Source organism: Protopterus annectens, chromosome 8.part0 (genome assembly GCF_019279795.1).
Source record: "Protopterus annectens isolate FY-2018-M chromosome 8.part0, PAN1.0, whole genome shotgun sequence".
Taxonomy (NCBI): Eukaryota; Metazoa; Chordata; order Ceratodontiformes; family Protopteridae; genus Protopterus; species Protopterus annectens.
The window spans coordinates 364715892-364787980 of record NC_056741.1 but is presented as its reverse complement, the minus strand read 5'-3'; positions in this window follow the sequence as shown (position 1 = coordinate 364787980).

Sequence of the window (72089 nt, the reverse complement as noted above, 5' to 3'; positions counted from 1 at the left end):
TATCCTTGCTGACTATTATAACAAATTTCAATTGAATTTCCTTTTTTTGGCTAGGGTTGCCACCTTTTAACAAGGCCAAAGTGGGGCATGGGGGTGTGGCCAATATGACCCTGGCCACACCCCCACCACACCATCATCAGAGGTGTTAAAGGAACTGGCTTAAAAAGCATTGGCACTTGAAAGAATCGGCACTTGAAAGAACTGGCTTGAAAAACATTGGCATGAGAAAGAACTGGCTTGAAAAACATTGGCATGTGAAAGAACTGGCTTGAAAAACATTGGCATGTGAAAAAAATGGCTTGAAAAACAGTGGCACTTGAAAAAACTGGCTTGAAAAGCATTGGCATGCGAAAGAACCGAGGAATGGAGCAGAAAAGAGTTATTACAAACAGTTTGAAAAAGGTCAAATAGTAAATGATGTAATGTTTTTATTTTATTTATTTATTTAACATTTGTTGACCGGGAAAGTCCGACTAGGTTCCACAGATCCTGTTTTCAGCGGAGGCCCGGGGAGAAATGCTCCAGAAGCAATGTAGGGGGCATTTTGGCCATTGAAACATTAACACAGCTTGCAGAAAATGAAATGCATTATTTTTAGCACCGAACATGCCCACCTCATCCCACCCCTCAAGAAAAAAGTTAACCACATTCACTGAACCAAAAAAAACACTAAAATGAATGACAATGCCCAGTGGATGCCATACACCTGATTTAACTTTTGACCACAGCAGTTAAAAGAAATGTATGGCACTAATTTACACAGCACAATGATCTATTAATGAACATGCCCAACAGCAGCACTGGTCGTAATTGGATTATAATGAAAACAGTACATTGTAAGTTTATTGAAGACATCACTAAAACACAAAATACAAACTTTGCTACTTATAAAAGCAAACTACCCTGTAACAATGACCTGGTTTAGCACAATCTCAAATACACTGCATTAACATCTGAGCATGCATCCACAAAAAAAAAAAATAAACAGGAAAAAAGTCCGTAAACATTTTAACTTTTAAAAATACTTCTTGCAAAAGAAGTAAAATAAACTACAATGTACAGCAGACTTCATGGGCTCCTTTTACCTCAAAACATAGCAATTAAGAGTAATTTACCCAGCACAGCGATGCAATAAACAGGCCCAAGTAAAAGCAGCACACCCATATTCACATTCCAAGAAAAGCAGGACATTTTAACTTTATTAAAAATGCATAAAAAATTAAATGCACACATTTACAAGTATAAATGAAAACAATCTTGAAACAGCTTCGGCAAGTTGGCAACATGTACCTACTAGAATAATAAATGCACTGCATTAACTGTTAACATTCCCCCTCAAAAGGTAGACTTGTACCACATATACATTGGCTTGCAAGAACTAACAGGAAAAATTACCCAAACAGTATATCCTAACTTCCTGAAAACAGCATTAAATTGCACACATTTCCACACAAAAAAGTACAAACTATGCTCGAACATTATCTATCTGAAACAGAAAATACCCAGAAAAAGCTACGACAATAGAAATACATCACATTAAATTTATATTTCACTGCCCCCCACTAGAAATAAACAACTTCTATACACACAGTTCAGCCTTTTAAAAGTAATGCTTCCAAATCATACCCCCAAGAACAATAACAATTACATATACATACAGGTTTTACACCTTTAAAAACTACTACTCAAAAATCTCAAAATAACCACTGCACAGATTTAAATACTGCGTACTGCACCCCCATCTACCTCTAAACATTAAAAAATTAAACCACAATATATTTCTATTTTAAACTTTGTTTGTTTGTGTCTTTCGGCTTTTTCCCGGTTAGGGGTCGACACAGCGGAACTCCGGTCCGCTATTGATTGGCAGTTGATTTTTACATACCGGCTTGCCAGGCCTGATGCACAACCTTCAACGAAGGTACGCCCATTCATGCATGTCTCCACGCAAAAAACACTCTACCTGAGAATCGAACTGGACAGCGTCTTACTGTGAGGCGATAACGCTACCACAGCACCACCACCGCATAATCTCAAAAATCTCAAAATAACCACTGCACAGATTTAAATAATGCATACTACATCCCCATCTACCTCTAAACATTAATAGCTTAAATAAAACACAATATTCCCATTTTAAATAACTAAAGCCACAAAATACTATGCTATGTACTTACCACTATCACAGTTTTTGCTGGGCTAGCTTGCTTCCTTCCTGCTGGAATGGCTAGTTGGGTGACTGGCTCTGTCTGCTCAAGTGGCTGGGCTGGCTGGCAGGCTCCCTTGCTGGCTAGCAGGCTCCCTTGCAGACCGGCTTCTTTGCTGGCTGGCTGGCTTCTTTACCAGCTGGTGTCTTTGCTGGCTGGCTGACTGGCTTTTTTGCTGGCTGGCTGGCTTCTTTGCTGGCTGGCTGGCTTCTTTGCTGGCTGGCTGGCTGGCTTCTTTGCTGGCTGGATAGCTGGCTTCTTTGCTGGCTGGCTGGCTTCTTTGCTGGCTGGCTGACTTCAGAAATTTCAGTTCTTTTTTCCTTCGCAGCTGTAGAGCACTAAAACAAAACTGCTCTACAGCTGCGTCCTTTATTGGGCTCTTCTAGGTAAATCCCCACCCCCTCCAATCCCTGCATCCAATTACTGTTTGAAATACACCACCCGGACCTAGCAGGGAATCCCTCTAACTGCAGGTCCGGGTTGGTGACATAGCCGCATTGTCATGGAAAAAATGGAAGTATTTTTGGCTTTTCCATGGCAACGGCAATTCGCGAGCGTGAAAAGGGGGAAACGGGACTTTTAAAGTCCCACTGTTGGTGAATGCGGGAAGCGGGATGAGAGGGCTCAACTCGTGAGTGTCCCGCTAACAACGGGATGGGTGGCAACCATATTTTTGACTCTCTGCAGGCAAATTTCCAGTCAAATTGCCAGGAAATAGATTCCTAAATAAACTTTGCCCAGCAAAACATGTTTTTCCCATGACTGACAGTACGTAGTAAAAGAGCTGTGAGTCACCTTTGTCAGTCTGGGGACAGTCAGGAAGAGATAAGGCTACATATACCTAATGTTAACTGTTCATGTGCAAAACATGTTATAATATGATGGTCAGTATGATGTATTCACCATGGAGACAATTTTCTAAAGAAAATAGTTCATCTCATGCAAAACTGATAGGATATGCTTTAAAGAAGCTGTATAGGACATTAGTGCCACAGAAAGAATGAAATAGCTATATCATTCTTTATATGTGCAGTAGCACAGCTAGGACAATGTGAGATGGCAACTGACCTAGACTCAAAGTGTTAGGGGTGTGACAATCACTGTTTAATTTACACATAATACTCCTGTTCACTGTACTAGCTGTTTTGGTCCCAAAGTGACACAAGAGTGAATCCAGAAACAACACTTCTTTATTTGAAAAAACTCCTTGTTAAGCGCTTTCATCATCATTATTATTGTATTAGAAAAAAAAGACATTAATAATGCATTATACAGATATCTTGTCAAAAGTCCAAGTTGGATACGTTTAAATTCGCAATTTTAGAACAAATAATGCTTATCCAAGGGGTGGAAACATTAACAAAAAATTGGATGAAAAAGAAACTATGTGGCAAATTTTGTTAAATGCAACCGTTCACCTAGGGATCAATGGTAGTATTTCTATAAAGCCTGTTTTGGAATTTAAAACTTAAATAGAACATACATCTAGGGTAGTAGTTTATTTATACAAGTGTAAAGTAATAATTGAATAGTGTTTTTAGAATATCATTTATTTTTATATGTTTTTATATGTTGTATATACACATTTGTGATATTAGTGCAGAATGACTTTTATTTCATATACGAGTGATTTTTAACAAAATGTACCGAGCACTTTAAATAATTATCCACGCTAATACAAGTACCAAAGCAAATGAAACTCCACAGGTGAAGAAACTTGGTTCGAAGGATCCGGTGTGTATCAAACTGGTTCTTTTGCCTCCATCCCTCAATGAGTATACAAGCCGCACTACCTGTCAAACAGGAATGGATTCGAACCAAGTTTCTTCACCTGTGGAGTTTCATTTACTTTAAATAATTAGTATATTTAATTGACTGATCAATCAACTAGTATGATTGATTGAACATTTGCGTATAACCCAGCATTTAACTAAGGATTGTGTTCTGATGAAGTCTATTATTAGATGAAAGCGCTTAACGAGGAGTTTTTTTAAATAAAGAAGTGTTTTTTCTGGATTCACACTTGTGTCACTTTTGGGACCAAGACACCTAGTACAGCGAACAGGAGTATTGTGTGTAACTTTTACAGTGTTGACTTTTGCTGACAGTAGTTATTTGATCACTGTTTAATGCAATAACAGCTTTTAAAAGCCAGTATTGCATTTGCGGTCAAGCATGAACACTGTAGCTCTCCTTGAATTGTCTAAACTGTAGCAACTGCTTGTTTCACTGTAGCAAGCAGTTTGTTGCAGTTTAAAGTTTTAAGAAAAAATATTTTTATTTTTATTTTTTTAACTAATACCTGTGTGCAGTAGCACTTCATGCAGGCAGGGTATAAACTGTTGCAACTGTTTGCTACATTTGTAGCAAGCAGTTTGCTAAAGTTTACAAAGAAGAGTTTTTTTTTTTTTAACTAAAACATGAGTGCCATAGTGCTCCATGCAGACCAGATATAGACTGTAGCAACTATATGCTACATTTGTTGCAAGAAGTTTTTTTTTTTTTTTTTTTTTGTGCTGTTCAATGTAAGCGCTTGGGGTGCATATATCTTACTGTAATAAGTCAAGTCGATTGCTTGCAATGCAGTGAAATGCATGTTTTTTTTTTTTTTTTTTTTTTTTTGGTCTTTACTTGAGGAGCTGGGGTGGGAGGTGCTGGTTCATAGTACTGGCACAGGCACTGGATGAACCAGCTATACTTCTATATATCTAGCAGGACAATGAACATTTTTTAGGAAGGAAAATATATGCAGGGATGAGAAAATGCTGTTTAATGTATATTGTTTAATGTGGAAATTTGCCTTTGTTATTTGACTAAGTGGTAGGAATGTGATTTTTGCTTCCCTGACCAGGGGTAACACATCATTGATACATCCGTTGGTCTTGAATTTGCCATATCATTAATTATCTTCCCTATTCATCTGTTACTTTCAATGGATAACATCTAGCTAGGACATTTACAGATATGTAAGGACTATTGCTAACAATACGGAGATGACCCAATATAAATCACATCAAGCCATGAAGTTTCAGAGTTCTTCTTTGTGATTTAACAAGAGACAACACTGCTTACTTGTTTTGAGAATTAAAACTGAATTTTTAGTGAAGGTTTTTCATCTTTCTTTATTTTTCAAGCATTTGGTTTTATAAATCACAGCATGATTCCATGAAGGGTTTAATCAGTGCAGAGAAGCACCTGTCATATATACCAGAAAAGGTACACAGCATGTTGATTACAATACTGTTTGACATTCTATGTGCCTCCCATTGGCACATGCATGTTCTGTAACATTATTTGACCCTAAGTCACATAACAAGTAAATCCAACTATTGTCTATACTCATTTGTATATTTTTCCCTGGGGCAGAGTTCATTAGGTGAATCTACCTACTGCCTTAATTACATTTGTCATCCTTGAATGGAAGAGGATTATCACTGTCAAATGCAGTTATCACAAACAAAATGAGTATTGGCTATTTCTGGTTTAGAAGTAACATGGTTATAATAATAATTACTGAAGTTAATTGAAAAGTGTCAAAATTGTCTAATTACCTTACTTCTTTATGCATCAAACTGAGAATAATATAGCTAAAGCTATGAAGGGCTGGTGGCTGGTATGATGATTACGGTATTTACCTCACAGACACAAGGCGCAAGGTTTGACTCTCAAATTTGAAAGGGAAATTGGTTAGGCTTAAAATGGTCCACAAGGGCAGGTAGCCTAGTACTTACCTATGAACTTATGAGCCTATTAATCTGTCTCTGGTTTTCTGATGTAGAAGGAAAAAGCTTTTATTAGGTCCAGATGATCCGAGATGAATTAGCAACTCAGGCATTAGGGAAGCCTGGTGAGAGACAGTAGGCATGAGTAGCCAATACTGGTCAAGCATCCTGAGGGATATAAGGCAGACAGCATGCTGCAATGCTAGGATCTTCTGGAGAGACAGAAGTATGTGGCATGCAGTGCATGTGGTGTGGACATGCACTTTACACTGCCAAGCCTTATATGGCCTTTCTTCCTGCAAGTCTACATGCCAGCTGCATATAGATGCATTTTGAGTGATTGTAAGGGAAAAACCCTAATGACTGCTGGATGTTTGCTTCAGTGATTGGTCCTCACCCAATCAGGGAATGAGTAGTCCAAATGATTGCTGAAGGTTAAAGGTGGGCAGAAGGTGGGGTGTACTGCTACTTCTTGCTGGAAGTGATCATCATCTCTTCTATAGTATAGATTGCTCCCTCTAAAAACATGCACCCTGAACAGCTGACCTCCTTCACTTCACCCTGAATACAGCTTTAACTGAGCTTGTTGGAGTCCCACTGTACTAAATGGAGTTTGTATGTAGATTGCCCTTACTTACAAGAGTCTGGACTTACTGCTCTAATTGGATTTTTTTATCTGTATTTGTTTCTTTTTGGGTTGGCACCAGACAGCAGATGAGAGTAACTGTTGTTGACTTTGGACCTGGTTGTTATGATTGCTCTTTCTACTGACAGGTTAAATGGTTTCACCCCTGCCTGCCTGACCTGACTGTTGGTTGTCCTCAGCGTGTTCTCACTAATTTAATGTCTGCTAGTCCCTTGTATCTGACTGTTACTTTTCTCCTTAAGGTAGGTTTTTGCCTAGTATATAAGAATCTAAGTTCCATGTGTTCCCTTTCCATATGCCCTCAGCTTGGAGCATTGTTGTACTATTATTTTTATTTTATTTTACATTTGTTAACCAGGAAGAGTCCATTTTCAGTGGAGGCCCAGGGTGAAATGCTCCAGATGCATGCATTTGGAATATGGGAGGAAACCGGACCATCCAGAGGAGACTCACACGAACGCAGGGAGGACATGCAGACTCCATACAGAAGGTACCCCAGCTGAGAATCAGACTGGAGAACCTCGTTTTTTGAGGCAGCAACTCACTGTGCTGCCCACCTGTACTAAGTAGATTTTTGTTTGTATATTGCCCCTTTTTCATCTGTACTTGGACCTACTGCACTAGCAGTGGGCACCAAGTTGTTTGAATTACAGTAAAATGTGCCACCCAGAGGTAGGAACATTGGCTATAGGTGATGGTAATGGAAAAAGAGAGGTTGATGCCAATGCCTATAGTACATTTTTTACTTTTACGTTGGAATTATTAGGCTTGGCTATGGCTTCCAGTGTTTTTCATTGTTTTTCTGAGGTCCTTCAATTTAAAACGGAGTCTCATGATGTGGCTTATTTAGTGGATTTTATGTCTGTAATGGATTCCTGCTTTTTAACTTTTGTGGTACATTACCAGTTCAGTACTCACTATTATCAGGGCATATACTTATCACTGTCTATATGGGCTTGCTAGTTGCTCTCTCCCATTCTGTTCCCAACCTGCTCACTGCAGGACCTCTGGGCAGTACAGTACCTGTTTCTTTTTTAACTGGGAGTTACTTTTACCATTTACTCTACTACTTGTGAAGTATGTAAATATTTAATTCAGTTTGGAGACTTTCTCCTCAAACACTACATGTACATAAGTAGCTTTACACTACATTACAACCTACACATTCACTTTCGCTGAGGTTATTAAGAAATTGTTACCTAAGCTGCAAAGACCTCATTTAAACAAACCATAGCGAATAAAATGACTCATTTTAAAACATTTTCACTTGCCTCAACACCCAAAACTAAAGTGAGTCACCCTAGCTGCAGCCACATTTCATAGTTATTATAGTTCACTATGATTATATAGTGAAGCACATTAATGTTTTACTCATGAGGGAGGTGTAGAGAAATATAGTTGATCTCTATGTTCATCTCCATTACTAAAGTGCAAGTCTTTTGTGATTGACACTCCTAATTAAAATCACAGGCCTCAACACTTCAAAAATGAATGTGTTTTGCAAATAAAAAAAATATTAAAATGTGTTTTTTTTTTCTAGGAGACAAACCTTTTTAACCCCACACCCACACCAGTTTATATATATATATATATATATATATATATATATATATATATATATATATATATATATATATATACATACATAACAGCTCTTGAGATCACCGTATCATGGGGAAGAAAGGAGAAATCCCTGAGATGCAGCACAATCAGTCTTTAAAGGCAAAACCCCAGAATCACACATTATTGATTGTACATTAATTAGCACGTCAATCGCTAATTTCCCAGTTACAAAACTGTCTCCCCTACATTCATGTTTCTGAGGCAGTTAAGACACTAATCTTCACCCTACTCACTTCATCTCACATCTTCCTCTATAACGACTCACTGAACTCTCTCTACCACCAATACAACCCCTAGCCTCACCTGTCTACCTTCTAGACTTTATCATAACACCTTTGCAACTTAACGTCTTTGCTAATTTTAACCTGCAATCATCTTTTTTTAAACCTAACCAATTTCTCCTCCAAAGGTGAGAATCCAACCCTGTAACTTGTGTTTATGAACTTTCAACTTATGTATGTGAGTGTATGTGTGTTCATAGTCAGAAGAGTTTGACTCCAGGTCTTCTGCTGCTCTCTCTCAAGCATCATTCAGAAAATACTTTTGGGGTTGGGAGTTGGTATGATGGTTAACATGTTTACCTCATAGACACAAAGTACAGGCTGTGATTCTCACCTTTGAAAGGGAAATTGGCTAGCCTTAAAATGGACTACAAGGACAGCTAGCCTAGTACTTACCTATGAACCTATGAAGTCAGCAACTTAGCCATTATACCAGCCCACAGCCCATAATTTGTAGATATTTTTATCTATCTGAAACTTCAGTTTATTTTATATCTGTAGATATTGTTGTTTTTAACACTTCCCATTTTTATCTTGACCTTTGCATTCTATCTTCAGTGTCTGGCACATGACTATAACATTGTTTTCAAAGTGCATGTATCCTAACACAACATTCAATGAATAAACTATTATAATGTATTTTGTGAAGCTTTTCTATCTGGGCCTTTGCTGAAAACAGCTTCTAGCTCAGTCCATCTTTCCCAAAAAATAAATGCAATTTAATGATTTATTTTGAACATTTCTTGAATTCTTGCATTATTTACCAATGATGCAGCAAATTGAACAACAATAATTGATCTTCACTGTCTTGTTAACTGGTATAATTCAAAGGACATACAATGTGTTCCAACTTTGGAAGGTGATGATTGTCAGGCTGCCCTGCTTTGCGAAGACTAGTATTCAATCATCTTTCCCCATGGCTTTTGCATATTGCCCAAGTTCATTTGTTAGGCATTCCAGTCGAACAAATTGTAGTCTTACCTTTAGGTAGCTCTCCACATTTTAGAGAGAAAGTTTTAGGAAATTACCTGTCTTGGAGGCATTCCTGATGATTGGGCACATTAATATATATATATATGTGTGTGTGTGTGTGTGTGTGTGTGTGTGTGTGTGTGTGTGTGTGTGTGTGTGTGTGTGTGTGTGTGTGTGTGTGTGTGTGTGTGTGTGTGTGTGTGTGTGAGTGTGTGTGGGTGTTGTTTCGGAATTCTGATATCACTTCCTATATAACAGAGTGCACTTATCACTTCTGCAGGCCAACTGCAGGGCAAGGAAATCTCTGTTTTCATCTATTCAAATATTAACTTGCATCAAATTCTTCAAAGCTCTGAATCTCACTTGGTCACATTTGATAAAGCATTTTACCAAATATGGATCCCCATCAATGTCCAGTGAAGACTACCCTTGTCAAGATAGAGTGCATATCTAATAATTCCACCCAATACACTAATTCTAGATCATTTAAATTCTCCATCCATCAAGTAACTGGACCATACCTCTCAATCGTACAGATTTTTGCATAATGTCCAGATTTTGGCATCATATTTTTGGTTTGGTTTTCCTAAAATTGTAGTTTTCTGGCAAATTAGTAGTAAATCACTAAAGATTGATGTTCAAAAATAATAACAGACAATTGAGTTTTAGACTTCATATCCTTCAGAAAATTTATGCTAATGCAAAATCTGTTATTCTATCAATTTTTTTTTTAGTTTGTAAGAGCAATATTTAAAAATTGTTCTTCTTTTTAGGCCTTTGTATCACTTTTATTTATGGCTTTGTCCAGATTTCTTGCTCTAAGCCATGAAACTGGAAACAATCCTATCAAGTAACAATAAACAAGACATCAAACAGGTTGTCAGCACACACACCTCTCCCATCACACACAGTCCTCACCCAGCATGCACTCCACTCCCAGCATGCAGACCTTTGCCAGCACGCACACCTCTCCCAGCACACACATCTCTTCTCTCACACATGAAAAGGTCAAGTCACATAGACCCACATACACTGAGGTACTCACTAAGATCCTACCAAAGGACCACAGACCTCCCAAGCGCAAACAAATCTCACATACTGGAACAAACAGATCCATCTACACATAGCAACACACACACAACTGTCCCAACAAATAAGCTCCTAAGGCAAAACACCACAAACTCTAATGTCCTGATTATAGGTGTTTCCATAGTGAGACACACAGATGTTTCCCTCACCATGCTGGACAAGAAGAGAGTCACAGTTAGCTGCATGTCAGGTGCCAGGGTCTGTCAAATCACATATGCACTCAAGTCAATCAACAACAATTTCCATAATGACTCTGTCATAGTACATATTGCAGTGAATGATTTGAGATGTACCTGTCTGGACTATATGAAGAGAGACATGACTGAACTCTCAGATTATGTGTCCCAGGCAGGTATGTCCCTAGCACTAAGTAGCATTTTACCTTCACCCAGGATGATACTGCAATTTGTTTGTGTCTTTTGGCTTTTCCCGGTTAGGGGTCACCACAGCAGAACTCCGGTCCACTAATGATTGGTAGTGGATTTTTACTTACCGGGTTACCAGCCCTGATGCACAACCTTCAACAAAGGCACGTCCCATTCACGTATGCCTCCACACAGAAGATGCTCTAGCTGAGAATCGAACGGGACAACATCTTGCTATGTGGCGACAATGCTGCCACAGCACCACCACCACAGTGTCAGGAGGATGATGCCGCAATACAGACAAAAATGATTGATTTCGACAATTGGCTTAGCTTCTGGTGTCAATCCAGGGTTATCCAATATCTGTCTGTCATTATAGGAAAGCATGGTCAATAGACTACGCTGCTTTGCCAGAGATTGTCTCCACCTGTCTCCTCAAGGCTTTCAGATAATGGCAAAGATGCTTCCCTCTGCTATAATGCCTTTTTTTTAGGCAAAGTCAAAACAACAAAAGTCATGACATAAAGAAATCCACCTGAGACAAGCTCAAGGTTATGCTGCTTGATGCTAAGAGCCTAAAAAGAAAACTGCAGTTCCTCGAAGCACTCCTCACCTTGGAAGATGCTGATTGGTTCAAGGCCTCAGACAGCACCCCAGCCATACAAGGCTACAATGCCTTCCACATGTTCAGACCCCAAAACAAGAGTGAAAGAACCAAAGGTGCAGGCGCATCTATCTTTATTAAATCTAAATAAACCTTGAGGCTAGATAAACAGTACAACTCTCTCAAGCTACACCAGGTGCAAATAAATATACATAAAACACCCTACCACATCATCACTAGCTACAGGTCCCCCACCATGAACCAAGAGAAACACACCAACTACCTGGACTTGCTAGAATCAATCCCTATACAGCCAAACACTTTGGTCATGGGAAATTTCAGCTATACTTCCATAGACTGGACAACATACATGAGCACAAATGTGGTCACCCAGTGGTTCCTGGACTTTGTTAATTCAAATGCTTTGAAACAGTTAGTCTGGACTCCTGTAAAGGGCTTGAATGTCCTGGACCTGGTACTCTACAACATGGGGGGGGTCACTCCTCTACCCCCTGTGTGTTGCTCTCCCTGCTTAGGTCAGACCATAAATCTGTCTAGCTTGAAGTAAAGATCAGACCTGACACCCCCACATGAGCAAAAAAAACTGAAATATTTCTCCAAAGCAAACTTTAGTCTATTAAGCAAGGGTTTAAAAAGTTTAAAACCCCCTGCTAACATAGCCAACAATGACTCCTATGCGGAGGAGTACACAAATGCCCTGTTTAAACATTTAAACAACTGTATAGACTCAGCTGTACTTGTCAGGATCAAAGGTCTTCCCAAAGAAACAGGTCACCCTGGTGGAACACAAGTATAAATAGGTTATATAACAAAAGGAAGAAACTGTTATCCGAGAACAAGAGGGAACTTACCCAGCAGAAGAATACCCTTCACAGCTTGAACAAGCAAATCATATATTTTGTAAAGTGCTCTAAAGCTAATTTCAAGGCTAAATTAGCATCTCTAGCTAAAGACAATCATAAGGTTTTCTTTAGCTATGTCCGAAATCTTAAAGGAAATACCTAGCTATGTGCTGAACTGATTGTGGATGATTACCACACACTGAACCTGTACAAATTGTCAACCTGCTGGTGGACAGATATGGCTCAAATTTCACCCCCTGTCCCTGCCAGACATACCCCAAAGCATCCTTGTCATGAGTCCACTACCTAGCATCTCCAAAGAGCAGTTTATATCCACGGTCTCCAAGAACAAAAAAAATGGCCTCCATGGGACCAGATAACATCCCAGGCTGCTTACTAAACAATCTAAAATAAGGCCTAGTGGAGCCACTTGGCATTTTCTTCAACCATAGCCTGACACTGGCTTTGTTCCAGCAGAGTGGCAAACAACAACAGTAATCCCCTTACACAAAGGGGTCCATCAATTGACCCTGGGAACTATAGATCCATAAGCCTAACCAGCCTTATCTGCAAGGCCATGGAAAGAATCATCATGGATCTTATCAACGAGGACATAAGCAATCTCCAAACTCTTTACCTGATTCAGTTTGGCTCTGTTAAGGGCAGGTCTTGCTTATTAAACCTGGTGGACTTCTTTGAAAATGTTATCAAAGCCCTGGATGAGGGCAAAGCAGTGTATGCTGCCTACCTTGACTTAACAAAAGCTTTTGACACAATCCTCCACTCAGGTATCATTGAGAAACTCTCCCAGCTGGGACTGTGCAAAAGCAACCTTTAAAGCAGGAAAGCTGCAGCACCAAGAAAACATCAGTTTGGGACAAAAATTGATATAAAAGAACTTGAGCAAGAACAGATGTATAAATATTTGGGAACTGATGAAGGATCAAATCAAGACACAAAGCATCAAAAGAGAGATAAACACTCCTGCATCCAAAACTAATATAATTAAAGCAGAAATCCACATGCAGGAATGAAATGGCCTCAAAATATTCAATTCTTCTCAGTATATAATCGTTCTTCAACCCAATAAACACAGGTCAGCATATAATCCGAAAATATAAATGATTTATTAGCTAGCAAGTAAGCGCTTTCACCATACGGCTTTATCAAACTTCAACAACAGCTCTAAAATCATACATAATTATATATACAAAGGAAGAAGCTGATTGGTCCAAATAAATTGATTAATTAATAAACAGATGTAGTGCATCATTAAAACACATTATATTAAATATACAAGAAACAATACATACATAAAAACAAATATAAAATGTCATATATATATATATATATATATATAAGCATACAAACTCACTACTTCCAACTGCCTAAAACTAATTTAATAAATGCATTCAAGGAAGTATTAGTAACATATACGTAAAAAATATATATATAAACATATATTAAAATGTATTAAAATATTTATTTAATAGAGTCTATATAATCTCTTCCTGCGCAATAAGGGTTTCACTTGAACCTTATCGTTTAAACCAGGGAACTTATCTGCTCTTAATCGAACTATCCACCTAAGCTCACATTCTTGTAGATAGGAATCAATATCCCACCTCTAATACTAGGAACAATGTGTTGTAACACACTGAATGTAAAATGATGGTCTGGCCCCATATTCCTAACATGTTTAGCAAGAGCATTGTGTTCAGACGCAGTCCTTATACTATATACATGCTCCCTGATATGCTCTCTAAGTTACCTGCAGGTCTTACCTACATAAAATGCTAAGCAGGAAGCACACCTAGCAATGTATACTACATTAGAACTGGTACAGCAGGTACAAGTGTTGAAATTAAATACTGCCTTGGTTATGGGGTGTAAAAAGCTATTTCTGCTATCTATATATTGACATTGATTGCATTTCGAACAAGGTAGGGTATTACAATCACCCTGCACTCTTGCTATATGTCCTACGACAGAACGATGACATAAAGTTCTTTTTAAATTCTGTTTATTTTTATAAGTAAAACTCAGGCAAGGGCCCACTACCCTAAGTACATCATTGTCTAACTCAAGGACTTCCCAGTGCTTATGAACAATGTCCCTTATCATACCCACATCTCTAGTAAAATAAAGGGACAGTCTAATGTTTTAATTTCTAGTTACTACAGGTACAAAACCAGCATCATCCCAGTTAGAAAAATAGGGTTTTGCTGAACCATCCCTAAGCTGATCTACTATGCTTTTACTCCTTTCTATCTCTCTTGTTCCATATTTCCTTTCTAATAGCCTAACCTTAAGGGCATCAACCTCTTTGGAGTGCCCAACTGGACACGGATTCAACCTAGAGGCTCTCATAAACTATCCTTTCATAATGTTATCAAATACATACCTAGGGTGCATGCTTTGATGGTGTAAAAGTGTATTCCTATAGCACGCCTTTCTATATATAGAGGTATTTTAAGAGTCCACTTGGTAGTTTATTTATGTACACATCTAGAAAAGACAGATGAGTTGTAGAATAATTCAAAGTGAAACTCAAAAAATCTGTTAGTCCATTAACACAACTGACAAACTCCAATAACGAGGTTTCGTCCCCTTTCCAAATAAAGAAAAGGTCATCTACAAATCGTCTATAGTAACCAATGTGTTCCTGAAAGCAAGAGAGGGGGAACAAAGAATTCTCTTCCCAGTCGGCCATTACAATGTTGGCGTAGCTATTAGCACAAGATGTGCCCATAGCTACGCCATCCTTTTGTATATAAATCCTTTCTCCAAAAATAAACACATTGTTTTCAAGAACAATTTCTAAGAACAGAGAAAGAAGATCAATAATTTCATCATTAAATTCTGAATTATTCCGAATATAATGTTGAAACCTCAACAAGCCTTCACCATTGGGAATCATGGTAAACAAACTCACTATATCAAGAGTCACAAGTATGTAGGGTTCATGATCATCCAATGACTTAGTATATTCATATAAGTCAAGTAAAAAATGCTTGCTGTCTTTAAGTATATGCCTATTCACATCTACTAGAGGTCTCAAAAAGTGTTCCAATAGAACATAGAAAGGCTTAGTTAACCACCCTTGTCCTGCTACTATTGGTCTCATAGGGGGCACTGTCAAAGATTTATGTATCTTTGGCAGACCTTGTATAATTGGTATAAGGGGGGTTTTCACTTTGAGATACTCAAACAATGTGTCAGAAATAATAAGACTTCTGTGTAAATCATCTAGTGTATCATACACTTGAAACACCTTCACACCAACTTCTAAAAGGCTTATGTTACCATAAAACCCTTCATTGCTTAACATAGATGTCATAGTGTTAACATAGCCAGTTGTATCAAGGATGACCACAGGACCACCCTTATCGGCCGGTCTAATAACAATTGAATGGTCATTCTTAAGACTATTCAGAGCTTGTTTCTGTAAATAAGAAAGATTAAAACTACGTTTTTTCGAAACACAATTTCTTCTATTATCATAATATTTATAGATGTCATTTTCTACCATTCTAGAAAACATTTCTAGTAACGGATGTAAGGTTGGAACATACAAACTGTTAGAACGAAATCTCTCTAAACCTTGTGGTACCTCCATATCACTACGAGTTCCAAATTCTAATTTCAACTGAATATTTCTAACAAACATTTTTATGTCTAATATAGAATCTGTTATGTCACTATCACAGGTGGGAATAAAGCTTAGTCCTTTATTTAGGACTTCTTCTTCAAATGGACACAAGGGCCTGCTTGACAACAATAAAACATGAGCAAATGTGACTAAAACTTAATAAGAAATATTTTAGAAGACTAATACTGAAAACAGCATTGACATCTAGGAACAAAGTCCAAGCTATAAACCAATTTGTTCTTCCTGCCCTAGCTTACAGTTTTGGAGTGACTGGGTGGCCCCAAAAGGTGTTGGATAGGTTGGACAGGAAAACAAGAAGGATATTTCATGTTCATCAAATGATGGTAAAAATCAGTGCACATCAAAACTATACATTCCTCATTTTGAAGGAGGTATGGACCTTCTCAAAACTGATTACATGTATAGATCTGCAATCATGGGACTGCATACATATCTCCTGACCTCACAAGACTCAAACATAATGAAAGTTTTGAAACATGAGGAGAGTAAGTCTAAGATGACTTCCCTGCTTAGTTTAGCAAAAGCAAATCAGTGTCAAGTGGGAATGGAATTCAACCAGAAATAGATAAAAATCAGGCAGCAACTGAATGTGCCAAAAAACAAAAGAAAGAATAAAAGGTGAAGGATCAGATGAGAAGGCAAGAAATGTGGAAAATGCATAAATACAGTTGCAAGTAGAGAAAACTCTTGGGACAACCTCATGCTGATCAGGATTGAACTCAGGAATGGTTAAGGAGAGGTGAATTTAAAACAAAATATGAAAGGTTAATATTGGCGGCCCAAGACAGTGGACTATGTACACATTGGTTTACAAAGTTCATTGAACATGTCAGAGAAACAGACAAATGTAAGTTTTGTAAAACAGACTTGGAGACAGTTGCGCATCTTGCTGCTGGTTGTGATATACTAATGGCAGAAGGACAGTATACGGAAAGGCATAATAATGCAGCAAGACTGTTGCACTAGGGATCGTACAAACATTATAATACCGAAACAGCTGAAAAACACTGGAAACATTAGCCACAAATCATTATAGAAAATGATAAAGTTTTTATCACATAGGGTAACCCATTACCAACAGTTAAAAAAGCAGATGCGAGAAAACTAGATATAGTAGCTCAGGGAAAAAGGCAAAAATAAAATTGATCAGTGAAATTGCTACACCCAGTGACTACAGTGTCTTACATGCAGAGAGGTACAAAGTCATAAAATACCAGGATTTGCAGGCAGAAATGAGGGCAGTGTAGAAGAAAGATACCTGGGCAGTTCCAATAGTAGTAGGAGTAATGGGCCTTATAAAAAAGAATTTGCAGTCATACTTACATATGTTACCGATACATGTAACTCCATAAGAATTGCAGAAGGAGTCATTACTGGGCACATTGCGGGTGCAGCGAAGAGCAATTCTGGCTAACATCAAAGATTGAAACAATACCAATTTCATGAACTTTAACCATACTTTGACTTAGAAATGTGGTCTATTCCTGTCATGATATTAGAAACCCAAGAGACTTGGAGAAATTTAATAAAATGGGGATTAACCCATACATCACTAGATAGGTAGCAACTGGCTCACCGACAGATTGCACACTGTCAAAGTTGAGGATTCCACCTCCACCAGTAGACCAGTTACAAGTGGTATACCACAGGCATCTGTGCTGGACCCTCTACTATTTGGAATCTACTTTGAATGTGAAAGTAGATTGCCTGTGGCTTACCAATTTCTCAGATGACTGCAAACTAGGTGTAATCACTGAGTCCCCCAATGATGTTAACATATTACAAAAGGGGCTGACACAGACTAATGGTTGTTGCCAGAGCAACAGACTAAAACTAAATGCAAAAAAAAAGTGTATTATTATCCCCTTGGGCAAAGAAGTATACCCTGCAAATTACATTATAGATAGCACACCCCTAAGCTCAAATACAGTGGTGAGAGACTTGGAGGTTGATAGAAATCTGAATTTCTAACACCATGTGTCCACAGTGTTAAAGAAAACCTTCTATGTTGGGCATCTCATAAGTAAGAGTATCACATCCAAGACTAAGGATGTTATAGCTCCTCTATATTTGACCCTCATCAGACCACTAATTAAGTACAATACTCCATTTTTCATGCACCCTACCAGACACCTGCAGCAACTGGAGAGACCACAGAGATTTCTAACCAAGAAAATTCAGGGCCTCCAAAACATGACCTACACAGAAAGACTGAGGCTCTGTACTCTGTATCCTACAGGCTTCTGAGAGGCAACCTGTGCCTGGCTTACAGAACAATCTCTGACCCTGTTAATGGAAATGTTGCATGTCTGCAAATGAAATGGGACAAGAGCCACTCACTCCAGGGATCTCAGCCTAGCCTATGACATAAACAGAACATGTTGGAGAGACAGATATGTCTCCCAGAGAGTGCTGCTCCTTTAGAACAAACTCCCTCTTCACGCAAAGTAGAGCTCCTCAATGACCCTATTTAAGCACAACCTTGACAATTGTATGGGAGACCATAAATTTATCTGAGGGTGGTACCTATGTCTCTCATGGACAGGGGCATTCAGTGCTAATCATTGATTCACTCTGCTAACAATGGCCACCTAACCATGGTCAGCTAGGGAACAATGGTATTACATGGCTTGGCTTGTAAAGGCCATAGGGCAATTAGCCTAGTAACTTCTTATGAACCTATCAGTTGGGACTCATAAAAATAGCAAGAAATCTGCCTTGGATTTTCATTCTTCTTCTTCTTTTGGCTGCTCCCATTAGGAGTCGCCACAGCGGATCATCTGTTTCCATTTCTTCCTGTCCTCTGCATCTTGCTCTGTCACACCTGATAATCCTTGATCAAACTGGACCACCAAACTCCCCTACTGGAAGCAAGAAGAGTCATGAGCAAGTTGGTATTCATATTTTATGCTAATTAAATGTCCAGATTTTTGGCTGAATGTTCCTTCTTTTCAAGGCCCTGTATTCCTATTTTCTTTGCGTCACATTGAGTTGTAAGTTTATGCTGTATGTTAAACGGGAGAAACATTTCTTGCCATAACTGACAGCTGAAGCTACATGGGAGTTAAAAATCTTGCTTCTGTATTTTGACAGCTTATTACAGAATTTTAATATGTTTGTCTTTATAAAGCCATTGAATTTGCCAAAATACTCGCACATACCTAAAACATGCCATATGTGAATTGCTGATCCTTCATTTTCCTCTAACTATGTGTGCCCTGTGTGTGTTTGCTTATAAGATGCTTCACTTCAGAAAAATAATATGATAAGAAAGCAACACAACAGTGCTGGGGCCGGCATTGTTGGCTGATAATGTTTTGTTTGCTGGTTTAGCTCTTAGCTGGATTGCCTTGTGTATGAATTATACACATCATTTCTTTGGCCACATTTTTTTTTCCCTGGGAGGTCTTGTTTCCAAAAAATACATGAATGAACAAACCAACAGAAATGTTCTTCACTTTATTGATACAAGCAAAGCTTTCTGGTTGCCCCTTCTTCAGTGCTAAATGACATCTTACAAAACACATCCATTTTATATTAAAATATCACATATAATAGGACACAGCCAACTAATAAAAAATAACAATCAATTACATCTAAAATCAATGTAACATCAAATGCTTTTTAAATAAAAGTGATTTCAAACTTACTGCATTATTTAACCCAGGGGGTGTATCAGCTTTTAATCTCAAAATCCAAGAATATTCTATATTTTCTAAAGCATTATTTATATCACCCCCCAATATTTTTATGCACTAGTTTAATAACGCTAAACCTAAATGGATGATTTGAGCTGCTATCTGCAACATGTTTTGCTGATGCATTAGTTAAAATGCCCCTTCTAATCTCTTACTTATGCTCTGTAATTTGTTCCTTCAACATACCATTGTACTTGCCCACATAAAATGAAGTACATTGTATACATGTAGCTAAATAAATAACTTGCGCTACACTGCAAGTAGCATAACAGTTAAACTCATACATAACTTGTGTTGCAGGGTGTATAAAACAAATATCGGCGATAACATCTTTACAACTACAGTTATCACATGGATATGTTCCTTGTTTTAAACTAGACCTAATACCATTTTTTGTTGTTACCTTCATATCTTTATAACACAATCTCCATTTTAAGTTCTTCTCATTTCTGTATGCAAAACTTGGTTAATTATCTAAAATTTGTCTAAGCTCGGGCATAGTCATCAAGATCTTCCAATGTTTTTGTATTACCCTCTCCACTTCACAAGTCCTATTATTATATGTAGTTATACACTTTAACTTGTTACCTCTGTTTATTGTATTATTGCCTGAACCTGGCACAGCATTCATCGTTGAATTAAACTAAGGCCTTGTTTTACCCTTTCCATCCTTAATAATATCATTCATTATTTCCAGCACCATAGTCTGACTGTACCTACCCCCTTCATAAAATTCAAAGCCCATTTCTTCCATTTGTTTCAAGCACATGGATTCATCTGTATTTAATCTACTAATTCTAGTAAACTGCCCTTTAACAATTCCTCTAAAAATATGTAGGACATGCATACTCTGTTTATGGGTATATCTATTAGCATGCACTGATTTTTTGAAGGCACTAGTTTGTATAACCCCCATCCCCTTGTCCAACTGTATAGCTAATGATGAACACACCATTTTAAACTGCAAGAAATCAGTTGTACTCTCTGAATGCTTCACATAATCTTTAAAACTTTTTTCATCATCTCTCCATGTTAAAAAACAGTCATCTACAAACCATGCCCAAGAAAAGATTGCAATTCTTTCTTTTGTTTCTGTGTTTCACCACACCTCCACGTTGTCTGTGTTCTCTGCTCCTTGCTTAAGCTATTAAAGAAACTGATTGCATTCACTGACATGCCTCATTCAAGCTTTTGCTTAAAGAAGCATGCATATACCTTACATGTACTGTTGAGTATTGCTACTACCATGCCATCCAATCCAAAGTCTGATTGCTGACAAAATCTAAGAATAAAGCACATAATGTTGATATTCTTTTTTCAATTTTTTTTTTATTTTTCTTCTTCTCTTGTATTGCATGAATGTTACAAGATCCAGAAATTATGCAATATATAGTATGAGCATCATTTTTAAGAAGAATTCAGACATCATGTTTCAAGAGACTTTCCAGTGTTAACAACAAAAATACACTGATAACATCCCATATGCACTATGTACAAAATACTGCTGCAGACAGTCATTTTCTAATTAACACTGTGTAACAGTTAACATATTGTTTCATTACAGACAAATATATAGAACAGAGGTGGCACAAAGCTCGTCAGGGTGAGTGCTTTTCTGCCCTTTTTCATTTAATAATCACAATAATTTGTCATTCCACATTCAGCAAATCTTTCAAAATATAATCCCGGAGAAGACTCCAATATTTTAGGGAATAAGAATGCTTATTTTTGTTATTCGCTACATACTTATGTGCTCAAATATACTTTATGGACATACTTCTGAAACCCTCCCAAGAAAGTTTGGTTCAGTCTAGCCAGTTCTGGGTAATATACAGTTTCACTAGAGGCAAGAGAGTATTTAGAATGTGCAGGTTAAACTTGGGTAATAATGTGGATGTTTGATATCCCATCTTCTAACTCTCAATGAGTAGTATAATTTATAAGTGCATTTACAACTCCAGAATATATGGAGTAAATCTTCTATCTGTGAGTTACAGCATGGACAGTTTAGAGAGACCTCCGAACTGAAGTTATGTATTTCTGGGCTGAAGTAAGAATTGTTGGTTATCAATTGAGTATTTATGAGTTTTTTGAAAGGGATTAATTTTAGTGTTGCTTCAATAATATTGTTGATATTCTATTCTTTGAAACAACCTACCCACACATCTGCACCAGTCCTTCTTTATTTCAACAACTGTAGCTTAAAACGCCACTGCTTTGTCAAAACCTGAAATGAGGAATCATAACTGCTCTGAGCATGTGTAAGTCTCTCGCTTTCTCCTGTGCATTTTATCTGAAGTCATACCCCTTGTATTGCCTACATTATATTTTTGTTACCCTTCCTTCTCTGATGTCTTGTTCCCTGGGTAAAAGCTTGTCTTGCATTTTTACCTGTTTCACTTTGTTTGTCATTCACATGACTTTTTCCATTCTATTGTGTCAGTCAGTTTGCTTCTGTCCTTCTTTTACATTAATTCAATGTTATCTCTTTCTTTATTTTATTTACACGTCAGCAGCATCCACAACATTGTTTTGTCTCTCTGTTACAGCCTTAGGTCGATATGATCTAGGTCTATATATTGTGTTTTTATGACATCCCTACAGAAGCAATTATTCAAGGAACAACAATCCACAAAATTATTCTACCAGAGGAATACGTGACTTGTAGGATGCAAAACGATGCTGTTCGGTGAACTCACCTCAGCATCATATACATACGTGTTTATGAACATGACTGACTGAGTGACATGCTTCCTCCTTACCATACGTGAGCTGTGTAGTATGTATCAACAGACCAAGCTGACACACAGAGGAAAAGGCCAAGAATGAAATGCAGCCTGCACAATGTTGGCTTCAGCAGTCTTACTGACATTCTAGCCTCAATGTATTTATTTTTTTTGCCCCATCAATGTGTCCCCCTCTGTCATGCTGACCTGCAATTGGCTACCAAGGGTACATGACTTACATCCTTCCATCATGATGCACTGTTTCCAACTATATCAATAGATAGTGGTGCAAACATTAAGCAGGTATCATCATATTTTATCAGCTACTACAGTTGATAGGTAAATTGTGTAGCATACAGACATGTAAATCACTGATTATTGCACTATGGCAATTCTTGACACAGGGTATTATTATTGAAGTTGCCCTACTGCACATTGACAAGTCTTGATACATGGTATTATTATTGAAGCTGCCCTAAAACTTGTTGTCTGTAGGGTTTGGCAACAGCCCCAAAATGTATTACACTGACTACAGGTGTGCTGTTTTTTTTGTTTTGTTTTGTTTTTTTTTTGCTGTGTATTGCTAGTTGTTATGGGTTGCTGTGCAATATATTTGCATGTTAATTTTTCATCTGCATATGTATTATGCAATTGAGCATATGCATATACATTTCATGCCATTTAAGCACCATGTTTTTGCATTCAATTCATCCATCTAAAGGCTGTTTTCTACACATTGGCCTTTTGTAGGGTATATTGTGTCTGCAAATCTCATCCAAGGATATTTTCTGGCAAATTGACGTGAAGTTGTCAATGGTCTTGGAATTCTTGGCTGTTAACCTTTGTTTTGTTTTTTTTACCTATGTACAACTCAGCTTTGGCAGACATATATGTGTTGTGAACTAATTAAAATATGCATTTATTTTGTTTACTTTTAAATCACTAAACAATACAATGACTACAAAATAATGAAAATGTTTTTCTACTCTAAAGAATGGTAGATTATAAATTACCAAAACATCTTGTTCCCCTCCCATTATGTATAAACATAATACCTTGAGATTACTGAATGTTAATCAGATCATAATCAGTCAGATCATTTAATCTGTGCACTGTTCATTGAAGATTGCGTGTTTTATATGTTTTCTAGAACAACAGAACAGTTATGGAAAAGTCCCATGCTTTACACTCTTATGGGATTTAGGTGTTCCTTTTTTGTGTTTAGGGGAGTAAAGGAGGTCAGGGGGTATAATGTTAGTAAGGGCAGTGGAGGTTCCTAAGATGGCAATGACAGACCAGTACAGACTGAAAAGTTTCACTTGCCCAAACTGCTGTATGATTTTATTGTTAATATATTCAGAATTAGGAGAATGTGTTAGCTGCAGGGCACCTGCAAAATTATTTTATTTTCCTTGTATTTTCAGTGAATTAGAAGTCAGGATACTTTTAATACAGCAAGTAATAATCATTTTGCATTTGCTGACATGACATTTACTCATGTGAACATACAGACATATATATATATATATATATATATATATATATATATATATATATATATATATATATATATATATATATATATGTGCATGTAAACACACACACACACACACACACACACACACACACACACTATTCATTTGTGCAGATATAAATAATCTGAGATACAATTCCTGAACTTTTCATATGCATTTCACATTTTTAATAGGGAAACATTCACCAGGTCACCTTACCACATTTGACACTGAATCTTTCTGTACATGCACCCCTTGGACTAGGCCATAACAAACTGGTTAGCATTCTACATGTAGCTTAATGATTCTGCATGTGGCCTAGTGACTTTGTAAGTGGCTTAATGATTCTACATGTGGCTTAATGATTCTACATTTGGCTTAATGATTCTTCAAGTAGCTTAATGGTAATGTGGAGGCAAACACCTCTGTGTAAGGGTATCAGTATCTTTGTATATCTAACTTTACAAAGTGCTCAGTAAATTATGATGCTTCTGTGTTAACATTCAATATTCTGATGTTCTCTAACATTACATTTTCCACTTTATTTTTGTTTTATAACTTGCATTGTTGCATAGCAATTGGCAATAAATGCATTTTAGTGAAACTCTATTTGCAAGAGTTTTATTATGATTAGTATGCGTATGTGTATTGTGTGAGAGACATGCGCACACATACAGTCACACAAACATACATATTTATATATACATAAACAAACACATAGTTGATTTTGTCCTTATATTAAAATGATTAACTTGTATAGCTATGCTACAGAACAGAATTGTCTGAGGTAATGTGGAACCACCCAGACATTAATTTATACATCCTTGCCTCTGAAAATAAACTTCTGGCGACGTATTTTCTTTTTAATGCACATGTAAACTCAAAGGTCAAAATCAGAAGTGGTATTACAACTTGAATGCAGAACAGGTTTAACAGCATATAAATGCTTGCTCTGCATCGTAAATGCCATGCTTGTTTTTTTAGCTGATTATATGAGTGCTTTATTGATTGAATGGGTAACACACACAGATGATGCTTAATTTCAAAACAGTTTGGGTGGTTGCAGATAAAGCTGGCAAGAACAGTCCAGTATACCAAGTTTAAACTCATGGACAAACTCCTAGTGCAGTACATTCTGTAGTTCAAATGGGAAACAGACATTAATTGCAATGAGTTCCAACTAGTAGACATAGTAGGTGATACAGTGATTTTTTGCAAAATAAACAGCTTTGCAAGCAATTTGCAAAGTACCAGAGACAGAAGGTACTGACTGAGCTATCTCCCAGAACTTAGTAGACAAAAACTAACTTCCCAGTGGCAATCTCAGTAGCTCAACAAGTAGCACACTCACATTTGGTGCTGCCAAATAAATGACTGTGGCTTCTGTTCTCACACCAGGCAGATGTATCAATTTTCGATACTGATGTTGCAGTGCATTGTAAGGGGGTGCTGCACTCACCAGTGTCCTTCAGATGAGACATTAATCTGAGACCCTACACAACCCAGATGGCTTAGTGGTACGTCCAGTGACCTTGGTGTGCATGGTTCAAGGGTTGTTGATAATGTCATTTAGTTTAAATTACCTGTTTAACTGTTGTAGGCTACACACTCAAGTGTGATAGACATTTTTTATCTGCTTTATTTTCTGAAAAAAAACAAAAAAAAATACTTGTTTTTCCAGCCTTTCTAAGCTAGTATAGTCCAGTTTTCAGGTTAGTGCTGAATTCAGAGCGATTTGTTACAAGTTTCTGTGTTTGCCCATACCTTACTTGGATGGAAGGAAGTTTATCTGTTCACTGTGAGAGAGGGAGTTTTGAGCAGCCTATCTGTCCCTGGAGGAGTGGTTTCAGCCCAGAAATTAGTAGCTTATTGGCCATTTTGGGCTAATTTCTCTCTCTTTCATTTCCCTGCTATAAAACCCGCATTCGCAAGGTTTTGCGTGCCGGCAGCTCTGGTTAGCTAGAGTATAACTATTCCCGGTTCCACAAAGTCTACTCTTCAATTTTTCCCTTGGAACTAAACAAACTTTCAACTTAAGCACTCAAACCATTCACTTCTCATCCCAGCACTTGCTGAAAAATCATAGCAAGCACTAATAAACCTTAGCACTAGACCCTCCTATACTGTAGAGAAGGACACGGATCTCTATTCGACCTTACCAGCCAATCAGTAAAACAGTTCACTGTACCTATCCAGGCATGTCCAAAGGGCAGCTTTAAGTGTACTCTCCAGTTCAACTGGTGAATCTGGGCATTTTGAAGCAATGTTACAATTGCCTCATGTACACAGACAACCCTCTCCTCCTTCCACCAAACACTAATACATGTGAGAGATGCAATTATACAGCCAAATTGGAGGCTAAGCTCTCTCAACACAAGACTGGACTAGGCAGTCAAGAGAAGAAGGGAATTACTTGCATCAGACCACCAGTCTCACATAGACCTATGAAACCAGCACCGGCAAAAAACACACATAAATACATGAAAACATACTCGGAGGCTCTAAATAAAAATCTGCAAAAGCAACAGAGACCTCCAAAGCAGACATCCAAGCAACCTCCACCCCCCCCAACACAAACGGTGAAACACATACTTCACAAAACTAGTGTGCCACACAATCACAGCCCTTAAGGCATAATAACATACCTAACACACTAGTAATAGGTGACTCTATAGTCAGGCACACTGACGTCCTACTCACTAGGCTGAACAAAGAAGAGGTTGCTGTTAGCTGCCTGTTTTGTGCTAGGATCAACCACATAACACAAGCACTCAAGTAACTCCAGAAAAAGTACAAATATGACTCTGTCATTGTCCATGTTGGTGTGAATGACCTGAGCCATACCTACCTGAACTACATGAAAAGAGACATGGAGGAGCTCTCTGATCACGTAGCCCATGTCGGTATGACCCTAACCCTGAGTAGTATCCTGCCTTCACCAAGAATTATAACACGGTATAGAGAAAAAATGATCAGTTTCAACAATTGACTAAGCTTCTGGTGTCATTCAAAGGGGATCCAGTGTCTGTCAGCCTGGGATGACATGCTTGACAAGCCATGCTGCCTCGCTAGAGACGGCTTGCACCTGTCACACTTAGGCTTTCAAATACTGGCCAAGGCACTTGCCACCCCCATAGTCCCTTTTTTATGCAAGGCTCAAAAGACAAATCCACTGCCGTAAATAGCTCTAAAGGCTCTAAACCAGTTACAATGGTGTTCCCCAGGGCTCAGTCCTAGGACCCCTCCTGTTTGGCATATACTTCTCAGAGGTACAGGCAAGCACAGGAAGACTATGGCTAACCAAGTTCGCAGATGACTGCAAACTAGGGGCTATAATTGACTCTCTGGCTGACACAAACATCCTCCTAAAGGGTCTCACTGAGACAGATACCTGGTGTCAAAACCACAGCCTCAAGCTAAATACCAAAAAGTGCATAGTCATCCCCTTTGGAAAAAACAAAGTACCCACAAACTACCACATAGGTGGTAGCCCCCTAAATACGGAAGACGTAATAAGGGATCTGGAGACCCAAGTAGATAGTAACCTCTCCTTTGATAATCACATTGTCAAAGTGGTTAGAAAATCCTTCTATGTGGCCCACCAAATCACAAAAGGGTTTGCATCCAGATCGAAAGATGTCATTGGGCCCCTCTACGCATCAGTCATCAGACCCATCATAGAGTACAATTCCCCATTTGTGATGTACCTTACAAGACACCTGCAACAACTGGAAAGACCACAGAAGTACCTCACCAAGAGGATCACTGGCCTCAAGCAGATGCCCTATGCAGCTCGACTGAAGATACTCCAGCTGTACTCGGTTGCATACAGCCTACTCAGAGGTGATTTCTGCCTGACGTGCAAGGCCATGTCCAACACAGAATTGATGGACATGCTCCACCTAAAGAAAACCATATCCCCTCAAGCCACATGCTCCAGTGATCTAAACCTCACTACAACAATAAATAGGAAGTGCTGGAGGGATAGATTCCTGTCCCAGAGACTTCCCATGCTCTGGAACAAGATTCCAATCTACATTAGGCAGAGCTCCTTGCTAACCCTCTTTAAGAGAAACCTTGAGTGGATGGGAAACAGAAAGTTTACCCCAGGAATCACTTCAATGGCTCTGCTGGACAGAGGTACAGGGAACTAATCTAAGGGGGCAGCGAAAGCCAACACATTCCGGCTAGGCTTATAAATGCCTTCAGGCAGATAGCCTAGTACCCACCTATGAACCCGCTAACCCTGAAAATCACTCTACTCTACGTAATCTGCAGTAGTAAGTTGTACCTTCAATGCCATTGCTATTCAAGGCCTTTGTGCAGGCACAAAGTGTGGACAAACATCTGGTTATCATGAGAGGTACATTATAACTGTGTCGTTATTAATAATTCTTCAGACCAAGTAATTTTCTTACTGTGACTTGTCCTGTCATTATATACATTAAAATAAAATGCAGGAAAATAACATAAAACTGAAAAGGATTATTGCATTTTGCATTTGAAAAAGACAGAGGTATTTATTGCCATTATTACTCCACCAGTGTAGCGTTGTCGCCTCACAGTAAGACACTGTCCGGTTCGACTCTCAGCTAGAGCGTCTTCCTTATGGAGATATGCATGAATGGGCATAACTTCATTGAAGGTTGTGTGTCAGGGCTGGTAACTCGACACATAAAAATCAACTACCAATCATTAGCGGACTGGAGTTCCACTGTAGCGACCCCTACCCGGGAAAAGCCGAAAGACACAAACAAACTCCACCAGTGTCATAACTGTGCAATAAAGAAAAGGGGGAAAAAGCTGTTTAAAACTACAAGCTTATTTATTATGAAAGGTTCAATCAAAGTGTATTTCACACATATATCATTCTTCAGGGTTGAGATAACAGGACAGTATAATCATTAAATAACAACGTTTTTCAAAACTTAGCTAAAGCCAACCACAAACCAAACAAAAACACATTGTGTGCGTGTGTGTGTGTGTGTGTGTGTGTGTGTGTGTGTGTGTGTGTGTGTGTGTGTGTGTGTGCATGTGTATGTAAACACAGTGTTTAGAAAGCAAAAAAATCCACAGCACCACCTTGAAGAAAAATCCAAAATATTTCTTAAATGGGGCACCAGATTAAAAAGCAGCAAACTAGGTTTCAATCTTGAAAACAGAGCTTTTTCAGTGTCTACTGACCAATACAGAAAGGAAGTGTGTTTAAACAGGTCTCAAAGCAGAAAATGTTATCTCCACAAAGTTTTTAAATAAAAACACACCAATTATTAAATAATATATTATGAATCAAATGATAATTTAAAGAACGGTCATCACAAATTTATAAGAAGCACAAAATTTAGTAAAGATCATTTAAATCAGTTTGGAGAAAGTATTGCTCCCAAACTGATAATCAACATCACCCTCTCTCCAGGATTAAATGAAATATTGTAAAGAATATCCCCCAGATTCATGAATCCTCCATGTAAGACTTAATAAGTCTTACTCGGAGGCTGCAGTTGAACGGTATGATGTCAGCGTGCCATGAATATGCATGAGGGCATGCTGACTCAACCGTAAGTCTTACACGGACAGTGTAAGAAAGCAGAAGGCATGTCCGACTGCCGAGCAGTCTAAATGTCCACACCCCTGCAAGTGTTTTAGAAATAAAAGCAAACACGCAAGAGCGAGTCCGCTCAAATGTCCCTGCACCCAACACCACACTCCCTGATATTGTAAACCCCTATCATAGTTCTAAAACGCAAAATATTAAATTTTTTTTAAATTCCCAAAATAGCTACCCGTATTTGCGCTTGTGTGCGCGGGTGTGCCCATTGCTTAGCTAGAGTTAGCAATTCTGACATGGAAGAGCATAAGAAAGAATGTTTATACAAATCGCACCAAATAGCAATAGCGTAATGGTAGAGCGTTTGCAAAAAGAAAAGGCATTCACGATTCGAGTCCCACCACTCCCCTTCGTATTTATTTTTAAATCAGTATATGAAATAATACCTGACAAATATGTTTAAACATTACTGAAAAGCAGTGAAATGGCCAATGTATCAGTGAACAAAATAAATATTTTAAAGGATCCTGATATAAAATTGCCTGCAGTTAAGCAGCGCTTTACCCAGCGCAATACAGTTGCCCATAGTTTAATAGTGCTTTACCCAGCACAATAGAGTTGCCTATGGTTTAATAGCGCTTTACCCAGCGCAATAGTGTTGCCCATGGTTTAATAGCGCTTTACCCAGTGCAATGTGTTTGCGCGGACGTGCGCGCAGCGCCAACCAGGGCACCGTAGGGCACCGAGGAGCAACGTAGAGCAAAGTTTCTTAAATGCAGCCACACCCCCTAGCCTGCCTGGACAGTATAAAAATAAAATGAATGACAAGGTTCAAACCAAGGACTCTGTGCATCAGAAGCAAAGTACAGAACCACTAAGCCATGACAACATAGGGGAAACAGCCACTGTTAACATTCATATACTTACTAATGATAGTGTAACCATTACTAAGCAGGTCTGCAGTCAGCCGAGAATTTTACAAAATGGCCAATCACAAAAAAGTGTGGGAAATGCAGCATATTTAAGCCCCACAGGCGGGAATACACGCCATAACTGATTGTAGTTAGAATGATCTGCAATTAGAATGTCTGGTGTCGGAGAGGGAACACGCTTCCGAGCGCAACGTTGGGGCATCGAGGAGTCCAAATACATGGTTTGGCTCCTTGTCCACCGTCATGAGTCAAGACTCCTGCAGGGCCAGTTCCAAGGGATGGAGTACAAGGCAGAGGCTTGGAACCGGTTAGCTCGTGACCTCACCAGTGCCACAGGCGTTCCTCGGACTGGTGAGCAGGCAGGTCCGTCGGCACCATGCAGACCTGAAGAGACGAAAGCAGAACCACCTGAACCAATGGATACAGGAGACCCGTGGGATGCGGGATGCCCCACAACTGAGTATGTAGCCATGGAATGCAGTATGTAAGAATTGATAATGGAGTATGTATAACGGATAGGTATGTCTCAATATCCCTTCATTTACTTTACAGCTGCAGGTGACCGTGCTATGAATCAGCAAGCCTATGCTGATAGGCTGCTAAGGCTGCACCACCAGGCAGGTTAGTGATTATTCTGCATGTATTGTTGTATAAAATATGGAAGAGAGCATGAAAGAAAGTGTTGTAGTCCAATAATACAGCCATAGAATTGCCTGAATAAGTCATCTGCATGTACTGTCAGATAAAAACTTCAGAGAAGCAGAACAAGAGTGTAGTAACCCATTAAGAAAGGTAACATATGTCTGGAATAATATCTCTGCAGGCACTGTCATATAAAATAAGTGAGTGAGCCTGAAAAAAGAGTGCGCTAACCTATTAATAAAGGTATAATATATCTTGAACTTGTCTGCCATATACACCATTAAAACAAATAAAGGAGTGAGCCTGTGGAAAAGTGTGCAATGTCATTAATAAAGGTCTAAAACCCAGAGTGTGTCTGTGTCACAGAGTCTGAAATGTTGTAGTACCCTTGCATTATACAAACAGTACTGTTTGAAAAGGTACTGGTAACCCAGAGTTGTGCAGCCCCATATAAAGTGGGTGATGGAAGTGCTAGTAGCTGTGAAACATATATACAGTCCACAACAGTCAGTTACTGGCTGGCATGAATAAGTAAATCTGGCACACGTGTAGCATATTATTTTTTCCCTAAAAATGTGAGTGTGTGTCAAGAAATGCAGGGTTCTGTATAAATCAAAATGAAAATGTCATGTGAAAATATCCCAGATATGTAGATAAAGAAATATAAATGCAATCAAAAAATATGTAGCAGTAACATCTGCATCCTGGACAGTTAGTATGTCAGATATAGTATGTCAGATATAGTTCAGGCATATATTGAACTAGCCAAACCCATTACACAACCTAATGTATGGTGGCAAGTGTAATAATACATGTAGGGGATATACACTTGCAGTCACTAGGAATGTAGTGTAGATAAAAAGGTCATTAAAAGATGTTAACCAAGGTTTTTTCTACACCCTACTGTATGTGCTTAAACCATGCAATTCCACACCTCAATGGGTATGTGTAATCTTAAATATTTGTTGGGTCATATGTCCTGTTGTTCTATAAATATTTGCATTCACGTTGATGCATGTGCCCTGTTTAAACACCACAATCATGGTGGCCTGTTGCTACCAAACATCCCTGCATGCTGTTGGAATGACCACTGTGGTTCAATATATGCATGTGTTATGCTTGCTGTTCAACTGTTGTACCCTTGGTGTGTTGGGTCAATGGGAATATTATTGCATGCTGTTACAACTAATCTGGAATGCTGTTTTGCTTATGTTGTAATTAAACACACTTACTCACAGAATGTATGGGAAGGCCAGTCCCAGCGGACCCACCTGTCCCTCCTCAGCCGGCGAGTGCACCTGGTACCAGCAGGTCTGGTGCCCAGCCCGGACTCCCCTCCTCCATTGGTCCTGTGCTACCTTTGGGTGGAGGCGCTGCAGGGGATGGGGTTTGTCCCCCCCCCCGTGCAAGCGTGGGTGGAGAAGGGCCACCTGTCACCCTTCGAAGGGTCCGGGTTGTGGTGCGTAGGGAGATCCAGTGTTCAGTCGCTGATCCCCTATGCCAGCTTGAGGTGAGAGTGGGGTGTCTCATGGGTGAGCCTGCCCATTCTACGCAGCTCCCAGCACAGCCACCCTCGGGGCTGTGAAGGTTCAGTGGTGACTGCCCATGGGTGGGGATCTCAGTTCAACTGTTACCATCTGTGGGCTCATGGACTTGCGTTTTTCCAAACATCCGACCCCATCAATTGTGTTCACCCACCCCATGTGTCATACACCGCCCCTGTATGCGTCTTGTCTGTATTGTCTGTTTACCTTCCGAACCTACCTCCCGGGACATACCTACTTCCTCTACCTCACTTCCCACTCTCACCTGAAAAAAAAAAAAAAAAAAAGGGCAATCTGTACCCACAAAAAAATTATGCCCCATACATAGCTGCCCATTAAGCACACATGTCCATCGGACAAACATGTAAGCTGATAATTAGAATTGGCAGTACAACATATTTTGTTGTCCTCACCCCTCTCCCAGGGGTGGAAGGTTTCAAATCTCACTCCAAATTCATTGCCTATGCACAGCTGTTGCTGTTAAAGAAATGGGCAGTTATGGACCTTCCCTACACCCGTCCTGCACATCCCGAGCTTGTTTACCTACTGTCTGTCCCTCTTTGTGCCCCCTTTTTCACCACTTTCCTATCTCCCCATTTTCTTTTCTTTAAAAGTAATTAGCGCGGTGGTTAGCGGGAGTAAGCACTTTTAAGCAGTAGTAAGCTGGATTAAGCGAGTGTGCGCATGTGTACGCTTAGCTAAGCATCACTAAGTGTCACGCAAACCCGCTTACAACTGCTTAAAAGTGCTTTAGTCACTCTGTATGACAGGGCCCTTGTATTGCTCAGCAGCAAAATAAAATACATCTGTCATTCTCGAACCCCAGACCTTGGGCTCACCAGTTTGCATGAAGTACCACTACACCACAGCAGATATAATAACTTGGTGCTGAAAGAAATATATCATGCATTACAATGAGTGAATGTAAAGGGAGAATAGGAATGGCATAACACAAATCATGTTCTATGGCCCTTAACTAGCAAGTGTTGTGGAATTGCATGACATGACTGTGAAAAGAGAACCAGCCATGCTAGTAGGAAATAATATTACAGTAGCACCTTACAAACCCCACACAGTATCAGAGCAGGATAAACACTGGCATATTTGAATAGGTCAGAGGCCAGACCTCCCAACTGTGACTGGTTTACAGGGATGTCCCTGATTGCAAACAAATGTTAGCTGTGCCCCTCAGACTCCCTGTGAAATGTAGTAACAGTCGGCAGAAAGGTGGGGAATCCCACTTAATGATAAATGTCAATAAGTGAGAGTAGACACTGTTTGCACGTCAGAAAAGGTGTAGTAATACATATGCTCAGAATCCCCCAAAGTCGCAACTGCAAAATATCTGAAATATATCACAGGTGTATCCCACTGATATGTACCTTTCCCTGAGGCTGTTCAAATATATACCTGAGAGTATCTGAGGACTGGAAGAGTCAGAAACACACAGGCATATCAACCTGCCTGCTGTTACACACTCTGCAAATAGCTGTAGAATTAATTTCAAAAGCATGCCCTTATGTAGGAGTACAACACAGAAATATCAAAGGATGTAGCCATGTACTGCTAGCAACCACCTGTGACAATGCCATTGTTCAGGTGCTGAAAAGACTGGTGTGGTGCACAGTCAATGAATACTAGGCTAACCTCTGTCTACCATCTGGATATGTCCACAGGTGGGAGCTACTCAGACAGATTACTAGCCTTTATAGACTTACAGGTACACAGCAACTCTGCATGTTCAGCAAGATAAACATCACACGATAAAAAATAATGCACTCTGCAGTTCTGCACCCCTACCCAAAGGTACTATATACCCATGTAGTCATGCACAACCAATTGTGTAGGTAGGCATACACAGTAGTGAAATATGTCCAGTTGTCCTGAGCAGACTGTGCTAATGTCAACACAAACAAACCACAAACTGTTCAGAAGTGAGTAACGTACTATTGACAGTATAGCAGTTCACAAACAGTGAATGTGCCTGATATTCATAATTGGTAGTACAACATACTTAGTTGCCCTCACCCCTCTCTCAGGGGTGGAAGGTTTCAAATATCCCTCCTAATGTATTGCATATGCACAGCTGTCGCTGGTAAAGAAATGGGCAGCTATGGACCTTCTCCACACCCATCTTGTACATCCCGAGCTGGTTTCCCTACTGTCTTCCCCTCTTTGTGCACCCTTTATCACCACATTCCTATCTCCCCATTTACTTTTCTGTCAAAGAAATGAGTGCAGGGGTTAGCGGGAGTGAGCACTTGTAAACAGTAGTAAGTGGGTTTGCACCAGTGTGCGCATGTGTGCGCTTAGTTTAACATTGCTAAGATATGATAAGCTAAGCCAAGCTTAGCTGAGTATTGCTAAAATAAAATAAGCTAAGCTAAGCTTAGCTTAGCATCACTAAGAGTCGCGCAAACCCACACAAACCTGCTTACAACTGCTTAAAAGTGCCTTAGTCACTCTGTATGACAAGGCCCTTGTACTGCTCAGCAGCAAAATAAAATACCCTTGTCAGTCTCAAACCCCACACCTTGGACTCACCAGTCTGCATGATGTACCACTAAGCCACAGCAGATATACAATAACTTGGCGCTGAAAGAAACATAACATGCATTACAATGAGTGAATGTAAAGGGAAAATAGGAAAGCCATAGGAATACATTGCAATAACTACTTTTGTATGCCAGTTAATTCTCTAACTTGAAAAGAAAGTACATACTCCCATGTATCCAGTGTTAGCATTAGGAGGTGTTAGTAAACCTACCACTGAGAAGAGTGTACTGGAAGAAGCAACAGTCAGGTTTCAGTACAACATGCATTTCACTGGCTACAACCCAGCTTCAGATATGAGACATATACCAACCTTCTGACTGAGACAACAGTGTCCACAGCAAACAAGCATGGTCCCCACCTTGCAAAACTGAAAGGGCTATGCCTACCTAACCTATCATTTTATAGCAGTGTCCTGAAATCACAGTGAGAACTGCAATTACCACACAGCAGGCTGCATGCAATAACTAAATGGTGGGCACCAATTGGTGCAGAGGCCATCACATCCACATGTGCAGATATCTAAAAAATCAGCCTGTATCTGCTGTCCACACATGCAATAATATCATTGCACCAACTGGGAGAGAGATAGAGAGCGCAAGCGAGAGAGACAAACAGAGACAGACAGATAAATACAAACAGGCAGTAGGAGACAGACACTGAAAAGAAAGACCAACACACAGAGGAAACCAAAACCAAAAAAAAAAAAAAAAAAAACAAAGCAACACTTACAATAGACGGAGGTGGGGAATACAAAGGTAAGGTATGTAACAGATATGTATTTGCTGACATCCGAATGATGTGTCTGAAGGGTACTCTACATACTGTGAATCATCCATATGTGGCAGCAGTCCATATCTATATGTACATGCACATTTGCATAGGGCAAGGGACATACTGCAACTGTTAGTGAAGGCTGGACATATGCATGTTGTTGAGGGCTGCTATGTGCACATATGTATGTAAGTGGTAGTGTGTGGCATTGCAGACAGCAAGCAGTGCCAGTATATGTCATGTGGTGATTAAACGCTGTGGGACTGAGCTACAGGCAGTGAGGCCTGCTACAGCTATATGGCCTGAGGACAGCAGAATGCATTCTGCACAACATTGTGCAATAGTATTATATAACCGTATGTCTCACAACTGTTGCATAATTGACATCCCCACCATGAAAGGTGGGCAGTATATGTGCCTATATGTACAGCTATATGTACAGCAATGGATATTTAAATGTATGTGTGCATATATATATATATATATATATATATATATATATATATATATATATATATATATGTGTGTGTGTGTGTGTGTGTGTGTGTGTGTGTGTGTGTATATATATATATCTATATATATATATATATATATATATATATAGATATATATATATATATATATATATATATATATATATATATATATATCTATATAGATCTATATATAGATATATAGATCTATATATAGATATATATATATACATATATACATATATAGATATAGATATATTTAGATATATATAGATATATATATTTATATATATATATAGATATATATGGATATATATAGATATATATGGATATATATAGATATATAGATATGTATGGATATGTATGGATATGTATAGATATGTATAGATATGTATATATGTATGTATATATATATATATATATATATATATATATATATATATATATATATATATATATATATACAGAGAGATAGAGAGGGAGACATGGGGTCATATGTACTGCAACAGGTGCCTGTTGTCCAAGGCATGGACTGAACACCAGTGTTGATACTGCAGTGCCTTACCCCATTACAAAACACCTTACACAGTAACTACCACATAGATGGTAGCCTGTCTAACACTGAAGGTGTCAGAAGGGAACATGGGACACAGGTGGACAGTAGGCTCCCCTTTGATAATCACAGTGCCACAGTAGTCTTGTAATCTGTCTACATGGTACGTGTCATCACAAAAGGTGTGTCATCTAGGGAAATATAAGTCGGTGTTCCCCTCTACTCATCACAATGCCCCATGTGGTATGTACCTCACATGACAACTACAGCAAGTGGAAAGTCCAAAGACATACCTAACAAAGAGTAATACAGCCCTCAAACACATGCCCTATGCAGACTGACTCACAAAACCACAGCTAGAGTGCATTGCATACCGCCCACCCAGAGGTTACCACTGCCGGACATACAGATGTATGTCACACCCATAGCAGTCGGCCAACCACCATGACAACACCTTACAATCCCTCCGGGCTACCTGACCTAGGGCCCTAATCCTTGTCACCTCACTAAACAGCACATGCTGGAGGTACAGGTTCCTATCCACAAATATGCCATACTCTGGACAAACCACCCAGCATTAACAAACAAGGCTCCTCATTAGCAGATGTCATACATACCCCTGATGATTGTTTTGGAGATAGGTAATATGCCCTGGGAGTCACTTCTGTGTATCCGGTTGACAGGAGCAAGTGAAATCACATTACATATGTGTCAAAGGGCAGGGTAACATATGGCTAGGCTGCTCTAGGCCCTAGGGCCAATAGCATATTACCTACCTATGACACAATGCACACACACATGTACTCAGTGCAATACCTGCTATGTGAGGTGGAATGAGTGTGACAGTGACTGTGTGCAAGGTTTGTAAAGGTGTGATAACTTAGTGTGAGGTTGTGTCTGTCATGGTAGTTTGTGTCCTAGGTGTGAGGCCAGAGAAAGATGTGTCAGTTATTGGGATGCAGACATAGTAGGATGGCATATGTTGTGACGTAGTTCCTTGTGTATGACTGTGGTGTCCCATTGTAGGCTGAAGCAATACATGTATGCTCAGTAAGTGGTACTGCTGGTGAATCCAGCTCACATATGAACTGTTGTACTACCTGAAGCTGTAGGCCTAAACAGCACAGTATGGCGTATGTTCACATTCCCTGGTAACACAGTCTTGTGTGTTTCCTGTAGTCTGCATGGATTACATACCTCAGGCATAGGTATCTGTAAGTAGGGGCACACAGTACTATAAGGTACACAGGTAGTGCTCATCTGTGTTGGCATACATTTGTGTGTTGTATGCATGTCTGATGTGTGTGTAATGATGCCTGTACCATGCGCGCAATCACATGTGTGTTACAGGGTATGTGTGTGTACCTAGCAACATGTATACTCTGTTACAGCAGTATGCCAGCTATATTAACAACCGTGCACATATGTTAGGTAGGGAAATGGCATCAAAGACTAGGGTGGTTTACTGGTAATACTGTAAATGTACATTACATTCATTGCATTGGATGGTATATTTCTTCATGCATTAGCTTGATATATCCCCCCAGGGTGAGGTTGTGCATTGTATCCCAAACAATTTGCCGACTACTGGTGTATAATGATTTGTTATATTGAGTGTGGCAGGCACTGTCAGCCAGTTTTGGGCTGAGCACTGATAGGTGGTATTGAACGTGTGTATCCTCTGATAGACAGATAGATGCTATATATGGCAGTTAAGTGATATCTGTACTTCATAATGTTAAGTGTGCCACATGACTTGCTCACACATATCACTTAATTGTCTTCCTGGGTTATGGCTCATCAATGCAATCCGTCGTATACAGCTGCAGAGGAGCAGGAAATAAAGAACAGCCTGGTGCAGCACTATAACCTGCTTTTTTCCAGGGCCAGCCAGCACCAGCATGAGCATACTGCACTGTGGCAAGATCTTGTTCACCGGGTAAATGGTATAGGCATGCATAACTGGACATATGAGCAGGTACGCCATCACTGCAGTGATTTAATTAGACATGTCCGGTATCCATAGGCAACAGCTTGCCACACGTGGTGAGGTGGCCATACATCCCCCCCTCACCAGAGTGGAGGAGCTGCTCCTAAGCATGGTGGCTCCTGGCCTACAGCAGCAACAGCATCATACATGTGTCATCATGGAGGCCGGAGTCACCCAGCAGGATGACATGGAGCATGCAGGTAATATGCCCTAGCTGTAGACTACCGTTACCTGTATTGTTAGAATATGCATATGTAAGATGTGTACTGTGTGTTTAGCAGTTGTGCTGCCTATCGTGTGCAATACTGATATTTGGAAAAGTATCTGTACACCTGTGACTGTTGACTGTTGTTCCACTGTAGTTTAGCACACCCACAGTACAATGCCACAGTTGTGGCCACTGATAAATTGTGTCATATTCTTGTAGGTCCCTTTGGTGTGACAGCAGGGCAGACGATACATGCTGGTGAGTGTGTTAACACTTTAATATTGGTAATGAAATGTGCATGTCATAGGTGAGGTGTAGGCCATGTACACGTAACACACCTACGCATAATGCATGCTGTGCATGTTTGCTGTGAGACATCAGTCATCTCAGTAAAGTCAGTAGCTGCCTCAATCACATGCAATGCACAGTGCAGCAGACACAATTGTGGCAACATTGTACTGCACATTGGATATGCATAGTTGCTACAGCTGTACACAACAGATCATGTTTATCATATGCAGTACACAAAAACATGCTACATTTGGCATTACCACACACCCACTGTAAGGTCACACTTCAGTATCCCACATGTCATGCACACACACATGATGTACCTCAGGGGTAGAGGCCTATCATGGGGCTGTGTAACACTCTGCAACACATAACACAGTCATGTTAGGCAATGCTCTATTGGGCACCTCACACACCCATGTACAAGGTGGCTGTGTAATTGTGAACATAGCCACGGCACTGCAGTTCAGGTACAGCATGCTAGGTTGTGGTCTTGCACACATTAGTAGCTGTGAGTGACCACAATATGCATGTTGATGATGGCACAGGGTACTACACCCCATCCAGTTACAGTGACCACAGTATTACTCATAGCAGTCATTGCTTTGCACCTCAATGTTGTGTGTGTGCAAACATATGCACCTATACACAATATGCATAGCATGTTGTGTGTGTGCTTACATATGCCAGTATATACAATATGCACAGCAATCGCCATCCAAAGTGTCACATATATGTCTTGGAATGCTAGTGGGTGTATAGGTCACTTGACACACATTGGGTATGTGTGGTGTTTAATGTTGCAGTCGTGTAGCATGCCATGCCATGTCTGGCACTGACATATCTGCAATATGTCCCACACTCACCATAACCACTGTACACTGGCCATGTCGAGCATTGGGATTCCTTCACATCAACATGCACCACTCAACCCGTGTGTGTACATAGCATGCATGTGCTGCACCCATGTCCACTAGTATCTGCTATGGACACAGACACTGTACTCAGACATGGATATTTATGTGTCACACAGATAACACATGCACCCATGGCATGTATACTTGTGAGTGATGGTGCACAGGGCATTGCAGAGCTGATAATACCTGCACAGCAATGTTGTGTCCATGTACACACTGTGTTCCAGGGTGTAGCCTGTCACTGAACAACTACACAGTTGAATCAAAGCCATGTATACTGCCATTAAATAGGGGCATCTACACTTGCACTGCATGGTCTTGTGCAATACATATTCTGCATGCTGACATGTGTGTGGTGACTGTTTACCTTGTGATACTGACACCCACCTTCACCCACTATAGAGTATGTGTTGGATTGCTGGTGTGTGTGTATGTGCTGTAGTGAGGAGTGTATTAGTGTTCATGTGTTCATGTGTGCATGTGCGCATGTGTGCATGTGTTCATGTGTGCATGTGTGCATGTGTGCATGTGTTCGTGTGTGCATGTGTACATGTGTTCATGTGTGCATGTGTGCATGTGTGCATGTGTTCATGTGCAGACCGTAAAGTGTGTTTCCTGTCTTCCTCTCACAGGTGCTGAGTTAGGGGTGGCCGAAAGCAGCAGGGAACCTGAAGCCACTGCCATGAATAGCGGTGATGATGAGACATGTATTTTGGCACAGGAAGGTTTGACAGGGTCTGTTGTTGGTCCGCCAGTCAACAGTACACAGAATTCAACCCCATCTATGCGCACACTCATACTGTCAATACATCCCTCACCACCAATGGACATAGATGAGGGACAGCATACAGTTGGCATTGACCAGGAGAGTGTGGTACCCATGGCACTTGCATCCCCTCACAGCAGCCATAGCCATATTCCTGGAATGGTACCACATAGGCGGAGGTCCAGGGGTTCTTGGGGGAGCACCGCTGGTCATATTGCCCCTGGCAGGTGTGCCCTCCCAGGTCTTATGATGTCCAGTATGTTCCAGGCTGTAATGCAGGCTCAGGCACGTATGGAACGGTACACCAGGCTGGGACTTAGGGTGCAGAGAGCACATTACACTGCTATCAATGACAGCATCTGTGACCTTGCCGGTGCCATCTGGACTTACACCGAGGTCATTGATAGACGTTGGAGGGGGACATTAGATGCCCTCCACAATATGTCTTCCATGAGCCAGGACCATTGACTGTCCCAGTAGACCACGTGCACGTGGCTCTGGCTAGTCCCAGCAGGGAGATGGGTCCAGTCATCATACCTCTGCCTCTGGTGACAGTACCCAGTCAGGGTTGATACCCGATACTGTCCATAGGACCCCTGCCAGGCACAAGTACTGTGTCCATGGCCGGAGACAGTGATGTGTACAGCTTAGCAGGTACAGTCTGTGGCTGTCCCACAAACTACCGTATATGGCAGCCACATGGTGGAGCTGTGTGCATGCAGACACACACACATTAACCAAACAACTAGGGCTCACACATACACACACACATTACATCAACATTGGCCCATGTCGTAATGTTGTCCCTCACACACACACACACACACACACACACACACACACACACACACACACACACACACACACACACACACAGACATGTCGATTGGATGGGTCAATGTCAGGCTCTGGCAAACAGCAAAACGCCCTGTGCATATGATGATACCTGCGTTGCCTCCTGCCATCTGTAACATTGATGGAGGAATGGGCTAACATGGTGCTGATGCACAGGGTGACACTATAACAGTGTAGCAATATTAGCAAGTTGTCAACAGGAAACTGTAATGACATCCTTGTAGGTATATCTGAGCAGACATTATGCATCAAAGCTCTGATTGTCAATGTAGCATTGTTTACACCACTGTTAGGTCTGAGTATGTATTGTCCACCCATGTGCCACTTGGCTGAAGTGTAATGTGTTGCCAGCATGTGTTAGTGAGTGGACAGTACGTGTGTGATGTGTGCAGTACAGATTAGCAAGTGTACATCTGTGAACATGGTGGGTACGCACTGTCTGCATGTACATGCATAGTGGACACATGGGACGTGTGGCATACCCTGTTGTACACATTGTTAACATCTCATAGTATCTTTCAATGGCCAGTATGCATTCTACTACAGTTATGTACTAACATGGGTAGACATGTGTGTATGACATGGGTTGACACTATGCTGTGGGTGATACCGTTAATATCTGTCAATGATTTGCAGTCTGCTAGTATACACAACCTCAACAGCATGACTATAAGCAATTACTGGATGATGTCTTGACAAATGACACACAGTCGAAGGGAACTCAGTAACAGTTGGATCCTTCTGGTGCTACATGATAACGCTAACCAGTGGTAATGACTGCCACCCATTCCTGTGACCACACCTGTTTGGCATATAGCCCCCTTAGGTACATGCAAACACACTAGGGATGTGTCCATCCAAATCTGGAAATGCATGCATTGGCCTACAATGCATTCCCTGGATGGGACGCATATCCTACACAAGGGTATCATACAGACAGATACCTGTTGTCTGATACATGCTGTATAGCAGTAAGCCGACTATGGCATAGTCATCCACATGTACTATACATACTATCCTGTCAGTACCACACAGGTGGTAGCCCTCAACATGTATGTTGGTAATAATGTGTACATACAGTCTCATGTTATGTCATGTGTCCCTTGGTATCCACATATCCATAGGTATTGTGGAGTCCCAAGGTGTATCACATAAGACATTAGAGGCCTGAATGCATATCCACAAGGCAGTTGTACACCTATAAAGACTGTCCATTATTGGCAGTCGTTGTTGTGTATGAACATGTCTGACATATACCCCAGGCATATACCCTCACTCACACTACTCTTAAGTAACTGTCATGGGTGTGTGTGGCACAGATTACCTTGGCCACAGATTACGACAGTAGACGGCCTTGTCACATACATACATATGTGACCTACGATCTGAGAAGCAGCGGCACAACCTGTCAATGGAAACAAATGTATTCATGTAGTATGCAGGCTTCACATCTATGTACTGATTGAGGGGACATGTACACATATATATTTGCCACGCAGATACCTGATGTGTGCAATGCACTTACTGTTGTAATCATAATATGTCATACCATAATAAAATCAAAACCCACACCGCATTGACCAACCGTGACACACAGTCAGCGTTTGCAGGATTCAAACCCTTACCTAATTATGTTATGCTACTAGAGAGAGCTGCATTAATATGGCACGCTATTTGCTTTACTGGGTGGCTTCTCTTCACTATCTGTATTTGTAGGATGGTGACATCATCAGTCTTTCCAAAGAGGAATGTACCTCTTTTAGTGTGTTTTTCCAGTCTCCAAAAAGGGCACTCCTTTCAAAGACAATTGCACACATACACACACCGTCAGTGTTTACATGATTCAAATCCCTACCTAACTATGTTATGATACTAAGAGATGCATTAACATGGCGCGCTATTTGCTTTACCGGGTGGTTTTCCTTCTCCGTCTGTATTTGTAGGATGGTGACATCATCAGTCTTTCCAAAGAGGAATGTACCACTTTTAGTGTGTTTTCCCAGTCTCCAAAAAGGGCACTCCTTTCAAAGACAATTGCACACATACCCACACCCCCACACACAGACACAGTTAGCGTTTGCAGGATTCAAACCTCTACCTAATGATGTTATGATACTAGAGAAAGAGATGCATTAACACTGCACGTTATTTGCTTTACTGGGTGGTTTCCCTTCTCCATCTGTATTTGTAGGATGGTGACATCATCAGTCTTTCCAAAGAGGAATGTACCTCTTTTAGTGTGTTTTCCCAGTCTCCAAAAATGGCACTCCTTTCAAAGACATTTGCATACATACACACCCCCCCACACACTCAGTGTTTACAAGATTCAAACCCCTACCTAACTGTGTTATGATACTCGAGAGAGACGCATTAACATGGTGTGCTGTTTGCTTTACTGGTAGGTTTCTCTTTTCCTGCTGTATTTATAGGATGGTAACATCACCAGACTGGACATGGTAATGTGTGTACACTTTGTTTTATGCCATTCCAGGAATGGACCATGTGGGTCATCGGGTGTCAACAGCTTGAACAGGAACTCATAATCCTTACCTTGTGTGATCTATCTGTGGACATATTGACATTCTTTCATATGTCAACACATATTTATGCACAGCTTGTTGGTTTTGTGGGTACTACATGTGTCTGGGATGTTGATAAAGGGCTATTCAAAGTCTATGTGAGACATGTGTAGCTGTGTTCAGTGATGTATGTCCTGGGTGGCTGCCTTACAAACAGTTTAGCATGCTTGGGAACCATGATCCGCACATGAACATACCACAGTTAGTAGGGTTGTGTGTATGTCAGCTTCCAATAGCTCTGTTTATTACTTCAACCACGATGGACTCCATGGCCTTGCAGATCAGACTTCATAGGCATACTGGACTGTACTTCCCATGGTGTGTTGTGCACCAACACTTGTATGGAGTGCCATATGTTGCTGTAACACATTCAACGGTTCCACATCCTGTGTAGGGGGGAGGCTCAGATGACTGTTCAGGTGCAGGATCTGTTTGTTCTGTAGTTTATGCATGACACATATTGGGAATCAATGTATTCCACTTGCTGCCATGCTTTTGGCATTGGGGGTAGCTGTTCATCCATTCTACATGTGATATCTCCTGGTATGATGATATGGACTATCATCAGTGGGAGGTGGGTCTGTATATATGGGCCTGTCTGTCAGGATGTCGGCATTGTCAGTCAGGTACAGTTGGCCCTGACTCAGGACATATATGGGTGTACATTGCTATATATGACATAACTGTCGGAGGTGTCATGATTCAGTCGGGACTCCTTCTCGCTACTCTTTACAGAACACCAATGAACCTGAGCACTAATCCCTGTTATACTCTTTTACACACTTAACACCCTACTGATCCTTTGTGATTTGGCTACAGTTTATGTCATCATAATATCCCAGCATGTCCAGGGGTCGGTTTCTTGTGTACTCTCCAGTACAGCTGGTGAATATTGTGATGTTGACACAATGTCACATCTGCCTCATGTACACAGACAACCCTCTCCTCCTCCCGACAAACTCAGATATATGTGTGAGATGCACCTATAGAGACATACAGGGTGCTGAACTCTCTCGACCCATGACTGGCACAGTCTATCAGGTGGTGAAGGTAACCACACGCACCACATATCAGTCTCACATATCCTCTGGTGACAGCACTCAAACCACATTATCACACATAGACATAGTCGGATGCTGTGAATTAACTCTGCCTAAGCAGCAGAGACCTCCACAGCAGGCGCACACACAACTGCTACCCCACTACAATACCCACATATCACATAGTTCACAATATCATTGTGCCACACAGTCACTGCCCTTCGGGCTAAATAACACACCTGATACGCTTGTAATAGGCGACACTTATTGTCAGACATACTGACGTACCACTCACCAGCCCAAACATGGGAATAGTCACTTTGGGCAGTCTGTCGGGTGCCAGTATCTGCCACATAACACATGCAGTCAGGTCACTCCAAAGCAAGTACAGGACTGGCACAATCATTGTCCATGCTGGTGCGTAAAACCTCAGATGTTACTCCCTGGACCACATGACATGGTACATGGAGGAACACTCTGATCATGTAGCCCAGGCCAGTATGACCCTGACCTTGTCTAGCATCTTACACCCACCAATTATGATGTCACAGTATACAGACAAACATATCACGTTTAACAGTTGGCTAACAAATTGGTGTCATTCATAGGGGATACAGTGTCTGTCAGCCTGTGGTGACATACTCGACATGCCACGTAGCTTCACTATGGACAGCTTGCACTTGTCACCCTTGGACCTTTGAATGCTGGCTAAGGCTCTTGCTACCACCATAGTGCATTTGTTGAGCAGGACTCAAAAGATAAACCCACCTCCATAGACATTACAGGTTAAATGACACTAAGGGCAATGCTGCTCAACACCAGATGTGTTACCCTCATATTGCGGTCACTCAGGACTCTCCTCAGTATGGAGGATAGCAATATCTGTGCACTAACAGATGCCTAGTTCAGGCTCACATATGCACACCAGCACTACCAGGTTATGTTTCATACCATACTTTCTGACCACAGGACTTGGAACGGACAACACAACTAGGGGGAGTATCCATATACATCACAGATACACACACCTCCAGGTTAGTAGCACTGCACAAAGCATCACAGACCATACATATACAACTACCATTGTGCAAAACTGCCTTTCAGTTTTGTGCCTGCTACCGACCACCCTCCCATACTCAGGAACAACATTCGGCATTCCTGGGAACAGTGGAGAATATGAAGGTCTCCACAAACACCATTATATTGGGTGACTTCAAATACACAAATATTGACTGGGGATACTACTCAAGCCCCAAAACCCTCGGCCTACAGTCACTACAATTTGTAAATTCATATGCTATGGCACAACCAGTCCCCACAGCCACAAGGGGGAATATATATTGGACCTGATCATCACCAGCATGGGGACTCTATGTTCCACACCAGCGGTATACCCCTCATTGGTAAGGTCAGAACATACATATATCTCACTCGACATACATATACCCTCCACACACCCATCCTGGGTAATCTTGGTGAACTTCTCATGAGCCAATGTCTCACTTCACCAAAGCAAGTTGGTATCCTTCAGAGACCCTGAGACAGTGGAAAATACGGCTCCAACTTCTGAATCCTTTACATACACATTCTATGGACACCTAGTGGACTGCATGATTTGTGCTATTCCAAATAACAACAGGACTCACTCCTCCAATGGAAAGGAACCTGTCTGGTAGACCCCAGCCATTAATAAGCTGTACAACATCAGGAGGAAGCTACTACATGATAGAGCACAATCCCAGACAGGGAAAGCATCTGTGATATGTACTAGCAGACAGCTCCAATCACTCATGAACTTATCTAAGGGCTGCTTCTCACGGACAATTGCACCAGACATGTAGGACTATCACAAGGCCTTCTTCAGTTATGTCAGGAACCTGGGTGGACACTCACTGATATGCTGTGAGTTACTGCATACTGACTAAACTTACCCTGAACCCACTGGCATTGCCAACATCCTGGCAAACAGGTTCAGTGCAGATGTCTCCCCCCATCCCCCCTAGGGAGCAACTATCCATCCCAACAGAGTGTAACCTCCCTGACATCACACAGTAACAGGTGAGTGCTGCCCTCCCCAAAGCATACATCACAGCATCAATGGGACCAGATGGTGTCCCAGCGTGCATCTTACACAAGCTTCATGACAGACGTAACCCTCACATTACATCACTGTGCAATATCAGAGTTACTACAGGATATGTACCCATGGAATGCCGTACAGTGACAGTGGTCCCACTCTACAGAGTTGGTGCCACAACGGACCACAGACAATATTGCCCTATAAGCCTAACTAGCCTGTTCTGCAAAGCTATGGAGTGTATTGTTATGGGTCTCTTACACATAGACATCGGGAACCTACAGACACTGTGTCCTACACATTTCAGCATTGTTGTGGGCAGATCTTGCCTCTTGAACATGTTTGTATTCTTTAGACGGTTAACAGGTCCATCGACATAGGGACAGTTGTCCACACAGCCTACCTGAAGCTTGCAAACCCCTTCTACATAATAACTCACTGAGCCATTATACATAGGCTCACCAGCGTCGATATGGACACATATCTCACATGATGGATTGCTACCTGGATCAGGGATAGCACCCACTTGGTCAGAATTGCAGGTGCCATGTCTGACTATACACCAGTTACACATGGCATCCCACACGGCTTGGTCCTGGGACCTCTCTTGTTCAGTATATACTTGTCTGACGTACAGGCTACCACAGGGGGAATATGGCTGACCTTGTTCACACTTGACTGCAAACTGGGTGCCATAATCAACTCTCCAGCTGCCACATGCATACTCAAAATGGGTCTCACAGAGATGGATGACTGGTGCCTGAGCCATGGCCTACAGCTAAATGCCATTAGTTGCATGGTCATCCCCTTTGGGAATAGCAACATGCCCACACATTACCACATAGGTAGTACTCAATTACATATGGTAGGAGTTGTTAGGTGATTGGGGACATGACTTGTTTGTACTGTCGCCTTTGACATTCACGTTGCCAAAGTGGTTGGACAGACCTTCTATATAAGCCACCTTATCCCATATGGTTTCACATCTAGATCAAGTGAGGTCATTGTGCCCCTATACACATCACAACCATGCTTGGTTACAATGCCACATTTGGGGTGTCCTTACCCAACACCTGCAGCAACTATACTGGCCACAGAAGTTCCTCACCAAGCAGATGTAGGGACTCACATGGATGACCTGCACAGTTCGGATGCAGTAACTCCAGCTATACTCAGTCACTTACCACCTACTCAGATATGATGTGTGCCTGTTGTTTACAGAAATACCCAACCCAGAATTACTGGACATGCTCCACCTCAGGATGTCCGACTCCCTTGGAGCTACACACTCCAGAGACATATACCTCAGCACAGATGTTAATAGGACATGCTGGAGGGACAGATTCTTATCCCAGGGCCTCCACTCACTCCAGATTGTGATCACAGTTTCACATAGGCAGAGCCACCCACTGACCACCTACAGGGGACATCTTGATGGCTGTATGGGTGATCGTATGTTTACCCCTGGGATATCTTCTGTGTCCCTGCTAGACAGAGGCACACTAGCTTAGACATACATGGACTATCTTGTGTGACCAACTATTCACTGGCACAGTGTAGTAATCTGACAAGGTTGCAAAAGCCAAATACACTCTGGCTAGGCTTGTACATGCCCTAGGGCAGATAGCCTAGTATCAACCTCTGAACCTATGCTTATGTTCGGGATGCACAATATTTATTGCTGATACTGTTTACAGGTCTTTATCATCTTTGCTTTCCCAGTTTCTATGAACAACTTAGGTATCTGCAGAACATATTTAATTATGACAGGGTTCCACTATATTATATATGTGTCTGTTGTCATCTAACTGTGTGCAGAGGGCGGATTGCTGGACAGTGAGAGGTTCCTGGGTTAACACATGCAACTGCCAGATATGTGTGGCCCACTGCTGTACTCAGACATGGCCTAAGTGTGTGAGCATGCCCAGTTCAGGCTTTCCATGTTTTGTTGCCTGACATTTGTCTCATTTATTCAAGTGTGTGAGCATGCCCAGTGTGACCTTTCAGTATGTTGCGATCTGAGGTCCACTCCATTAATGGATGTGTGTGAACATGACCAATATTAACATTTATACTGTGTGTGTGTTGGAAGTCAAGTTCTGTTCTTACTGCAGGACTCACCTTTGTGTCATAACTCAACAGGGATTATGCTGTGCCTGCAGGGTTTCCATGAGATACTTTGCATAGACTTATCAACATTCCTTCATACTGGCTGACTACTGTAATACTGTCATGGTCTAGTGGTTCAGTACTTTAGCTATAGTGCACAGTATCCTGGGTTCAAGGCCCATCACTGCTTTATATTTTCATACTGAGCATACCAGACTGCTTAAGGGCCAGTTAAGCAAATATGAGCATGTTGGCTTTTGTTCAGCTATGCCCTACTTAGACCAGGCTTGTCCAACATTGCTGAATATTCACCAACTTTGCTGGACGTTGCCCAATATTACTCAACATTGACCACAGTTGCACTAGTTGGTGTGTGCGATTCTGTTTGCATATACTACATGGCTGTAAATGCTGTTTAGCACTGCTTTAAACTGATTAACACATGGCAATCATGCCTCAGGTGGTGCTGCAGGGCTGCCTATATTGGATGCACATACTACACTCCCTGTACACATTTGAAAGCAGGTAGTGTCAACTTAGGCATCCCTTTTACTACATGTGTGAGTCAGAGAGAGGTATCATTTCCAGAGTTCCTACTGAGCCAGTGTATGTGCTATGTGTTGCCTCTTTGCCAAGGCCAAAGCATACTGGGCACACCTCCTTCTGCCTACTGGGGCAGGCTCAGGTTGTTCCTCCTCTGAGTCACGCTCTGCCTGTGATGACCTTGGCAATGGTGGAGAGCTGTTTGGCCCAGGCCTATGCTGGTCCTGCTGCAGCTGTTTTAGCAGGATCATATTATGTAGCATAGCACATACCATGACAATTTGGGTACATGTAGTTGGTGAGTACTGCAAGGCTCCACCAGATGTGTCCGGGTACCGGAACCGTGACTTGAGCAGCCCAAACACACGCTCGATTACATTCCGTGTTTGTGCATGTGCCTCATTATGGCGTTCCTGTTCAGGTGTGTGTGCATTTCTGATGGGTGTCATCAGCCACGGCTCCAGTGCATAGCCAGCATCCTCCACTAGGTGGCCATGTGGGGTGTCCCCATTGGCAAATGTCTGGTACAGCTGCATCAGATGCCAGATATGGGAATCATGGTAGCTTCCAGGGCAGCCAGCACACACATTCAGTATTATCACACACGACCTGGCAGTTGATGGAGGGGAAGCCCTTGCAGTTGAAGTAGACCCTACCCCGCTCGCCGGCTGGTGCTTTGATGCATATGTGCGTGCAGTCTATTGCACCCACTACCTCAGGGTATTCCGCTATTTGCTGGAAGAGATGCATATTGCTGGCCAATACCTCATGGGAATTAGGGAAATATACATGATCACCGACATGTGCTGACATGGCATCCAGGAACTGGTGCAGTACCCTGGATGCTGATGCCTGTGATATCCCCATCATATCACCAGTTGGTCTCTGGAAGGTACCTTTTGCTAATATTCTTAGGCCAACACATACCTTGGTTTCCACTGGGATGGGTTCCCCTCTGTTGGTTCTGTGTGTGTGGCGTGACCTGCACAGCTCAACAATTTGCTGCAGGAGGTCTCTGTCCACTCTATAGCGCTCCACTATCTCCAGCTCATGTAGCCCCTGGTAGGTTACCCAGGGCCTGTACACTCTTCTCTGTCTCCTCATTGTGGATTGTCCAGCAGCATTTCCATTGTCACCACCCTCAGCATGTTGCATATGTCGCCTTATAACAGCAATGGCAGCCCCTAACATTTCTTTGTCTCAGTAAAGCTTTTTCAGTTTTCACTTCTATTAGCTTACTGCAGTCTCTTGTGAGAAACATTATGGACTGTTGTTTGCAGAGTTTTAAGTGCTAGGCTGGGATGGGCTAGTGTACTGCCTGTGTAATTGCCTGATTCTGCTAGTACTCCCTGGTAGCTTCCTACTATTTGTTGTGCTTCCTATTTCCTTTCAGTTTCCTTGGGCGGGCAGCGCTGTGCACACAAGTGCAAACACACTCACAGCAGCTCACACGTGTGCACACATGCTTACATGGACTACAACTTGCTTATCTGGGTTAAAACACGCAAACACCAGCGCAAACATGCTTACAACACTTTAAACTGGCTTATACATGCTTACTCTGGCTTAAACGCGCGCACTCATGCTTACACGTGCGCAGACTGCCTTACTCAGGTTTACAGGCACGCACACGCGTGCATACCTGCTCAGCAAGAAACTTTGGCGTTATTCATGGCATACACCTTCCATTTCTTGCCTTTACCTAGCCTACCTGTTGATACACCTCTTTCAATGATGTGTAAATGACAGCTGACACATGCCACTCTGCTCCAATGAGCTTCCCTTCTTTCATACATACCCCACTCGTGATGTCACCTATCTTCTACTCCATTACTCCCCTTATCCTACTCCTACACTCCACTGACTGTTCTCATTTGCTATGTAAACCTGCGATTCACTATCTTAACCCTCCTTTGCATAGGATTGCCTACTAATGCTTGGTTATATCTCTTAGACTGTGCTTCCCCCCTTAGCAACCTCTACTCGGTGGCCATGTTGTCTTCAACCTGCCATTCCCTTGCATTGTAAATTAACAATTTAAATAAAATCCACATTTGTGGATTTTAATTTTTATTTTTCTGGTTTTTAGAGCGCAGCCCGTTTGCGTGGTGCTGCGCTACGCTAAAACATCGGAAATCGGAGAAAAACATTTTTTTTTTCATATTGCATCAGAAAACATTGCCATTGGCCATATATTTGGCCATTGGCATGCTTCCTGCACTGGATGCAACCTTTATTTGGAGCTGTCAAGGCTCCGTTTTGCTATTTGCAGAATGGTACTCAGTTGTCAATTGAGTACATTTCCGCAGATAACACTGCTCTTACTCGGACAGGTTCGGGTTTCCTGAATCGAAATCTACCTCATTCGCATGCCTTTTACCTGCAGTTGACGTAATTTGCATAACCCGTCCCTGTCCGTGTAAGAGCCATTTTAGGAGCTCTCTTGCATGCCCCTGCAGGCTGTTCCTGGATTGCTCTTCGGACATGATGGCTGCATGGAGTCTTAATCTACTCTTAGACTCCGTGCAAGCCATTGTGAATCCGGCCCTATATTATCTAACCCCGTGGTGCTAATTTTTACATTTATCTCTAGATGGCAACTATTGATTGCTAAAAAAATTATTATTTCTGATATTTTTTTAACCTGGTTCTCTGCTTTCTTGATTTTCTTCAAGGTAGTCATGTGGATTTTTGGATATATCTATAGCTATTTATCTATATATATATATATATATATATATATATATATATATATATATATATATACAGTTAAATGGACAGCAATAGCTACATATTTAGCTATAGATATAGATGGGTTCCATTCCATTTGTTGGTCTATGTATGGTTAACACCTGCACCGCTTGACTCTGTTTGGTCAACAGATGTTTGCCATTGGTGGTGCAAGATGGTTATAATACTGGGGATGGGAAATATTGCCTTTCGCTGGTATTGAGAGATCTCTGATTTGGAATATTTTAGTAGTAGTGGGTATGAGAGAAAACAGTTCTTGTTAACATTATTTAGTTGTGTGTTTTGATTTCTCTTTCGATTTTTTTTGTCAACAGCTTTTGAGTCTAATAATTATTGTAATATATGTATGTATATATATATATATATATATATATATATATATATATATATATATATATATATATATATATATATATATAGATATATATATATATATATATATATATATATATATATATACAGATTTCTAAAGAAGTTTGCTGTGTAATAAAATAAAAATAAAAATGAACAAAAACGCTAGTTTCAGGTGTGAACTGTTCTTTACCGGATTGCTTCGCTAGTGAAAAGTTCTGTTGTAGTGGTCACCTAGGTTTTGTTTTTAGTTTTTATATTTGTATAAATATATATATATATATATATATATATATATATATATATATATATGTGTGTGTGTGTGTGTGTGTGTGTGTGTGTGTGTGTGTGTGTGTGCAGCGGTGTAGCTAGGATTTTCAAATTTGTACTCGCAGCTCTCAAACTGCTACCCCCCTCCCCAGCCAAGCTACGGCCATTCTCGTAATTCATGGTTCGCTCTTTTATTGTTGATGAAGAGGCATTCGCTGTAATGCCTCTTCAGTAATATAATATAGATTCACTCAAACTCGGTTCTTTGAATTGAAAATGAACCTGAAAGTCCGTTCTTTGAAAAATGCAGCATGGTAATTGGGGTAGAGGATTCATGCTTTTGTTTTCTGTAACTAAGGTACAGGTTTTGAGCTTGAGTAAATTACTAACCACCTGTTACCCCTAACTAGGGTGTTTCATTCACACACACCCCTACCTACCTCTTAGTGCAAGAAATATGGACAAAGCCTAAAATAAACAGGGACAGATATTAAATAATGCTCTCGTGAACTTAGAAAGTTGCTAGAATAACATGATTTGTGCTAGTATGAGAAAGTTGCTAGAATAACAGGATTTGTGCTAGTATGAATTTTTCTAAAGGACATGAAGTCTGAAACTCAAATGCCTGTCATTATTTAGCAACTTCGGCCTTCAATGATTTTCTAGAAAATCACAAAATTTATGAGAAACAGACAAAAAATATGGGGCAAAAATCTGGACATTCTGCAAAATTTGGACAGTTGAGAGGTATGCTACCTACCTACCTCACACACGCACACACACACACACACACACACACACACACACACACACACACACACACACACACACAAATACCTCTCAACCCCTTGGAGCAACAAACCCATAAATAAAACTGAGGCAAATGCCCAAAAATAAGGAAATTTTTTAAAATATTGCTCTTATAAACTTAGAAAGATAATAGAATAGTAGTAGGTCTTGCATTGGTACGAATTTTCTGAAAGATATGAAATCTGAAACTCAATTGTCTGCCATTATTTTCTAACTTCAGTCTTTAATGATTTGCCACTAATTTGCCAGAAAACCGCAATTTTATGAAAAACGGACCAAAATGTGATGCAAAAATATAAAATTGCCAGACAATACAGCTGGGAACCTGTCAAAGAAGGGACACCATTTTAAAATGAGCACTGTTAACTTGAGCAGCTGACAAAATTAGAGAATCTACATGCATTTCTGAAATAAAAGTAATGTATAACTCTGATCATTGCAGTTATCTATAATTGTAAACCCTCCACGCTTTCTTCCAAAATTGTTATTTTGCAGAGGGATTATTAGGGGGAGAGCAACATTTGAGCCAAAATTGGGGACAGTTGAGAGGTTTGGATATTCAGATTCTATAAAGCGATTTATTTGCACATACCTCTCAGCCTCTTAATGCAGGAAATCTGGACAAGGCCAAATATATTGGGGGAACATACAAACAGTACTAAAAATTGATCTTGTATAAACTTGACAGTTGATAGAATAACAGGTCTTGCTTTAGCATGCGTTTTTCTGAAGATTATGACGTCTGAAACTTAACGTCGGTCATTATTTAGTGACTTCATTCCTAAATTATTTGCCAGAAAAGTTTTATTTTGCATTTTACAGCACAAACACCAATAAATATCTGCTAAACAAAGCAATGCAGTCTCACAATGAAACTTGACTTAACATTAAAACTTCTCTGGCCTTGAAACTCACATTCATTTAAACAGCATTGAAACCTCACATTCAAAGAAATACATTTTGCCAGTGGCAGATAAAGATTAACTTTGGGCTGTTTTCAAATCATAGGCCCCTTGCACATGAAACATACACATGCTCTTTGACACACCTTTCTGATTTTATTAAATTATATTCCTTGTACAATACAGTATAGTTGATAGAGAGCATTTTAAATTTATTGTTTTGAACATTTTTCCAGTAAACAATGAAATAAAATGCATGCACCAATAATGACAAAACAGCCCAGTTCAGAACATTTCCATCATAAAAGTCTACTCAAACTTCTACAGTCCGCCAGTATCAGTAAATATGCACAATCTCTGAACTAGTAAAAACCATCTACATAATTCCACATTAAAGAAATCTGTAACTAATGAAGAGGCTGCTGCTAGCAAACAACTTTATATTTCATGGTTTTATCTACAAATAAAGTGTGTTTTGCCCTTGAGGAATAAATTGCCTATGTTGCATTTAAAAAAAAGATACGCTAGTAATATTGTAATAGGGAATGGATGGCAAACTGATAACAGGTTCATAGGTACTACTAGATATCTTCATCAGAAAGGACTACAGCATCCACCCCCTTTTACAACACAGTACAGTATCAGCAATACATCTACCTACGGGGTCTATATTATATCCTTGAACGCTTAAAAAAGCGAACGCTGATTGGTCGAAATTATTTTCGTGAAACTGCAAAATATCGAAGCAGCAGAAACTCAAATTTTTTCCTAGGGAAAGAATTTGGTTGTCCGTTTCTGTTGCTTCGGTATTTTCAGTGTTATGGTGGAAAGTTACCGGTCGGATTCAGGTAACTGTGCGATTGTGTGGATGTAAGTGTTAGGGTGATTTAGGTGAGTTAGGGTTAGGGCTTGGGTTAGGTTTGTGTGCGATTGAGTGGCCATGAGGGTTAGGGCGGATTTAAGTGAGTTAGGGTTAGGGAGCGGGTGAGGTGAGTGTGCGATAGTGACGGACCTTAGGATTAGGGTTTGGGTTAAGGTAAGTGGGTAGTTAGTGGTGTGTGCATAGTTTAGTGTAGGGTTAGGTATCAGATTTTAGGTGTAATTGTGTGGATTTCTGTTTGTTTGGTGTGCTTGTGTTGTGTGTATGTGTTTTGGATCAGCGATGTTTTTCCCTAGGAAAAAAAATCGCTGATCTGACAGTTTGAGATTGTAAGCTTTAGTTTAAATTAGGTCGATCAATCACCGTTCGATGATATAATATAGAACCTACCTATGGTGGGAAAAGAACCCACAGCCTTCTGCATCAAAAGCAAGTACTCTACCTGTTGTGCTATTAACAGCACATGCAGACTCAGCATAAGCAGCACTAAACTTTAGTTCCTTTGCAGCTCTCAGTTCCTTGTAAAATGTACTCGACACTCAGCTGTATCTCTGAACTTTGCAGCACAAGAAATCTGGAAAAAGTCAACATTTATTGGAGGGGGGTAAAAGCCCTTTGTTATTTAAACGCAGTTTCAAAATTAATAAACAGTTTTCTTTCTGGAGCTTCCATTTCAAAATGCACTCACTTTATTTCTCCCAGATTTAAAATACTTGTGTTCAGTTAACCTTAACCTTTCAATCTTAGATCAGTATCTCTAACTACTAATAAATGCAGTAGTTCTTTTAGTTCTTTATAAACAACTTTTACATCAACTACTGTTATTTGTATATACTTTTCTGTACAAGAGCATTCTGTTATAGAATTGCATATCTCTTATTTTGTTCACAGTGGATACGTCTTCCAGTAGCCATCTTAAAATTAATATTTTAGTATCATTTCTTATATACCTGAAACTGTGTCATGTTTTCAGATTTAAGCATTTTACGCTATTAAAAGAAAATATTTTCTTTAGACAGTTTGCATTTTGTCTTTATTAAGCATAGTGCAGGAGCAATGAATATTAAACCTATTTTCAGTTTATTTAACACAAGCTTTAAAAGTATATGTGTATAATTCCACGACACACACACACACACACACACACACACACACACACACACACACACACACACACACACACACACACACACACACACACACACACACACACACACACACACACACACCCCTTACCTGATAATCCGTTCACCCAAACACACACACCCTTACCTGATAATCCATTCACCCGATCACACACACCTTACCTGATAATCCGTTCAACCGATTACCTTCACGATCACCATCCATTCGCGATTGCCTTGCCAACAATGATTATGTGGCTGCCTCCACCATCATTCAAGCTATGCACATTTCCTGCTCGTAGCCAGCCAGCCGGACATGACATGATGATGTGAGCTCAATTCCAACTGGCTGGTATGTAGCCATGAAATGTAACTTAAAGGAGCCAACACTGTTTAAATTTTTTTAATTAAAAAAGCTACCCCCTCTTTAAAAAAGTTGTACTGAAATCAGTACAGTGTGTTTGCCTCCTGACATCTGTGTGTGTGTGTGTGTGTGTGTGTGTGTGTGTGTGTGTGTGTGTGTGTGTGTGTGTGTGTGTGTGTGTATAAAATTCCCAGGACAGAGTTAGGGCCTGAAGGGGAACTTACAGTTAAACACCCAAACAAATCTGGAAACTGACAGTTCGGGGATCCTGCCTTAGATGTTTGAAGAAGTAAAAGGATGTTGCTGCTGTTGATACTCTAACTTAACCTACCAGGTGAGTAACAAATGGCTGTAGAAGAAGAATAGATTAAACTGTTGTAAGTAATGTATGACTGCACCAGAAAGGGTGAAGTCAGGTGTGTTAAACAAATGCTACAGAGTGTGAAACACAGCCAATGATGGTGGACTTTATGTTTGGTTAATCTCCATTTTATAAGGTTGAACTATTTTTTTATTAATCACTGTAAATAAGCTTATCATGTCTTCTGAATGTTTCTTTTTCCTGAAGCAGGTTTGATGCAACAAGCATCGGTACTGGAATGATATTACATGCAAGGGACTACCAAGGATCCTTCCAACCATTAATCACTCCAGACCCAGTCTCCACCAGGACTGAAGTATGATCTCCCATGTCAGCATACCCCATCCCCAGTATAGACATGCCCATCCTCACTGTATTTGCTGACAAGTCCACAAACTGCTGATAAAACTTGGGTCACTTGGAACGTAGTCATACCTCATTCTTTTATACCACTGACACAGACCAGGCTTCATGAATTTATCACTGCTTAACTTTTACAGTTCCTTAAGGACAAATAGATAGGTCACCCTTGTTCAAAAAGAATCCTTGGAATTTCTAAAACTGTTTTGTTAAACTGTCTTCACTGTCCACTGATCTAACCAATAAGTCTTTTTGGTTTCCATTTTACTGAATATGTCAAACAAATTGCAACAAGCATAAACCTTACCCCCATCAGATCCAAGTAGAAACAGAATGTTCTGTCTTGTCCATTCACTACTCAGGTGTATAAACTTCTTAAGGTAAAACATGTATCAGTATCATAAACACAATTCTTCTGGGATCCCTAAAGCTCTCCACATCTGTTAGTGTATGATTGGTGATAATTTTGATCAATTATTTGATTAAGGAATTTTTTGTTTCAAATAATGGGGGGATAAAGGTATGACTCTCAAATAAGCAATACAGTCTAGAAGATTTCTCCCCTTCCTGCCAAGCCACCCGCTACTATTCCACTTCCTGCTTATCTCCACTCCCACATTCCATTCCTAACTTCCTCTCCCCATACCCAATCCAAACTAACTTCCTTTCCAAACTCCCTCTCTTCACACCCAATCCAAACTACTCATCATGCTGCATCTACTTATATCTGCAACACTACTTACTCTACTCTATATTTCTACCTCATATCACTACCACCTCACATATCCATTCCTCTGTTCTCCAACTTCTCACTCCAATCTACAGCTTTCCTACTCCTTCTTCCTTCACCATTTCTCCAAACCTATTTAACACTTCTACCTCAACTCTATATAAAAGACACATACTACACATTCTCAAACCATCTAATAAGATTAAACCTAAACCGCCCAAATACTATCAACCTTTCACATCTATTACTCTTCTCACAAAAGACCTACTCTCCTCTGGGGACAACCACCCAAACCCAGGCCCTTCTACACCTCCCCTCTCCCCATCCCCCACATCTACCTTATCTACCCCCTTCTCAGAAGTCCCTTCCAAAAACTTACCAAACACACAACCCCTATCTCATAACTCACCTCCATGTAAATACCTAACCTTCTATTCACTGAATATTCAAAGCTTAGCCAATAAAACTACTGAGCTACACTCATGGATTGCTTTCAAAACCCCTCACATCCTATCCCTATCTGAAACATGGCTCAAACCACACATCAGTAACAGTGAAATCCTCCCTCCTGGCTGTAACATCTACCGCTCTGACAGACCTCCCCTCACATCCTATCCCTATCTGAAACATGGCTCAAACCACACATCAATAACAGTGAAATCCTCCCTCCTGGCTGTAACATCTACCACTCTGACAGACCTTCAAAGAAAGGTGGTGGTGTAGCCATCCTCTACTCTAACACCCTTAACCTATCACCTTACCCCATATCTATTCCCAGCTTCCACCTTGCTGAACTTCTCATCCTAAATATCCATTTGAACGCACACAAAAAACTAGCTGTAGCTTCCATTTATATTCCTCCTGGCAACAATATACCCATACTGGAAAACATCTTATCCTGGTTCACCCTCAACATACCCTATGAAACACTCATTCTTGGTGATGTCAATATAGACTGGGCAAAACTATCTACTAACTCTCCCTTACATAGCATTCACCTTCATGGTTTCCACCAACTCATTTCCACCCCAACCCGCTTCCACAAAGCCTCAGCCTCCAGCTCTCTAATAGACTGGATTCTCACCAACACCCCCCATCACTACCACCAGCCCACAACCCTATCAGACTCACTTAGTGACCATCTCCCTACCTCCATTCTAAGATACAACTCTCACACACTTAAACCCCACCTTTTCAAAGACTGCAGAAAACTATCTACATTTAATCCTTTACAGTTTAACGCTATACTACAAAACATTGACTGTTCCATCCTTAAACAAGTTCCTCTAAATGATTCTGTTAACACTTTTAACATCTTCCTAAATACTCTAGAGTCCCTAGCTCCAGCTAAGAAGATTCGAATGAAATCCAATCATGCTCCCTGGCTTTCAAAAGAAACTAAGTCCATCATGAAACAAAGTGACAGTTTCTGGAAAGCCTGAAGCAAATCTAAACAAACACCTCTTCTACTCAAATACAAACAACTACGCAATCTTGCTAAAAAAACAGGTAATAATAGACAAGAATTTATTCTATAGCTCAGTGCAGAACAAATATAAATCAAACCCTCAACCCACCTCTCCCTCAGTACCTGTCCCTCACCCACCCCCAACACTCACCCCTTTTCAAGCCTTCCTACATCAAATCTCTACTGCTCAAACTCAAACCATGCTCCCCCTCCACTGACAAATTACCTCCGACCTTCCTTAAACTCGCAGCTCACTATCACCTACCCACTAACAATATTAATAAATAAATCTATACAAGAATCTACTGTTCCTACCCTTTGGAAATCCTTCTACACTATCCCTCTCCACAAAGGAGGTAACTCCACTGACCCTTCAAACTACCGACCCATTGCCATTCTGTCCCCACTATCTAAGATACTTGAAAAAAGCATCCACACTCAACTTATGAATCACCTTCTCAATCAAAACTTACTCACCCCTACACAACATGGCTTTCGCCCCTATCACAGCACAACTACTGCTATACTATCCTTCACTCACACCATAGCAGAATTTCTGGACAACAATAAACTTACTTCCTGTCTCTTTCTTGACCACTCCAAATCCTTTGATACAGTGTCTCATCCACTACTACTATCTAAACTCACTAACTTTCACCTCTCCACCATCACCCTCAACTGGTTTGCTAGCTATCTGTCTGAATGCAAACAATCAGTTAAATGGCTCTCCTCCCCTTCTCCCTTCTTACCTCTCTCTACTGGTGTGCCACAAGGTTCCATCTTGGGTCTCCTCTTATTCAGCATCTTCACCAATGACCTTTTCACCTCATGCCATCAGTCCTCACTTATACAATATGCAGACGACTCCACAATCATTTCTACAGCCAACAACATCTCTGACCTACACTCCCTAACCCAAACAGCTCTACTTTCCACTGAACAATGGCTTTCAGAAAACTTACTGATTCTCAGTCCTACTAAAACCAAACTCTTACTCTTCCTACCCAACTTTCTTAATCATCATAAATCCTCCTTTGTCATTAAGTCATGCAATAACACAACTATCCTACCTGACACCCACACAAAACTCCTTGGAGTCATTATCAACGACGAATTAAAATTCAATCAACACATACAGTAATGTATAAAGAAAACACATCAGAAATTAGGTCTATTATAACGAAACAAAAAATATCTCAGTCCCGAAGCTAGACTCACCCTAGGACAAGCACTCCTCCTCCCCTCACTCCTCTATGCTGCTCCAGTTCTCACAAATATCCAAAAAAACTACCCTGAATAAACTCCAGCAATCCTACCACAAAATAGCCAGATTCATCACCAACTCCCTAAACAACACACACCACTGCATTGCTTTGAAGTCTCTACAATGGCTATAACTCCCACAACTACTACATCTCTATCAATTTCACATGTCGCACTCTGTGTTCTTTAAACCATCCTACTGTCCATCCTTATCTCAGCTTGTCTCTGTCTACACCCCATCTCGACCCCTCTGCACCTCTAATCAACAATTGCTTGATATTTACCACCCAAATAAGTCAGTTGGTAAGCTACTCTACAAACACTCTGTGGCCCAAGCCTGGAACAAACTACCCCTTGACATTCGCTCAATCTCTCACACCCCACTATTTAAAAGAAAACTAAAGACTCATTTACTCAATTCCAGAATTTGCCCCTGCTATGACCCTACATAATTCTCTCCTCCCCCCACATTGGAATCACTCCATCTATCCTTGTCATACTTCTGAACTCTATCCCCACCAGTACAGTTACATAGCAAAAAAAAAAAAAAAAAAACCTTGTGCTGTCATTTAACTATCGTTAATGTTGTTTTGTTTATTATTTACTACTGTATTGTTTTGTTTTTTGTTTTACTACCGAAATGACTAGTTTTATTTCTATTGTTTGCTATACCTGTATACTACTGTAGTGTTTTTTATTGTACTATCCGGAGCTTTTCTCCTCAGGTCTCCACTGAAAATGGGACAAAATCCCAGTTGGACTAACCCGGTCAACAAATGTCAATAAATAAATAAAAATAAATAAATAAATACAATTTAAGATCTTTGCTTGGAAGAGTTTGCATAGGTAACAGGGAAACATATTTTTTGGAGTTTAAGGATTTGGCAGACTTTAAAAATTCTCTGTAGACTACTCTATCAGAAATACTGGATGAGCAAATTAGTGTAACTAGGGAAATAATTTTTGAGCTATGATACAGAATCAGAATTGCCTAGATATAGGAAGGTCTTGCTGAGTTTAATTCTGATGGCTTCCAATAAAGCAATTACTAGAAAATGGAAATCAAATTTTAAAGCTACTGTACTAGAAGTAGTGAATATTCTGACAGTGATAAAACTACTGGAAGTTGGATCTTTAGAAAAGGGTAGGAACATATTTCATCAAAAAAATGTTAATCATTGGAACAATACATGCAGAATAATGTTTTGGAGGAGGAATGAGGTTTAAGGGAAGGCAGGGATAGAATGAGCTATGTTTCACTGACAATGACTGTATAGATTATAATTGATGTATAATGTTTGCAACTGAAAATATGTCAATATGATTTGTTTTCATTTATATAAATGCAAGACTGCCTATATCATAACTAATAATTTTATAAAGATGTTTCTTGTTTATAAAAAAAGAAGTGTTTATTTTTTTTCTCTAGAAAGGGGCATTTATTATACCCGTTGGCCCTAAAAAATGTACACACATATTTCTTTATTGTCTTCTTTTTTTCAAAAGTAATAAAAAATGTGGCTATTCACAACTCCTACATTAACTAAACAATTATAAACTCATTTCTGACACTTAGCTTTGCTTCAAATGAGACAATGGAGCAGACATAGCTTTAATGGGTGCTTTTGATGTCATATGTTTCAATTACTCAGCAATAAAATAGTTACCTAGCAAGGATTTTAACATGGTCAATCATAACATGTTACTAAATATTCTGTCTAGCTATAGTCTAACACTATTTGTTTGGTAATTAGAAAATAGATTCCATTCAGTATGCTGTAATAATCTAGCAGTTTGCACAGAGAATTAAGACCATGGTCCATGGTTTGATTCAATTAACCTCCACTAACCTATTAAGACTCTGAGTAACTCACCTAACCAGACAATCCTCCCTGGTTGAGTCTGAAAAAGGTCCAAGTAGATAGGTGCTCACTTCCTATTAGCAGGTATATATAGATATTTATTTATTTATTTATATTTGTTTACAGGGATAGTGCACTGATCACTACTGACCAATTTTAGGCTCAGTCTGGGTGAAATACAAAACATTTCAAAAAAAAAAAAAACAAAAATGTAAACAATAACAGACAGAAAAGTTCAGATTAATTACACAGGAAACCTGTATATATACATTCTTCTGAACTGACACAGTGCAATGTACAATAAATATATATATCTGCTTCACACGCTTGAACTTCGAACAGCAAATGGTTGAGACCATAAGATCGAAGTTTTGAAATTTTGAAATTGCAATAAAAAAATAAAAAAAACAACTCGGAGATCACACTACAGTGAGGAAAATGGTAAATTTCCCATTCTGTGCTGTATGGCGATCTCCATTCAAAACGTTCAAAGTATGGTCTTCCACTTTAATTATTCTACTTCATTTCCAGCTTTAACATGGATTTTCTGAAGGATGTTAAAGTCTGAAACCTTATAAGTCTTTATATAGTAACTTCAGTCCTCAATTATTTGTCAGAAAACCACAAATTTTACCACGACTGATCAAAAATATGAGAAAAAAAATCAGGACATTCTGAGAAAATCTGGGACAACTTAGTTATTTGCAACAATTGCTACAGGACTGTAACTCAGTGCTGGAGAGAAAAAGGCTATGTTCCTTACTCATATATGTCATGCTGTATAGGAGTCTTACTGAATTTATATTCACTCAATACCCTTACTGCCTCTTTTCTCAATGGTTCAGGAATTCAGATGGTAAAAACAATGAAAGAGATAGGCGTTATTACTGAATCGGTTCATGTTTGATCTCCAAGTAATTCTGTCTTGAACAAAACCAACAAAGACTCAGATATTATTACAGCATCAGAACATTTTAACACCCAGTGCAGCAATGGACCTCTTCCCTTCGCTCTTTTGCTCAGCAGACCTGCTCGCTTACTTAGTCTTGACTAATGCACAAGTCTGAGTCTGGATACAAAACATATTTCCAGATTTGATCCAAGTCACCATGGAAAAATATACCATTATCCCTGGCTCTGTGACTTGCTTAAGGAGCTGACTGAGAACCAGACAACTCCAGTTCAGTTAGCCACTTGGGCACTGGTGGAGTTTGGTGGGGAAGTATGGGAAGGAGCAGCAAATGCTGGCTCACTCGTTCTGGGAGAGAAGGCAAGGTTTCTACCTGTGATGTAGCACTCCTCCAGTTATGGAGGCAGTTGTATGGTAGTTTGTCATTGATTTTGTTATACAGTAGAGCAGGACCTTACTAACAATATACACAGAGATGTGTGTGATGTCAGCAACTCTGCCCTGTTAGGACTTAACATAAAATCCCTGTTGTACATGACAATCTGTGTGTAATGACAGCTGCTCCACATTCCCACTTCCCCTTTCCAACCTGATAATGGCCACAGTGTTCCTAGTCCTGGGATTTAGTACTGGGAACAGTAAGTTAGGAGTGACTGCAGAAACAATGAGTAGCTGATGAGCAGCTAGAAGGTATGCAAAGACAGAAAACAAAAAGTACACCATTATATTTCGCTCTGTAGTCTAAAATGACTTAAATGTGAATATTGTCTTCCCTCTATACAGTTCAATTCTGCCAACAGACTAATCAGTCATGCACCCAGTACTGACAAGTATAATAACCTGGCATAAGCCTTTTTGGGTGCTTCTCCTCTGATGTTTGCCTCATGTATATCCCCAAATTCTCAAATTAGTATGGACATGCATGTTACTCAAATTATTTTGGGAAACTATGAAACAATTGTCCCTTTATTCAAAGATTCATCTCAAAGAGCTACACATTTAAGCAAGAATTAAAAGGACAAATTCCCAGAAAATGGAAATGCAAAAATGATATAGAATAGTATTTAGGGGTCTATATCATAAGTTCAAATGTTGAATTGCCCAAACACTGAAACTTCGGACTGGGAAGTTTGAACTTTCAAAATAACGAAGCCGGGGAACACCACATTTTTTCACAGGGAAAAAATTTGGTGGGCCGTTTCCATGGCTTTGCTATTTCCTCCACTGTAGTGTGATCTCAGAGTTGGTATATTTAAGTAGGGAGGGGTACAGCCCCCCACATTGGGGGGTGGGGGGGTGAAGCCCCCATTAGAAAGAGTTTTAAGTGTTCAGGGTTTTTTTTTGTTTTGTGCCAGAACAGCGATTTTTTTCCCTGGGAAAAAAAATTGCTGTTTTGAGCATTAGAACTTCTTGCGTTTCGAAGTGTCGGGTTCGATATTTACATAGTCAATCTTATGACAGTTTGACTATGTGCTATAGACCCATATTTAGCATAAAGCTTGTATAACATCTTTGTACATGTGCTTTACCTACTTATTATGTTTTTTATTTATTACTAAGTAGTTATGAAATAATTTGTTCCCTTCAGCTTCTCTTCTAAGTGTAGACACTGCACAGTATGGAAGGCAATCACTTAAAAAGGAATATGTGGATGGCCCCATTCTCCTAACTTACTGACAAAATATACCTCTAATATAACAATTCTTGAGCTGTACTTCCCTTTAAGGTATATCTCAAGGTGAAATTTTGGTTACTTGTGATATGTCTAAGAAGGTGCATAATAAACAGAGCCACCATTACCCATCTACAGTTATATCTATTCTGACTGTATCATTTTTCTACTTTTTACTATAAATATTTGAATTCTATCTCTAAGTTGTGCAAATTTCCTTTTAATAGTGTCCTCCATCATCCCCAAGGCCTTTGACTTTGGATCAGTCCTTCAGACATGCATAGATGGTACTCTACTCCAGCTAGACCATTTGAAGAAGAGAGAAAGAGCAATTCTAACTGTTAAAGATAGAGTGGATGAGAGATAAATATACTTGGCATGTTGTGTGCCAGCCAAAGAGCTAAGTCTAGGTGACAGAAAATGTGTGATACACGAAAGGGCGTTTTAGAGGAAAGAATATTAGTTTACATGGGAGGTCTGTCTATGGAGCAATAAGGAAAATACTCATTCATGGAATAAAAAGAAGTGGAGAGGATACATTTTCCTTTGTTTCCACATCTACACGAGTAATGGAATGGAAAACTGATGCTGAAGAGCATGTGTTAGGTAAGAAACCTGGCATATATACATAAGTAAGGATACTAAAATGTGTCCTCTAGAAGGGGTGAGTGGAAACACTGAAAGTACAGAGGAAGAAACACTAATTTTTTTTATTGTATAACTACATACAAAAATTCCTAATGCTTCTTCGAGTCAGTATTTTTGTACAGAAAAGGGTTTATAAATATTTTGTCACTAAACAGTTGTGCTGTTCATTGTCTCCCTGACATAAAGAGTTAAGTTTGCGACTATGACCTAGACCAACTGAATTTGACTAGCAGCAGGAAAAGTGGAAGGCCCAATTTGATGTTGAAAAGACTTGATGAGGCATCATCTGCTTGCTGATTTTAAAGGAAGGGTAAGAGACCCAAGGAAGGGGTGTGCCCAGTATCATGGTTTCTGATGCAGACCATGAGTCATTAACATAGGTTCCAGCTGGCAGCCGTGATGACCAAGTGACCGGGATAATAAAGGAGTTCATGGAGGCAGAGTAGCTCCATCACAACATTTGCTGCATACTCACCCATAACATATCTCCCAGCACTCCAGAGGTAAGGGCATAAAGTCACCTACACCCTGGGCAATAATAGAATAACTGTGGATTCCTTCTCCTCACTACCTGTCAGCCCTACATGCAAATTAACCTGCTTAGCTAGATGAGGGGCTGGCAGACCCAAAGTTCAAGGATATTAAAATGAGTACAGGACATGCAGAATCTGGGACTAGTCTCACTGCCACAAAACTCTTCAAGAGTAAGCTTAAGTCCACAAAAAGCTGCTGTTTTTTCATCATGATCAAACCATACTAGCCATGGGTAAATCCTGATATGTCCACACCCAGCTGTGGATTATTGCTTAATACAAAATAATGCTTTGAAAAGAACACAGTAAATGCAGTTACACATTTAATATATTATGTACAGCATATATGCCTTTGAAAGGACTGTATATTTAATATTCAGGTGGAGGTTAAGACAAATTATCATTACACAAGTACAGTAAATATGTATGGAGTATGAGCAGATGGTGTAGGGAAAATAGCAGCTGTATGGAAGTGTGCCTCAGAAGAGCAATGAGAGGTCAGGAAAAAGAAGAGTGGAAAGAAATAACTGGGACAAGTAGCTGAAGACCGTGTTAAAAGAATCACAGTGAGGTGTAGTACCTTGTCTTTGTTATTTCAGTGATGCTGATGAGAGAGGTTGATGAGGAACAGCAGCTGAATATCAGACTTTAACATTTGTTTAAAGGAGCTGTATAACTTGAGCTGTTTAATGTAAGAAGCAAGACTATTGCATTGTTTAGCTATAGAATTCAAGAAAACTGCATCACCTGATGTGTTCTTAGATTTTTGGATGCATAAGACACTTTTGTCACTTGATCTCAGAGGTGACTGGGTGAGTACTACTGAATGAGTGACCGTGTATCAGGGCATTTTTCTGGGTGGCAAAGTATACTGTGTGCTGTTTTAAGTTGGATGAATATTAAGTAATTTTGTGTCTCTGGCCATTTTGACATCTTAATGGCAGTGCAGTGATGACTTGAGTTGGGAAGATTTGAAGCGAAGTTTGCAATTGTGTTATAACATTGTTCTAACCTATCAAATTGGGTTCACTGTAGATTAGTGAATATGGGGGAGGCATCTAATAATGAGAGCATGAGATATGCAGAGGGTATTCTCTGGTATGTGTCATGTCTGAGAAAGTATTTGGCTGTATATAGTGGGCCCATCTTTTGCGAGTTTTGTTTATAGCCTTGGTGATATGTTGGTCAAATGTAATCTTGTCATCTATTATGAGTAACCTCAGTGGTCTCTCAAGTTGTTGCAAGGGCCTAGTCAGGTAAATACTGAAGGGTGTATTGTGTTCAGTCATTAGTCTCATACAAGCCAAGCATAGTGGAACAATGACGTCTTTGGACCTGGATGCCATGCCATTACTTATAGGTTGCACAATGTAGAATGATTCTTACCACAGTAGACACATGGTGGTCAAAGGTCAGGATAGTATCTATATGCTTTCCAAGATCCTGATCACTGTTCTATAGTTAGGACCATATAATCAATTTGATCATTTCCAGGGTCACATTCTTTCCAAAGGGTACTATTATACAATGTTTTGCATTGAGATTTAGTCCATGGTTCTGTCATCAGCTGTTTGTCTATGTCAGGCCGTGGTTTGACACCAATGCCCCTAATGGACAGGGGCAACATGTGAACACTTGATTTGTACAAACCTGTATCATAACTGTAGAATTCCTTCAGGTATTGACATGTCAGCAAATTTTTTATCAATTTGGGCTAAGTTTAGCTAAACTTAAAATGGCTCTTGGGCATACAGCCTATTAACCACTTATGAATCTATTATAATTCCTAAGAGTTTGGTATGAAGGACAACATCAGTTTTAGTACTGTTGAAGGAATGGATGAAAAAGGGCTGTTTGTTTGGGATGAATATCATTGGCTTGGTTTTGTTAGGATTTATTAGGAGTTGAGTGGACTTGGGATGGGCATCTATGGATGTGAAAGACTGTTGAATGATTGCATGTAAGTTGGACATAGATTTAGCAAAGCAGATTATTGTGGCATTGTCAGCATATTGAACAGGTGTTTGTCTGTGTATGCTGATTGGAGGTCATTAATAAAGATATTATAGAGCAAGGGGCCAAGTATAGACCCTTGTGGGACTCCTGTGGATGCAGGAAGGGAAGAGGAAAAGGAGTTATGCTATTTGACAGTCTGTGATCTAATATCAAGGTAATGTTTGAACCATGTTTTACAGGTGTCACCTAGACCAAATAAAACCTTTAAAGATGAATGCAAGTAAATTATGAAAAATATAAATGAAATTAAACAACACCAGCTGAAGCAAGCAAGCACAGACACTGACTGTATTAATATCAAATGCTGCTTATTGAGTCTGCTTAGTAAGCCCAGACTAAGCACTGTTATCATTTTTGTCCTATAGGCATCTGAGAGTTTTCAGTTGAAATGCATTACTCTGGCTATAATGTCATTCACTGTTCATTATAACCAGACCTCCGATATAATGTGCATAGAAAATGTGGGTTTTTGAGAGAGTTGGATGTGCATGAAAACAATCAAAGATCAATGTGGTTGACAGAGCAAGTGTGTGTTTATGTGAAGTATGTTGAAATACATTACTATGATCATTATTCTTTTGTAACACGTGGAGACCATTGATTACTATGGGACATTGTCAAAAAGCTAACCATGTTATACATTTTGCGATATCAGAAAATTGCATAATAATACCAGCCTTGAAAAGTACAGATCAAGGGTATCTACTTTTGCAGTGCCACAGAGGCAACATCCACCAAGGAAATGCATCAGGAAAAAGAATTACTGAGTTAATTGTCATGCAGCTTTTAAAGATGTTGTTTGATGATAGGTGTACTTCACTTCTGGCTGATGTCTATGTGGGAGCTCTAACAGTATTATAGCTTTCAAAGCTGCCAAACACTTTACACTCACTTTTTCTTTGTAACTACTAATACATTAGGACAGTAAAGCTCAATTGATCATAAGAAATTATGACAGGGGTTCTATGATCATAACCAATATATTAAGTATTCTAAAGATTTGATTACAGTCAGACATTGAGATGTGTACAATCAGCAAAGTGCCTATATTTGAGAAGAATGGTTGGAGTGTGCAAAGGCAATGTGTTGATGAAAGTGAATACTCTCTGCTGTCACTGATCTGGCTTGAGAGAGCTAGTACGTGTTTGAGTGAAAAAAGTTGAAATACATTATTGCAACCATTTATTTGATTGCAATCAGACATCTGAGGTTTATAAAGTCTACACTTTAGTTCTGATAAGATGAAAAATTACTGTGCATATATTCCTGACAGTAGAGTCACCTATAAAGGGATCCCAAGGCAAAAACAAATATTTTCTGCAGGTGGCAAGTCATCTGCATCCATTGAGTGTGGCTGCAGTCTATGTGTGAAAATGACTGACCCCTATCATGATATGACCAATTTTATACAATCATTGATGCTGCTTGCTAAGGTGTATCTACACTTCATTAAGGCATATGTGCTGTGCACAGATGCAGTCCATTTATGAAAATAGTTAACCCCAACTGTCTCTTTGTCACAACTAAACAATTCAACAGTCATCAATCTGGCATGTCAGGGATGCTGTGTGTAATGAAATACATTACTGTGGATGTTTATTTTACAAATATATAGCTGAGGTATACACAATCAGTAATATGGCTATAGCTATTCAGCATGCATGCAGTCTGTGGATGATGACTAATCCCTGTCATCATATGGCTGATGTTATGCAATCATTGATCATGCTTGTTAAGGTGCATCTACACTTCATTAAGACATATGTGACTGAACAGGTTTTATGACAATTTTCTAGACTACAATAAACTTTACCACAGTTACTTGGACTGTGTGACCTGGCAGCGCACTGTCAAGGTTTTCCTTTATTCCACTGTAGTACAAATATGGAATTGGCTTATTTAGCAGGGGATTTGATGGGCCAAGCCACCCACCTGGGGGTGCAAGGGATTTGCTACCTGAAGAAAAGATTTTTTTATGTTTTTTTCAGTATTCAGAAACTGAAAAACGTGTACCTTATTCCTTTGTAATGCAACGAACATCATGTATTTAAGTAAAACAAGTTGAAATAAGTTGTTACATTATTACTTTTGTTTGCTGATAATCAGACTTTTAAGGGGCACACAATCAATAAAATGGTATAACATAGAAGTGTGGAGATACTTCACAGATAAATATGACTCACCCTGTTGTTTTTGATCACAGTTATATAGTCATTGATCTGAAATGGCAGGGTCTGTGTCACTGTGTGTGTGTGTGTGTGTGTGTGTGTGTGTGTGTGTGTGTGTGTGTGTGTGTGTGTGTGTGTGTGTGTGTGTGTGTGTGTGTGTGTGTGCTTGGGGGGACCATCATGGCTTTTGCTTGTAGGTATTCTGTCAGCTCTTCACATTAAAGGTAGATGTATCATGTCAGAATGGGTATATCTAACTGTAACAGTTG